Source organism: Rattus norvegicus, chromosome 16 (genome assembly GCF_021556685.1).
Source record: "Rattus norvegicus strain SHRSP/BbbUtx chromosome 16, alternate assembly SHRSP_T2T, whole genome shotgun sequence".
Lineage (NCBI taxonomy): Eukaryota > Metazoa > Chordata > Mammalia > Rodentia > Muridae > Rattus > Rattus norvegicus.
The window spans coordinates 13,826,897-13,898,985 of NC_141549.1; the positions used below are offsets into that span (position 1 = coordinate 13,826,897).

At 36.9% G+C, this 72,089-nt stretch overlaps 1 long non-coding RNA gene across 2 annotated transcripts; it reads left to right on the forward strand.

Moving 5' to 3' along the window:
- Positions 1 to 42,051: 42,051 nt before the first annotated feature.
- LOC102555898 (uncharacterized) lies at positions 42,052 to 53,632 on the forward strand. Of its 2 annotated transcripts, XR_015640490.1 has the most exons (5): positions 42,636 to 43,241; positions 48,950 to 49,001; positions 49,988 to 50,170; positions 50,281 to 50,370; positions 53,577 to 53,632. It is a non-coding gene; the product is annotated as an uncharacterized LOC102555898 (long non-coding RNA). The 2 variants fall into 2 exon arrangements; XR_015640491.1 differs by lacking the exon at positions 48,950 to 49,001 and having other exon boundaries at positions 42,052 to 43,241.
- Positions 53,633 to 72,089: the final 18,457 nt, after the last annotated feature.

Genomic DNA, 72,089 nt, shown 5'->3' on the forward strand with positions numbered 1-72,089 from the left:
TGGTGCTGGTTCAACTGAAGGTCAGCATGTAGAAGACTACAAGTTAATCCATTTTTATCACACTGCACAAAGCATAAGTCCAAGTGGATCACAGAGCTCCACATCAAACCAGATACACTTAAACTAATAGAAGAAAAAGTGGGGAAGAATCTCGATCACATGGGCTCTGGGGAAAATTTCCTGAAAAAAACACCAATGGCTTATGCTCTAAGATCAAGAACCAACAAATGGAATCTCATCAAACTGAAAAGCTTATGTAAGGCAAAGGATACACTGTCATTAGGAGATAATGGCAACCAACAGATCTTTACCTATCCTGCATCTGATATAGTGCTAATATCCAAAATATACAAAGAACTGAAGAAGGTAGACTCCAGAGATCCAAATAACCCTATTAAAGAAATGGATACAGAGGTAAACAAAGAATTTTCAGCTGAGGAAAATCAAATGACTGAGAAGTATATAAAGAAATACCCAACATCCTTACTCATCAGCAAAATGCAAATCAAAACAACCCTGAAATTCCACTTCACACCAGTCAGAAAGGCTAAGATTAAAAACTCAGGTGACAACAGATGCTTTTGAGGATGGGGGGAAATAGGAACACTCTCCATCATTGGTGGGATTGCAAATGGGTTCAACCACTCTGGAAATCATCCTGGAGGTTCCTCAGAAAATTGGATATTGCACTACCTGAGGACCCAGCCTTACCTCTCCTGGGAATATACCCAAAAGGTGCTCAATATTCAACAAAGACACATGCTCCACTAAATTCAGAGCAGTGTTATTTATAATAGCCAGAAGTTGGGAAGAACTCAGATGCCCTTCAACAGAGGAATGGAAATAGAAGATGTGGTACATCTACACAATGGAGTACTACACAGCTATCAAAAACAATGACTTCCTGAAAGTCATAGGCAAATGGATTGAACAAGAAAATATCATCCTGAGTGAGATAAATCAATCACAGAAAAACACACATGATATGCACTGACTGATAAGTGGATATTAGCCCAAAAGCTTCACTTACCCAAGATACAATCCACAGAGCACATGAATCTCAAGAAGAAGGATGACCAAAATGTGGATTATTCAGTTCTTCTTATAAGGGGGTTCAAAAATATTCATAGGAGAGGATATGGAGACAAATTTTGAAGCAGAGCCTGAAGGAATGGCCATTCAGAGCCTGCCCCACATGTAGCCCATATATGTATAGCCACCAAAACTAGATAAGATTGATGAAGCTAAGAAGTGCATGCTTTCAGGAACCAGATATAGATGTCTCCTGGGAGACACAGCCAGAGAGGTCAGATACAGAGGCAAATGCTACTAGCAAACCACTGTATTGAGAATTGGATCCCCATTGGAGGAATTAGAGAAAGGATTGAAAGAGCTGAAGGGGCTTGCAACCCCGTAAGAACGACAATGTCAACCAACCAGAGCTTCCAGGAACTTAACCACTACTCAAAGACTAATGGGCTGACCTATGGCTCCAACTGCCTATGTAGCAGAGGATGGCCTTTTTGGGTACCAGTGGAAGGAGAAGCCATTGGTCCTGCCAAGGTTGGACCCCCCGGGTGTAAGGGAATGTCAGGTGGTGGGAAGGAGATAGATGGGGAGGCGGATACCCTTACAGAAGAAAGGAATATGGATGGAATAGGGGGCTTATGTCCAGGAAACGGGGAAAGGGAATAACATTTGAAATGTAAGTAAAGAAAAAATATCCAATGAAAAGATATTTAAATTAAAAATTGAAGTTAGATTTCAGAGAGCCAAATAACCCTATTAAAAATGGGGTACAGAGCTAAACAAAGAACTGTCAGCTGAGGAATATCAAATGGCTGAGTTGTACCTAAAGAAATGTCCAACATCCTTAGTCATCAGGATAATGCAAATCAAAACAACCCTTTGATTTCACTTTATACCAGTCAAAATGGCAAAGATCAAAATCTCAAGTGGCTTCCATTGGTATTTCTGTAAGACCACAGATGGTTTTTGCACCATCTTTGGATGAATGTCTGTGTATCTACTGCGTGATGATAGCATAAGTTGGCAGTGATGTTTCAATCTTCCTGTTTTTATTTCCCCAAGGTATAAAAAGTAGTGTTTCAAAGAAAAAAGATAACAGTAATAATCTTTTATATTTTTCACAAATATAAAAGTTTCTCTTTAAAATTTATTATTTTAGTCTGAAGTAATAATTTTTAGGGTTTCTTTAATGGACAATTAGGCAACAAGACAGCAAATAAATAATTTTTAAATGTTGAAAAATGAAATAAAACTGTTAATGACTTATCTATAATTTATATCTGATAAAACATCCCTCTGAAAATGAAGAAGAAATTATATTTTTATATAAATCATTGGCATATATTAGTATATTTTAAAAATTATTTTATTTTTGTGTATGCCTGTGGGTTAGTATGAATTTGTGTCAGAAGTTTGTGTCAGATTCCCTGCAACTGGAGTTTCAGGTGCCAGTGAGCTGCCTAACATGGATACTTGGCCTAGAACTCTGGTATTCTGGACAATGACCAAGCTCTTACAGGCACTGAGCCATCTTTACAGCATTGTGACACCAAGGGCTGGGATGTGGAAATAAGAGTTATCGTCAACTGACCTGCCTTATTAGGCAGTTTGATTTTAATGTGGTTTAAAAGTCATTTCCAAAACTCCTGTTAAAAGGTAATTGCCATTGTGATGTTAAGAGATAGAATCTTTAAGACAGGAGTAAGTCACAAAGGCTATTGTTTCATAGATGGACTCATGTGTAGGAATGGGTTTATTGTAACAAGAATGGTCTTTATATATAGTAGAGGGCTCTGAAAGACATGTTGCTTTCCCATGTCTCCCCTGCATTTTCTGTTATAAAGCAGCAGGAATGCATTCCTGAGAGAAAGCTACATGATCTTCCTCACCTTCAAAACTGTGAGCACAATAAGTTAGTCTTTTAAATTATTCATTCTTTATTTCAAGTTAAATGATTTCCTATTTAAAATGGACTAGATTTTAAATTGTCCTTCTAGTTCTTCTGTCATAATTCTGATGCTGACAATATAATCAGGTTTGTTTTTCATTTTTAATTTCAGAATTAAATTTTTTTCTTGCAAAGATTTTTAAATTATTTCTGGTGGTTTTCCAAATGTACATGATGCATTTCATTCATATCCATAACTCATTACATTCTTCCCCTTCCTCTGAGATCCCATTTTCTGGAATAGAGTTCATTTTCTGTTTAAAATACTAAAGTATTTTACTTGTGGAACATGTAATTTTTTTTCTTTTGTGGCTTTTAAGATCCTTATAAACATTGTTTTAAAATATTTACTAATTCTAGCACTTACATTATCTCAAAATTGGGTTACATTATATATCGTTTTTATTGTTAATAGGCTACATACCCTAATGCTTCTTAGTACTTGAGATTACAGCCTGGACTTGTTGACATGAAATAACTCTCAATTATGTCATGATTCTTTGAAGAATTACTGTTTGCTCTTGTCTCCTATTTGTAGTTTTCAGTTAAATGTGCTGAAAAGAATTAATCTCCTCCAGAAGATAGGGACAATATATTCAACCCTGCTCTCTGCACACACCCTAAGCCATAGCTCAGTGGTCAGCAAAAGATCTGGAGAGAGATTTTTAGACCATTCCAGGCTTCAAAAGTCCTACTCTCTGTTGAGTAAGGTTCATGTTTTCATTGCCTTTGTTTGAGTGAAAGCCTGGTTTTCAAGTAAATAAAACTACACGTGTTCTCCTAGTTTTAATCACCCTGCACAGCATGTACTGTGTGACCTAGTTTCAGGCTAATTTCTGTAAAGAGTGAATCAGAGGATTTGACCCAATTTCATTTTTCCTTCAAAGTTCCAACTCCCTTCCAATATCTGCAGACAGAGTTCATAATCTATTGCCTTTGGGTTTGATAGGCTTTATTTCAGAATTTATATTTGTTATTTAAGAGTTGTTTGATATGATAGCAGCTTTCTGGGTCACACGGGAAATACAACTCCAAAAAGCATCCTTAATATTTTAATACAGAGGAGATAGATTCCCTGAAATGAGATTTAACATACACACATGTGGATTTAAATATTACATATTTCCCTCGATTATTATGAAGGATTCATTTTTTTTCAAGTTGTATTCAAAGTTTTAGTTTTAGCAACTGTCATCAGCCATTTTATTTCATATAGATTAATGGAATTTATTATCTTTTCCAAAAAGTGGCCAAGAGTTATAAATGTATCTTGAATATTGAAAATAAAGCATATTTTGTTTTTGCAATTTCACAGAAAAGATTTCAAGGCAAATTTGATAATTGTTGTTATATATATTGTTTTGTTGCCTTGAAGCTTATGTTTGTAGACATGTGAACATTTATCTTTCTAATATGGCTGACTATAATACTTTTCTTCAAAACTACATGTGACTTATGCATCTGATTGTTGCATACCTGACACATGTGAGTATATAGGCACCTATTTTCTGAAATTAGTAGTTCTCAAAATGCTTTCTCCGGGTCAATCTTTTAATTATTATGTTTGAGTTGAGAATTTTTTTTCAATTCATATTTGCTCTTATCTACTTACTTTTGACTCCTAAAGTAAAAATATTAGTTCTATTGTTATAAAATAGTCTTTGTATATGTATCTTATGCAGCAGGAAATTTGTTTTGCTCTGTGATCAGCATGTACAAATACGTTTCGTATTTACATTAATAACATCATATAAGTTTGAATATATTTCTATAACAAAACATTTATTTTCTTTTTAAGGTTTTAGATAATCTTATTTTATGATGATTAGATTTATTTTATTATATATTTTTTAAAATGGAAAGCTTTGTATATGTAATTGAAATTATAGTACAAGGGGGTAGAGAGATTATTCATCAGTTAGAAGGACTTAATGTTCTTACAAAAAGATCCTGGTTCAAATCCAGGCATCCACATGGTGCCTTACAAGTACTTTTTAACTCAAGTTTCTGGGGATTCTCTTAGAGGAATTGTAACCCAGGAATATGGTGACTCTGGCAAGGAATCATACTCAAACACATTTTTGTCTGTGTGATCTGTGTGGAATGACATACCCTTAATCCCTCTGGCTGAAATTTGGACAGGGTATTAGTACCTATCTTTAATCCCAAACAATGAAGCATCATAGATATTGAGAGGCCAGAAATCTGTTTTTTGGAGGAAAGGGCAGTTGAGTGAGTGCAGTTCTATTGAGTTCAGTCAAGGCAGTGGAGTTCATTTGCATCAGTTCAGTCAGTATAGTTCATGCAGTATAGTTGAGGTCAAATGAGTTCATTCATGAGCTCTGTTCAGTTTGTGCAGTTTGTACAGTGCAGGTCAGCAGAGGCAGTTGAAGCTAGAGACTAAGGAGCCAGAAGATTAGAAAAGAATTGCCAGAGTTAATTTAAGGCCAAGCAGAGTATTTCAGTGGGAAACTGAGAGAAGCCAATTTGAATTAATTAGCTTGGAGAGGAACATTAACCTGAACCACTGAGTAGAACCAGCCAGCCAGAGTTCAGAAAGAACTAGAAAGTGTGTGCTTATTCAGCAGTAAGCCTCTAGGATAAAAATTACATCTGAGGAATTAAAAGTTAATTTTATTTGGTTCAATATTCTCTTCTGGCATCTATGGGCACCAGAATGTGGTTTACAAACTTATATGTAGGCAGAACACTCATACAAATAAAATAAATAAATCTATTTATTTATTTTAAATTTTTAAATTTATTCTAAATTTTTGAAGACAAAAATTGGTTATAGTTGAAAACACATGTATGCTCTTCCAAAACATGTATCAGGTTTTTATGGGGAAAGTTGTCTGATGAAAATTACAAAATATTCAAGGAAGAAGTACAGAATGTCCTTATCTCAGTAACAGTATGTTATATTAAATGATATTAAGATACATGGGCTTTTCAACTTTTTGCAAATTGATCTATTGATATCATTGTACTTAAAACAAGGATACTTTATGTCAACATAATAGTTTCTAAATTTGCATAAAAAGGAACAGAATGTATATTCAAGATCTTCATACTGAGAACAATTATTCTGTTAAATTTTCTGAATACTTACAGGAAGGAAGGCATGATGAGGTTTTATGGTAGAAAAACATTGATCATTGAACCAAAACAGAGAACCAAGGAATAGCCCCAAAGTCAGTCAATTAGTTTTTTTAAAAAGAGGAAAAAGCAGTTAATGAAGAATGGAGGTTTTTTTTTTTACCAACTTGGTATGAAATAACTGCACACCACAGAAAGAGTATTCATGTCTAAGTCAAACATTTTGTGAAATATTTACATCAAAATAGAAATACAATGTGTAAAATTATAAAACCTATAAGAAAAAAAAGCAAAGAGCTTGACAAAGAGTCAAACAGCACTTTTGACATCAAAGTTGTGAAACTTTGAAGTTAAAATTTATAAATCATACTCAACATTTTGAATGTTTGATCTATAGTTAAAATAAAAGACAAGCTATAGACTAGGAAATGTATTGTCAAACCACATATTACTGCAAGATCTGGAACTTTATGATAGAAAGTGGTGAATTTAATTAGGAAAAAAGTAAAATATCAGGGCGGGCATCTTACAACAGAGGATCCATAAATAGAAGCTCAGCACATAAAATGATATTTATCATCTTTAGTCCTCAAGAAACTGTCTCCTAACATGGTGATACATCATCACAGACTTATTAGAATGGCTTTAAAAGTTGTGGTTATAAATGCTGTTTGTATACAGGGAAATATTATTAACATATTGTTGGTAGGCCTGTAAAAGGAAATAATACATCTGAAAGACAATTGGAATTTTCTTATCAATGAAATGTGTGTGTGCTATATAACCCAGGGATTATACATGTGAATATTTGTCTTGGGCAAAAGGAAATGTGTGTTCATGCACTAAAATTTCTATACAAATATTAGTTTGGGTATTTATTCACAAAAGCAACAATTCAGGAAATAATTTTAATGTAGACCAAAACTTTAGTTAATTTGTTATACCTGTGTTCTACATAAGTTCAGCACATGGAGACAAACTAAAGTGTTTCCTTTTTGTAACACTTCAAAATTAACAAAAAGAAAGTTTAATATAGAGCAGATTGAAAGCCATGAGGCCTTAGATGAAAAGTTAGTTTAGAATTAAACATTATGCATTATGGTTACACAAAACATTACAGGGCTATACAGGTAGGACTGTTTGGTATCTCAATGTCATGACAGTCACATGAGCCTTAAGTGTGATAAAAGTAGAATTAAGTTCAAAAGTGCACACACACAATATTTTATTTTATCCTTGAAGTAGAATTCTAGGCAAGACAAATTAAGGCTTGGTATCATCCACCTTCTAATTACAGCTATAACCACTCTAGCATTGTGCCTTTAACTGGCTTAATGTCCACACTGAAGGGTACTAACGAGGAGATGTAATCTCATATGAAATTATATGGCAAGGACCAAATATTATACTCTGTGCATTCTAAAAATATTTGTTTTCTTTTCATTCTTTTTTTTTTTTGTTGTTGTTGTTTTTTTTCTAAGCTGGGGACCAAACCCAGGGCCTTGCGCTTCCTAGGCAAGCGCTCTACCACTGAGCTAAATCCCCAACCCCATTCTTTTCTTTTTTATCTTTTGTTTTCCTTTTTATTTATTTCTTTTAGTGTTTTCTCTTTTTTTGAGACAGGGTTTCTTTGTCTATCCCTGGCTGACACAGAATTCATTCTATACACCAGGATAGTGTTGAACTCCTAAGATTGCCACACTCTGCCTCCTGAGTGCTGGAATTAACGACATGCACCACTGCTGCCTGGCTTCTCAGAATATTTCTGAAGGATCGGTAATGTCGTATTACATTCAACACTGCCATCCACACACTACTTATGTTATTAAGAAGTATATTAACATAATGTTCTGGAATTTATGTTACAAGTTCCTTATAATATTGTGTTTTATAAAAATACATTAACTTGCTTTGGGTAAATGTTCCTACAAAATAGAATGAAATTGTCATGGTGGTAAATTCTGCCATCCCAGCATCTGTGAAAGTGAGTTTGGAGGATCTAATAAGAGAGCACAGCAGAACAGACTGCCATAGATAATGGTTCCAGGTTGGCCTGGGCTGAACAATGTGACCTGTCTCAAAGCAATCCAAAGGAAGTGATTAAGTTTGAAATTGTAGAATTTGAAGACATTAGGTGCAATAAAAGAATAAAAATAATGGGGAAAACAAGTTAATTAAGTGAAAGGCTGATCCAATTATACATGCTCTCCCCCCACAAAAAACCATGATGACAGAGACAAAAGTTATAGAAATGAAATGTTGTCAGCTCTAAACGATACACTGGAAGAGGACTCAAAGTATAAATAGCAACAGTAGAAATTAGCAACCGGAAAAGGGTAAGAAAAAAGTCTTAGCAGCACGCGGATTAACTGAGACCACTAAGGTGGCCTAATAGCTGTTTGAAGGAGAGCAATAGAACAGTTTTTAAAATACATTTTTGGAAGAACAGTGGTATAAAAAACTTTAACTGTACCATTCTATTGATGCTGTGAAAGTTTCTAAGACATACCATTGTTATGAAACACTGTTTCAGTTTTACATACATCAGTTCCAGCTTAATAAACTCAAGTTTCCATTGTTCTTTTCCATGTTTTGTCTTGGTTGAATAAGACTGTATCATTATTTCTTCACTAAAGGTTTAAAACAATAGTTTCAATTTGTATTTCATGAAAACTCCATCTTTTCTTAACAGGTGGATATCTATACACAAAGTTATTTGATTATGACTTTATTTCCCCTGCAAATCTGTGAATGTCCTACTGTCCTGTGAAGTTGAATATGATTGTTTTTGTCTGTTTCTTTGTTGTTGTACATCTACATGTTCCTTAGCTGGATGCAGAAAGGTGAATGGAATGAGGCATTCATCTCACAGTACATATCAGATTTTTCCTGGACTCAAAACACATGTCAAAGTATTAAAATTTCCTTTGTTTTTAAAAGTTTTCTAGAGCAATGTCCTTCCTTTCAGATTCTATTATTGTCATTTTAATTTAGTTGTACTTTATGTATCTTTGTTTCTTTGTTTTCCACATTTTTTTTCTTCCTTGACAATTGTCCATTGTATTTAACTCTTTTACTCTGGTCCCTCATGATTTTCCTCTTTAGAAATGCATTTCATCTAGTTGCCATTAACATTTTGCTCCATTTCAGAATTGCTCTGGTTAGTCTACTTCTTTCCTAAGCACTTCTCTTCAACTCGTATTATATCTAATCTGACTGCTCTGACTTAAACACAGGTACCTGTACTTGTAGCCACTTGATTTTCCTCAGTGGTTAGCAGCATGTTTTTAGTTCTTTGTGAAATGCTTGTGGGCATTTTCCTGTACTCAGATCATGATTTATGTTTTCATGGTAACTACACTTCTTATGCATTTGACTGACTTTGTTTTTCAGAACATCTTTTCATACTATACTCTCTGTATCCATGGTTACAAACCAAGTTCAGAAAGCTTAGGTAGGTCTATGCTTCTGGGTTAGTGGAGTGTTCCACAAAAATGATGGTGCCTCAGGGCACTTGTTTTGTCTTTTGTGATTCTTCATTAAATGAAAGAACAAAGGAATATAAAGATCTGATCATGAATTTCTGATTTTTCTATTTCTTATAACAACTGCCCAATTGTCAAAATTGTAGCAAAGTGCTGGATTGTTATTTCTCTTTGATTTTATGAAATGCATATTTTCCACTGGACAGCTAAGAAAAAGCTAACTTTAATATGCCCAGTTTCAATATAGATGTTTACAAAAATACATTTAAGTGTCTTGGGATAGGGATTATCCTAAATGCTTATAAATATGCTAATACCTGGACAACAGCTTTGCAGTAGAAAACTCTCTACTTTGATATTGTAACATTCTGGATTTTTTGTGTTCTTTGCCTAAAAGAATGAGTGGCCCAGGGATCTAGAAATAAAAGCAAGTACCATTTCATGTTCACACACTTGCTTTCTTTATGGCTTACAAGTAGAGAGGAGCGGAAGTATTAAGAAGGTACTATCCAAGTCTCAGCTCCAGCAGAAAGAAGTCAGACTCACTGTGACATTTAAATAGTGGTTGACATCAATAGAATAAAAAATTAGGCAACAGACCTCACGATATGATTCATTTTGTTTGTTTTTATCTCTGGTGATCTTTCTAACTTTTTTTTCTGAGATGCATGGCCAATTCAGTGATATTTAATGTGAGTGTGTCACATTAGATAAAGCAGGTGGAATGCTTTGCATTTGCATGCCTTTTTGTCCCTCCAAGAAGGCTGAGAGAGATACAGTGAGGGATCCTAAATATATGCTGATTGAAGATCTCTGAAGATGCAGTGGAGTTAATGGAAAAAAAGTGCAGTATATTTGAACTCAAAGTACCTTAGGTACTTTATTCAAGACTCTGAAACTGTTGAAATGATCTGTAAGGAATTGTAAAAGAAGTGAATATGGGAAATTTTTTGAAAAAGAGAAGAGAGGAAGGATTTTAAGAGTAATATCTAGATCTCTTGTTTAGACAGCATGAGTGAAAAGTTCTATCTTTCAATCAAATAAAAATACTGAAGCCACACCAGGTTTGAGAGCATAAAAAGAAAAAAGGATAGCTTTGGGAAAGGTGAGACTCATGTCTATAAGATATTGTGAGGAGGACCAGAAGTCAGGTGGATTTATGACCTGATGCCCAAGACAGAAGGAAAGGCTGGAAAATGGATTTGAAAATCATCAACACCATACAGAGGGCCTGTCAATTCGAAACTCAAGGGAAGACCTTCCAATACAACAAACAGAACACCATTCAAGAAAACACTACACATCTCTCTGAAGTATGTTGTTATAGTGGTGGATATTGTAAAACTCATTGGCATACTTTTGTGAGGTGAAGCATTTGATAAGTGATAACATTACTTGTGTCCCTTTACTATGAAAAAAATTATATTTATCTCTCTGAAGATGCAGTGGAGTTAATGGAAAAAAAGTACAGTATATTTGAACTCAAAGTACCTTAGGTACTTCATTCAAGACTCTGAAACTGTTGAAATGATCTGTAAGGAATTGTAAAAGAAGTGAATATGGGAAATTTTTTTCTAAAATTATGAACATCTGTTTTATATGAAAAGATTAAAACTATATCATTTTTTCAATTTAAGTGCATTTCATTGCATTAATTATATTTGCATTGCTTTATAGCAAGTATTACTGCCACGGGAAATAAGGGATAAATGATTAAGCAGATTCAATTTAGCATGAAAAAGATATTGAGTGCTGGGGTGGTATACTAATGGTGTATGCATTTTGGCTTGTAAGACAGAGTAAGATGACCCTGAAAGACAGCCTTGTTCTCTATAATACTTGCTTTGCAAACAGAATGACTTGAGTTTAATCCTCAGAGCCCATATTTAAAAAGGAGAAAGTCAGGTGTGGTGGTAAATACTTTAACCCAAGTGCAAGGAAGATGGAGGCAGGTCGGTCCTTGGTAATCATTGGCCTATAACCTAGCCTACTTGACAAAGTAGAGACCAATCAGAAGGCTCTTCTCAAAACCAAAACAGTGCATGATACCTAAGGAATAACATATGTAGTTGTCCAGTGACCTTTATAATCATGCATGCAAACATACATGCATGCCCAAAAAAAACATGTTCCCATGTAGACCTAGGCATACATACTCATACAAAAGAATTAACACATAGTGAAATGAAATAAACTTGATAATGGAGAGTTCTGAGATGTAAACCTGCATGTTCAAGGTTAGTATGTTCAAACACCTAAGATATAAGTGAACTTTACTCTGAGATTGTCTTGCAGAGTGTTTACACAGAGCAATAATTTAATAAAAAGTATCCACCTGTGAGGTAATGGTAGTATATTATGGAAATTGAGCCCAGATGGAATAAAAAATGAGGAAAGAGAAAATCTAATAGGTAGGCATTTCTATGTGCTTCCTGTCCACTATGAAGTGTGTATCTTCTACCCTGTGCTGCGACCACTGCAAAGAATAACAGGAGACAAGGACTGTAATGGAAATTTTTCAAATCATGTGCTCAAATCAATTTTTAGACATTATTATTATTATCATTATTATTATTATCATATTTAGACATTTTATCATTTTATCATTTATCATTTTATAATTTGATACGATAAATAGTATCAAAAGAAGTGGATTGCTACAAGGATAAAGTGTCTGTGGTGGGGAGGGACCAATACAACCTTAGGTTAAAATATGTTTTAGCTTATTTTATCACTGGCATTTGAACTTAGATGCTGAACTGGAATTAGTGTGTATCCATACTACTCACCCAGAGTCTATTGCAGTAACATCCCCCGAGAGCTGTGGAACTCACAGGAAAATGAGAACAGATGAACATCAATCGGCAATCTCAAGAATTCTGAAAAGTCATATGTGGTAATGACTGAAGTCCATGTCATTTGTAATACAGGACATTAGGTAATAGACTCTGAAATGTAGCAAAAAGACCCGGAGGATCAACACAATTCAGAAAAGCTGATAAATAAAATAAGCTACCATATTTCAAATGTAACCATATGTCTTGTATGAAGAAATAAAAAGTAGTGTTTGCGTGAAGCGAAAGAGAAAGTGGAAGAGAAGTCAAGAGAAATAGAGACAGAGATTAGGTAGATTCATCTTTACTCTCATGAAATGTCTGCTTTTCTAGATAAAACCACAGAATTATATATACAAGACTGAGACTATATTAGTTACATATAATAAGGAGTGAGATTAGGTCATAAGGTGTGTGTCCTTACTTTTCAATTTTCTATGCATATTTCTTTCAAAAAGAAAGAATCATAGGAGTTTGGCTTTGGTTGAGTTGGGATAGATTAAGTTAGATTGATATTTTCCCCTCTTATATAGTTGACTATGCAACTTAGAGGTGAGGTGACTGGAGAAGAAAAATCACTCATCTAGATCATTAGTACTTTGAAGTAGGGTTGTTCGTCACATTTTGGAGGTAATAAAATACATTTAAATTAGCCTAGAAAAACCAGCCTCTCCCTCTATTCATCCACTAACATATGTATTTGATCAACTCAAAAATAAGACATGAAAAAAATCTATTAAAGGGTATACAGAATAAAAAATTTCCACTTTTCATCAATGTATTAGATTATAAGAAAACATGTAGGAAAGGTAAAAATTCCATTGTGAAATGAAAGTTTAACAAAACTGGAGAAAAATCGAGAAATGTAATTTGCTTCTTCATTCCTAAATGTGAAGTCTGCATGTATATATGAGTTTGCCAAGTGTCCCACAGAGGTAGAACTTAAATCTTAAAAGCACATGAAGAAATTATTGAAATGATTCCACATATAAGGATGTTCACTGCCAAATGAACACTTGAGTTACATCTCTGGGACCCTCATCATGTAAAGAAATAGGTAACTCATGGCAATTGTCATTTCACTTCCACACAGAGCACTGTGGCACCCACATACCTGTATATATGCACAAACACAAAATAAATAATTGTAGTAAAATTGAAGATAATTAACTATGAAGCTTTGGTCTAAGTGTTTTTATTTAAATTGTACTTCCTCAAAACCACAATGCTATGTATGACAAATAGTTGCTATATTTTCTCTATGCTTATCTCATTAATCTCCAGAGTGTCTGCAAATAAAACTACCAGTAGTTCTGTAAGTGTGCGATGAATCTCCCCATGTTGTCCCTAGGGCTTATGTTTAGAAATATTGCGTAAACAGCATTCCAGTGAAGTTATACTTAACTCTGGAAGTTCAGCTAAAAAATAAAGTGAAATAAATAATGCGGTAGAAAAGACTGAAAATTCTGAAATACTGATAACCAATATTACCTAAGGAGATTGTCAGGAAAGCATAGGAGAGCAGCATTTACGATAGTGATATTGCCAGTGGGTCTCTTCAATTTGTACTTAACTTTGCTGTCTGGTGGTTTCCTGTTGATAAGCATGGATGTTCAGTTAAAGATTCACTGGAATCTGTTTGGGATGGAACTGTGGCAGAGTTGAAAAGCACAGAAGTCAGAGTCAATGTCCCATTTCTTGGGGGCTGCCTTTGTCATTAATTTTTGTCTAGAGACTTTCTTACTTGTGGTAGCTTTATAGAGAGAATGAATCTCCACTTTGCTTAGGACCTCTCAGCTCCTTCATGACTTAACTTTTCTTACTCTACTAGCTGGTTCTTTAGTATAACTGGAATGCTGCAAGAACTCTCAAAGGGTAACCTGTTAAGTCATTATGATGGTTTATGTATGCTCATCCCAGGGAGTGGCACTATTTGAAGGTGTGGTCTTATTGGAATAGGTGTGGCCTAGTTGGAGTAGGTGTGTCGCTGTGGATATGGGCTTTAAAACCTTTGTCCTAGCTTCCTAGAAGCCAGGATTCTGCTAGAAGCCTTCAAATGAAGATGTAGAACTCTCACCTCAGCCTACACCATGCCTGCTGGATGCTGCCATGCTCTCACCATGGACTGAAACTCTGAACCTATAAGTAAACCCCAATTAAATGTTGTTCTTTATGAGACTTTTCTTGATCATAGTGTACATTCACAGCAAAACAAAGACAGTCAACCTCTATTTGTGTCAGATATCAGGAATGCAGTTTCCTTGTTTTCATTGGGATTTCATTATCACATATACCCCCAAATTGCTATTATCTCAATACCCACAATATAATGTTGGCCATGCATTCACAATGTCTGAGAATAAAATGAAATAAAGTTGATAATATACAAGTAGCAGCCTTTCCATGGGAAAAATGCATTCAGTCTATCTCTGAAGATCTTGGTATCACATGGAATCAAGTTTGGTCATTGACATTTTTGGTCATAACAGAAGGAAAAAAATGTATAGTTTGAACAAAATTAGAACCACACCAGATTTTAGCCAAAATAGAGTAGAAAAGCTTTCAACTTGGGTACATAGAAAGCACTACCCCCATCAAGTCATGCAGAAAGTATGGGGTTAGTAAGCTCAGCACTAGAAGACCAAGGTCTGGAGTAAGAAAGGAAACACTGAATGTGAGAAGTATAGATATTTCTTCAGATTCCTTACTATATTTATCTGAATATAAAATAAGTAAAAAAAAACATAAACAAACTGTTGAAGGAAATGGACATAACCATACTGGATTTAAAAATGGAAATAGAAACAATAAAGAAAGCACAAAGGGAGACAACCCTGGAGATAGAAAACCTAGGAAAGAGATCAGGAGCCATAGATGCAAGCATCACCAACAGAATACAAGAGATAGAAGACAGAATCTCAGGGGCAGAAGATACCATAGAAAACATTCATACAACCATCAAAGATCATATAGAATGCAAAAAGTTCCTAGAACAAAACATTCAGGAAATCAAGGACACAATGAAAAGATCAAACCTAAGGATAATAGGTATAGAAGAGAATGAAGACTCCCAAATTAAAGAGTCAGTAAATATCATCAACAAAATTATAGAGGAAAACTTCACTAACCTTAAGAATGCCCATAAACATAGAAGAAGCCTATAGAACTCCAAATATATTGGACCAGAAAAGAAATGCCTCCTGTCACATAATATCCAAACCCCAAATGCACAAAGCAAAGAAGAATATTAAAATCAGTACAGGAAAAATGTCAAGTAACATATAAAGTCCTACCTATCAGAAATACACCGGACTTCTCATCAGAGATGACGAAAGCCAGAGATCCTGGGCAGATGTCATACAGACTCTAAGAGAACACAAATGCCAGTTCCGGGTACTATATGCAGCAAAAATATCAATTAACATACATGGAAAAGCAAGATATTCCATGACAAAACTAAATTTACACACCCTAGAAAAAGAAAGTAATCTTGAAATGAGACCAAGGGAAGAGAGATGAACAAATATAATTCAACCCGCCCCCCCTCCGAAAAAAAAAAAAACAGGAAACAACAATCATTATTCTTGAATATATCTTAACATCAATGGACTCAATTCCCCCAAAGAAAGACATAGACTAACAGACTGGATACTTAAAAAGGACCCAGTATTTTGTTGCATACAGGAAGCACACCTCAGAGACAAAGACAGACACTACCTGAGAGTAAAAGGCTGGAAAACAACTTTCCAAGCAAATAGTCTGAAGAAAAAAGCTGGAGTAGTCATTCTAATATTGAAAAAAATCGACATTCAAACAAAAGTAATGAAAAAAGTTAAGAAGGACACTGTTTTCATCACAGGAAAAATTCACCAAGATGAACTCTCAATCCTAAATATCTATGCTCCAAATACACGGGCACCTAAATTCATAAAAGAAACCTTACTAAAGCTCAAAGCACACACTGCACCTCACACAATAATAGTAGGAAATTTCAACACCCCTCTCTCATCAGTGGTCAGATCATGGAAACAGAAATTACATTGAAGATCTCAGAAGATGAAAAGACCTCCCATGCTCATGGATTGGCAGGATTAATATAGTAAAAATGGCCAGTATGCCAAAATGAACCACTAGATTTAGTGCAACCCCATCAAAATTCTAATTTTATTATTCACAGTGTTAGAATGAGCAATTTGCAAATTAATTTGGAATAACAAAAATACAAAAACAAACAAACAAAAAACAGGATAGCGAAAACTATCCTCAGCCATAAAAGGACTTCTGGGACAATCACCATGCCCGACCTCAAGCAATATTACAGAGCAATAGTGATTACAAAACAAAACTGTACGGTATTTGTACAGAAACAGGCAGGTAGAATAGTGGAATAGAATTGAAGACCCAGAAATGAACCTCCACACCTGTGGTCGCTTGATCTTTGACAATGGAGCTAAAACCATCCAATAGAAAAAAAGATGGGATTTTCAACAAATGGTGCTGGTTCAACTGGACATCAGCATGTGGAAGAATGCAAATAACCCATTTTTAGCACCCTGTACAAAGCTTAAGTCCAAGTGGATCAAGGACCTCCACCTCAAACCAGATGCACTCAAACTAACAGAAGAAAAAGTGGGGAGAGTCTCAATCACATGGGCACTGGGAAAAATTGCCTGAACAAAACACCAATGACTTATTCTCTAAGATCAAGAATTGACAAATTCAGCCTCATGAAACTGCAAAGCTTTGTAAGGCAAAGGACACTGTCATTAGGAAATAATGGCAACCAACAGATTGGGAAAAGATCTTTACCAATCTCACATCTGATAGAGGGCTAATATGGAAAATATACAAAGAACTCAAGGAGTTAGACTCCAGAGAGCCAAATAACCCTATTAAAAATGGGGTACAGAACTAAACAAAGGACTCTCAGCAAATGAGGAATAGCAAATGGCTGAGAAGTTCCTAAAGCAATGCTCAACATCCTTAGTCATCAGGGAAATGCAAATAAAAAGAACCTCACACCAGTCATAATGACTAAGATAAAAAACTCAGGTGACAACAGATGCTGGCCTGGATGAAAGAGGAACACTCCTCCACTGTTGGTGGGATAACAAACTGGTACAATGTCTCTGGAAATCAGTGTAGAGGTTACTCAAAAAATTGGACATTGCATTACCTGAGGACCCGGCTATAACTCTCCTGGGCATATACCCAAAAGATGCTCCAGTGTACAGCAAAGACATATGCTCCACTATGTTCATATCCGCCTTATTTATAATATCCAGAAGCTGGAAAGAACCCAGATGTCCTTCAACAGAGAAATGGATACAGAAAATGTGGTGCATCTACACAACGAAATACTACTCAGCTATCAAAAACAATGACTTTATGAAATTCATAGGCAAATGGATGGAACTAGAAAATATCCTGAGTGAGGTAACCCAATCACAGAAAAACACACATGGTATCCACTCACTGATAAGTGGATATTAGCCCAAAAGCTGGAATTACTGAAGATGCAACCCACAGACCACATGAAGCTCAAGAAGAAAGATGACCAAAGTGCAAATCCTTTGCCCGTTCTTAAAAGGGAGAACAAAAGTATTCATAGGAGGGGATATGGAGGCGATGTTTGGAGCAGAGATTGAAGGAACAACCATTCAGAGCTGGCCCCACATGGCCAGCTGATGGAGGTATGTAGGCAGGTTAGGGAACTTTTAGAAGGTAGGACTTACTGAAGGATTACCATAAAAGTCACAGTCTTGCCTCTCATCTAGCCAAAACTTTCTCTGCTTCTTGTCTGCTGCCATGACATGCCCAAATGAAAACTCTCACCACCACAGGCTGAATTTGTTCCAGGCACAGGCTCCAACTACCATGAACTCTTTGACACATTCACTACTATGATGTGTTCTACTTTTTTCAAACGATGAGCCAAGATAAATCCCATCTTCCTTAGTTTTTTTTTCTAACACAGAGATGTGAGAATAAGTAAATACACCCACAAAATTCAACACATCTAATGCTATATATATATATATATATATATATATATATATATATATATATTACACAAAGTGATTCTGTGCCCAATTGTTGGCAAGCTTGCCTACCTTAACCAAGGACAACACCCTATGCAACTACAGCATTGCTAACTAACTCACAAACAGAAATATGTGTGAACTAGAAGGAGTATCATATCCCTAAACTTGTGGATGCATGTAAGCAGAGTTTTGAAAGAGGGTCCATGAAATAGAACATATTATATTCTTTGATTATGGTCAGCTTCATAAACTTCATGGTAGCCTTTGTGCCAATCAGTGTCCAGATTAAAAGTTATGCTGATGAAAGTGATTCTCCAAAGTCAGAAATTTATCACCAAGAGAGGACAGTCAAAATTGCCAGAGGATTGCATTCTGTACTTGGTAATGGGCATGAAAGTTTTATGAAGAGAAAGAATGCAGTGATGTGGGAAAACCGTGAGATCCTAGAGAATGGGCTACTTTCTACTAACACCGAATGGTTACACTTGTAGGAAGAGCATACTCCTTGTAACATGCTTTGTCATGCATTATCTCTATTCAACACCTTTAAAGCTAAAAATCATGACAGTTCATCTTATTGATGAGGAGCTGAGGCAAAACTTCTACTAGAAACTTGGTGACTAATCTATACCTTGTACACAAATGTCGCTTCTGTCTCTGACCTGCAGAAAAGAGCGACGACACAGCGTTCTTCTCAAAGCGGGTTATTCAGGAACCTTACAGCATGCAAGCAGGAATCTTTCTTTTTTCTTTTCTTCTCTCTCCTTCTCAGCCCCCGAGCACACTCCCTTATATCCTCCCTCAACTCTGCCTCTTCAGTCCAGACTGCGTAATCTCAGTTCATAGGTTCACGTCACATGGCCTGATCTTGCGTCATGGTGCGCCTGCGCAGCTCTCACAATGGACGTGGCTAGTTTCAGGTGTGTGAGGAAGTCAGGTGCTAGTCATGAGACTTAGCTGCCGTCCTGGGCGCCATCTTGGGACTGCAGCCACCCCCGCTCCCCACACACAAATATTTCAGAATTAAGGAGTAGGAGCAGGAACTTCAAGATTATTTCCTACTCTGCTATTCTATCACATGGCAGGTCATCTTGGACAAGCATCTCTTTTTTTCTTTATGTCCCAGGTATTCACTGATGAGACGTTTGTGAATAGGGAGTCAGTCAGCAACTCTGGGTTCATAGCAGAAGCAACCACAATACACTATGTACTTGCTGCAGGAGCACATGGTACCCAGCACTTGAATAGAGATGCAAAACACTTGCTTGCTTTTCTCTACAGAAGTTAGAATTCTTTACTTTTTGACATTTAAATTTTAGTTCAATATCTAGAGTTCATTGTCAAGATTGTAACTAATGTGAAAGGTTTTGCCCTCACATTCAACTCTGCTCCAATATTAAGTCTTGTTAACACTTTGTAAGGCACCAATGATGGTTTTTATATTCATACACATGCAAGTTTTATGTTTTAGAAAGTATACCAAATTCTTCTTGTGATCATCCTTACCTCTCAATCACTAATATATATATATATCATAAAACAAATTTGATCTATTTTATAAAAAAGGGTAGATTATTAGTTGAGCTATTCAAAAAGGAAATAACTTTGAAAACCCATATCCTGGCCTGATGGTGAGAACATGGCTTTGGTATGAATCTGTATATTCATCTGGAGGGAATTGACTGTTGTGCCTAGCTTCTCTTTGTTCAGTTATCTAATCCTAGAAAATCCACTAGTGTCTTAAAATATAAGATCATTGCAAATGTTTAAAGACTGAACACTCACTTTTTGTGGTTTGTTTTGTCTAGAGATTTCTTGTTAATATAGGTGTGTCTGTCTGTCACCCAGTGTGAATTAGTGACCTTCACAAGACAGTAAAGCATACTGGCTCTCTTACATTTTGTACTTGTCCATTATACTAATTTTCTCAGATAATTGTTTACCACCTCTGATCCCTGCCTCAAGTATATAAGCAAATAGGTATATGTTAAATTATACTAGAGAGCTGGCTCAGGAGTAAAGAGTTGTTGTTTTTACAGAGTTCCCTTATTCAATTTCCAGCACCCACATGGTGGCTCACAGTCATCTATAATTCAGTTGTAGAGGCTCCAATGCCATCTTCTCATCTCTGTAGATACCAGGGATGCACATGGTGCACAGACATCTATAAGGCAGGACATCTATGTGAGCAAAACTTCCACGCACAAGAAAACACATCAGAAAAAATTAAGAAAGCATTAAGTGAATTTTTAATTTATTTAAAGATTGTGTAATCATAGCATATGGGATAAAGGGAGTAAGACATAAGAGAGACTTTCGTCTCTTCTCATTATGTCAAAATATTTTATTCATTTCCTCAAGCACCAAGTTGTCAATGAGTGCTGGCCTGTACAGAGTTCACTTCTCATGGCAATAACACATCACTTTATTTCTTTCATGGGCAATTCAAAGAAAATAGTATTGCTTCTTAGAATTCACATTTCATGCAAGGAGTATTTATGTGTCAGTTTACCCAAAAGAAATATTTAAACTTGGAAAATGCCACACTGTTGTTGCTAATTTTGACTGCGAGTTAAACTTTAATGGGGTATCATTGAGGTATATATCACTGGAATTGTCTGTAAGTACTGATTCCCCAGAGATGATTAACTGAGGGAAATATCTAGGTCATACCTGAATGTGAACTACAATATTCCATGGAGCTTTGCCACTGAACTAAATAAAAATGTTTTCTTAAAACTTTAGAAAGTCAGCTAAGCTCTGCTCTCCACTTTCCAAAGTGTTCAAATGTCAGCAATTTCCTGTAGCCATACCTGTAACCCTCTGGCGCTGCCGTGCCTCCTATGATGTTATTGCCTTTATCCCCTAAACTATGAGTGCTCTCTCTTTAAATTTGCCTTCTATTAACTGGCTCGTTACAGCAATAAGAAAATTATCTAATACATTACTATTCATTAGTGGACTATATATTTTGTCTGCAAGTATTATTCACTTTTTACAATAGGAGGTAAAACAGTGTTTTTCTTTCTATAGTTTATTTTTATTTCTGTATTCATTTATTTCTTCGTCAATTCATTTTACAAGACTTTGTGTGTTGTTTTGCTTCAAGAACAGAATTTTATACATACATATGAAATGATTCTGTCTTCCAAGAACCTCATATACTATTCAAAGAGATTTGGATTAAGTCAGTGATGTTACTTCAGAGACATTTGAAAACAGGAAATTTTATCTTGGTTTGAGGAGAGCTTGTGGTGTGTTCTTTTAAAGCTTATGTTTGACCATGAAATGTACTTTAAAAATCCTTTGATGGACTCTAGAAAAGTAACAAATCTGCTGTCTTACATCATGCTATCTGTATTAGGGTTCTCTATAGTAACAGAATTTACAGTATGAATTTCTCTCTCTCTCTCTCTCTCTCTCTCTCTGTATGTATATATATATATTATAATTTATAATTTTATTATAAATTTATTAGTACATGATATAACAATGAAATTAATATATAATTTATATACAATATATAGCTATAAATCATATGTATATATGATTTATTTTATTTTTTTATTATTTTTTTTGAGCTGGGGACCGAACCCAGGGCTTTGAGCTTCCTAGGTAAGCGCTCTACCACTGAGCTAAATCCCCAGGCCCGATGTATATATGATTTAAATGAATGGCTTACAGGTTGTCACGTAGCTAGTCCAACAATTGTTGCCTGTGAATAGAAGGTCCAAGAATCTAGTAGCATTTTAGCCACAAGGCTGGATGCTCACTTGTTACTGATTATACACTGGACTCCTGAGGAAGTTGCCTCTAATGTAAGTACAGGGTTGGACCTCCTAGCAAAGGCTGGAGCAAGCAGGCAAAAAGCAAAGCTTTGTTTTTTCCACGTCTTTTATTTGGGCTGCCAGCAGATGTTGTATCTTAGATTAAACAGACATCTCCATACCTCAAAAGATCTGGATTAAAGATCTATCTTTCCACTCAAAGATACAGATGTAATATGGGTTTTTCCACTTCAAATGGTTTTATTAAGAAAAATAATCTCTTATAGGTGGGCACAGTCACTCAGGTTTTAGCTAATTCCAAATGCAATCTAGTTACCAACTAAGAACAGCCATCACACCATCTTACTCCTGAGCTTTGCACTCTACATTCTTTACTCCACTGGTACATTCATAAATCACCATATTTGCACTGGGTGCTACACTATTCCCTCCAAGGCTTGATTCACATCTAGCACACTTTACTTAATTATGAATCTCTGTTTCCTCATCCTTCTAAATTTTAGCTACTACTAATTCATCCAGAAGAATTTCTTCCATCCATAAGAAGTCAGACCAATGTTCTTACAGTACCTGCCATTCTGATTACATTATTACTCAAAGAATGACTTTGTCACTAGATTATAGGTTTCTTGATGAGAATAAATTAGCCTTTCCAAAGTATATCCATCATTATTCCAGAGCAAAAAACATGGTAGAACCTGAAGGTACAGTTAGGTTTTTTAAGTAACGAATAAACGGGGTTGATTTTATATATAAATATATATATATAATATATAAAATATAATATATATAATATATATAATATATATATATATAATAAAAGCAGATAAATATAGGGAGTACTTTGATTGGGAATCTGCATATGAATGTTGAAGGTTCTGTTCCTCAGTTGGTGCTTGATTGTAAGGATGCTAGTGACTAATGGTTGGGCAATAGAGGTAAGATTTCCAGGTTCCTCAGGCAGGCTAGAAGATGTAGGAGGAGAAAGAGATAGGCCATGCTTTGGAAGGAAAGAAAGCCACCTGCCATGTGAAATCTCAGGTGGAGTGGCCACTGGCTACTTCCTCAACTGGGCCTAGGGTAGCTGGCGGGAGGTTAGAAACACAACTAAATGAAGTCAAATTTTGGGTGCAGAGCAAGGAGAAGGTAACTGGGCAACTACATTGAGGAAAGATTTAGAAGTGTTGACCTGGGAGTAAAAGTAACTGAACAACTAAGATAAGGGTAGATTCAGAGGTGTTGAGCTAGGAGTGAAGGCAAGAGCATGTTAGCCATGGACACTAGAAAAAATTTTCTGAACAAAACACCGATGGCTTATGCTCTAAGATCAGGAATCGACAAATGGGACCTCACAAATCTGCAAAGCTTCTGTAAGGCAAAGCACATATTCATTAGGACAAAATGGCACCCAACAGCTTGCCAGTCCTATATATGATAGAGGGCTAATATACAAAATAGACAAAGAACTCAAGAAGTTAGACTTCAGAGAGCCAAATAACTATTAAAAATGGGGTACAGAGCTGAACAAAGAATTCTCAGCTGAAGAATATCAAATAGCTAAGAAGCACCTAAAGAAATGTTCAACATCCTTAGTCATCAGGGAACTGCAAATCAAAACAACCCTGAGATTCCACCTCATACCAATCAGAGTCAGAATGGCTAAGATAAAAAAACTCAGGCAAAAACAGATACTGGCAAGAATGTGGTAAAAGAGGAACACTCCTCCATTGTTGGTGGGATTGCAAACTGGTACAACCACTCTGGAAATCAGCCTGGAGGTTCCTCAGAAAATTGGACATTGCACTACCTGAGGACCCAGCTAAACCTCTCCTGGGCATATACCCAAGACATGCTTCAACATACAACAAAGACACGTGTTCCACTATGTTTATAGAAGCCTTATTTATAATGGCCAGAAGCTGGAAAGAACCCAGATGTCCTTAAACAGAGAAATGGATTCAGAAAATGTAGTACATATTCACAATGGAGTACCACTCAGCCATCAAAAACAATGACTTCACTAAATTCATAGGCAAATGGATTGAACTAAAAAATATCATCCTGAGTAAGGTAACCCAGTCACAGAAAAACACACATGGTATCCACTCACTGATAAGTGGATATTAGCCCAAAAGCTTGAATTACCCAAGATGTAATCCACAGACCACATGAAGCTGAAGAAGAAACATGACCAAAATGCAGATGCTTCACTCCTTCTTAGAAGGGGGAGCCAAAACATCCATAGGAGGGGGTATGGAGGCAGAATTTAGAGCAGATACTGAAGGAACAGCCATTCAGAGCCTTCCCCACATGTGGCCCATATATATACAGCCACCAAAACTAGACAAGTTTGACGAAGCTAAGAAGTGAATGCTGACAGGAACCAGATATAGATGTCTCCTTAGAGACACAGCCAGAGCAAATGCTAGCGGAAAACCACTGAACCCCCATTGGAGGAATTTGAAATTGAAAGATTGAAAGAGCCGAAAGGGCTTGCAAGCCCATAAGAACAACAATGTCAATCAACCAGAGCTTCAAGAAACTATACCACTACCCAAAAACTATATATGTGACTGACCCATGGCTCCAACTGAAAATGTAGCAGAGGATGGCCTTGTCAGGCACTAGTGGAAGGAGAAGCCCTTGCTCCTCCAAGTTTGGAAACCCAGTGCAAGAGAATGTCAGGGGGTCAGTAAGGGGGTTGGATGGGGAGGAGAACACCCTTATAGAAGAAGGGGAGGGAGAGGAGATAGGAGTTTAAGGACAGGAAACCGTGAAAGGGAATAATATTTGAAAAGTAAATAAATATATTCAATTAAAGAAAAAACATGGGATGCTTAGTTGTGCCTCACCATTGAGCTGAAAAACATATTAACAATAAGTTAATGTGTGTATATTTTAAGCATAGATCCGGAGTGGTTCCTGTGTGCACAGACTGCCTGGAGCTTAAAGCAGGGTAATAGAAAATAAACAGTACAGATAAAAATGAGTGTGGCATGTAGGGGGTTGTCATTTGCAGTAATTGGGAATTTCTAAGTGTTCAGGGTTCTAGATAGTTCTAAATATAATTGACTATGTAGCGTGAACAGAACAGGACGAAGAAAGCACCAGAGTGGGATTTGTCTCAGGACTCTTGGATAAGCAAAAGAACTCAAACTTAATTTCGTTGGCATAAGGCAAATAAGTGAAGAGTTTTACAAGAGAAGCGTGAAGTCATTTGTGTCCAAGAAATAATGCTTTTAAAAAATGTACACAATTGAAAAATTATAAAACTGGTACAATTCTCTGAATAATGGGAATGGACTGCAGGATAGATGTAGTTGGAGGGACACTGGGCAAGTACTACTAAATGGAAAGATGCATCTTCTAATTGGAATACTCTGTGGTTGATTATGCTAAAATGCAAACTTGAAATTTTAACTCCAAAATCAACAAAAGTATGCATCTTCTGTCTATAGAAATGTTCATTTTTAAATCTTTCATTTACATGAGACACTTTGGTCATAAAATAAACTTGGACTGTAAAATACTTCTGGAGACCTACTTTGCAAAGGAACTAGTAGAAAATATTTTTAGCTACCATTTAAAGTCTCTGGAAGTAGCCACAAGAATAAACAGAAAATAATCAGACATATATTTAAGAAACGCTCTGGGAATTCAGTTAAGAGCAGTGTATTTCTGCATCATGCTGAGCTCCCTTGTATTGCACACATTTGAAGAAAGTACTAGAGTGAAGGTGCACAGGACTAGCTACTCTAGGTTAATTACTTGACAATTCTTAGAAAGAGCAGAAATTAAGCATTTCTCATTTTGCCCAGAGCTGCATGTGGCACAAGTGAAGTCATCAGTGCATGCCACTGAGAAAAAGATTCATGTTTCTTATTGTAACTTCTGTTAAGACATCTGTGTCTTGAATGGGAGATATTGATCCAGTGGAGCATGTTACATAACTGTTTACTAGAAGTAGAATTTAGAGTTCTAGTCAAATAGCTGCCACTTTCCTACCTAACATTCTTTTTGTTCCTTTGGAAATACCTTCATTGATATAATGACCTTATCCCCAAACTCCAGATCCACGTAATAGAGCCAGTAAGACACATGACCTAAAGACACATTGATGCAAATCTAATCAATGTAACCTATTAGAATACTGCTAAGAAGTAACTGTTGAGAGGATTGCCATGTTCATGTCCAGTCCCTGAAAGGGACTCACCATAATGCCTGAACTGTATATGCATGACATTAATAAAACAAGGGTCACAGTGTAACATTGGAGGAGGAGGAGTGTGTGAGAGATTATAGATAGACTATGTGTGTCTGTGTGTGTGTGTGTCTGTGTGTGTGTATGTGTGTGTGTGTAACATTTTAAAATGTATTTATATATGAACTAGCAATACACACATTAGCATATCTATATAAAAATCACATGTGCCTATGTCATGATGTATAGCAGCAATTGGTTTTTAAATGAGTGCACTTGAATCAGAAGCCTGTTGCTAATTAGCTAATTCAAGTGGCTAAATCCTTACCTGCCTGATGAGGGCCAGGAAGTAGAGAGAGGAGGTTTTGATTTTGATCTGGGTGTTTATAAGAAGGTTTTAGCCAAACAATTCAGAAAAGTATGTTCCAGGTAAAGTACAAGAGGAGGCAAAGCCACAGAGGTAAAAGCTTTTCTTTCTTTTTTTTTAATTGGATATTTTTTAAATTTACATTTCAAATGTTATCCCCTTTCCCTGTTTCCTGTCCATAAACTCCCTATCCCATACTCCCTCCAGAGGTAAAAGCTTTTCAACCAATACAGTTTGTTAAGGTTGGAGCTTAGTTTCCTGCAGTGGTGGAGAAAAGTCCAAGGTAGTTCGTTTATGAACAAGCTGTAAAGACTTTTCACCTCTCCTGTCTTGCTGCCAGTAACTGTTGAGATTCTGGGAAAGTCTTACCTTTGGGAGGAACAATTGAGAATGGAGAGGAGGAGCAGTTTTTGACTTTTAGGTTTGTACTTTCTGTATCCTACTTTTTAAGTAATTTCAGAAGGTCGTGTGTCCTTATTCAGACTCTTTGCATCATTTCTTGATTTCTTCTCTCTATCACTACTCTTCTTTGTTTATAGCAGGCGGAACTCAGCTATTCATATTTTATTCCTTGGGATTATATTCTGCTTTCGTGATTATTTTATTTCCTAACTGTGACAATTTTAACTACACAGGATCCTGAAAGTTTGGCTTTAATGTCTTTTTAAAGACATGCTGCTTAAATACTTTCTCACTTTGGAAAGGAACGAAAATGTTCCAAGTTTATCCTGTAACTGTAGTATCCTTAGGTTTGAAACCACCCATCCACACATGTATCTCTTGCTCCTTTTGTGTCTTGTTACGACTGTGGTGAACTTCTAGATCACTCATCAAACAAGTTTTGGGAAGACTGACCAACACTATCTGATCCTGTCAAGCCTTCCTTTCTCCCAATATCAGAAACCTGGCTCCCATTGTTTCTAGAAGCATTTATTTGTTTGGACTCATATCAGTGATGGAAAAAGCCCTCTGAGATTTAGAAATAGTTGGACTCTGCATTCACTATCTCTTGGATATTGCACCAATCTTTATGAATATTATTTATGACTCCATGATGAGCTTGATGTTTTGGTTTTTTAGACTCTATATATAACTTGTGTTTTCTTCTAATGTTTTTAATTGAAACAGAATTACATCCCTCCATTGATTCTCTACCATGCCACCATCTTTCATTTCTTTTATTTTTTCTCCCCCCGGAGCTGGGGACCAAACCCAGGGCCTTGCGCTTCCTAGGCAAGCGCTCTACCACTGAGCTAAAACCCCAACCCGCCACTATCTTTCAAGTTGATAGTCTCTTTTTATTTTATTAGATTTGTTACATTCAAATGTATAACTTTTAACAACATTTTAAATCTCATCCTATATCTACTGTCAATTTTTTTTTTCATTTGACCTGCCATTTTCTCCCTGTTAGGTCATAGCATTGGTTAGGCCAAAATTCTGATATGTAGCAAAAATCAGTCTGCTGTTTCCTGTAAGCTGTAGGCACTGAATACTATGTATCATCACCAATGGATGTATGTGGCTCTTGTATTCACCATAAGCAAAGCTGCTCTGAACCCTGGACACAGATTTACATACATCCACACATACATACACACACACACATATACACACACATGCACACGTGTGCACACACATGTAAGCAAGCACAGATTCTTCTTTTCCACATGTGTTTATTTGTTCATTTTATTTATTCTACAATTAATAAAATAAATAAATAATAATAAAAATAAATAAGCAGATATTCTGTTGCAGCAATGAAAATCTAGCCTAAGTCCACGTACTTACTGCTATGAATAATTTTGAAATAAAGAAGCCAGAGTTGAGATTTTATATTGGGATAAAGACTATTTATTTCAAACAACATCTGAAGTAACTGAAAGACACAATTTATCATATATTTTATAGTCATTAAAGTAATAGATTTCTGGTTTGGATCCATCGACTCTCTACAGCTAATAATTAGAAGTGTCACTAACTTAAAGAAATTGTCATGATTTTTACATTGTACTTTGTATTTATTATCCAAACTTTTTGATCCAGAAACAAACTTCCTCCAATATATTTGAAAAAGAATCAGAAGATGTAACTAAAAGGCTTATACAAAATTATAAGATCTTTACTTTGAGTAATTAAATATTTAATATGTAGGGGAAAACACTGATAGACTTTCTTACATTTATTTCAATGAAGTTTTCATAAAGGTATAATTTACTTCAGTATGTAATTCTGGGAAATTACTTAGAACTTACTAAATAAAAAGGAAACATAACACTGAAAATCTATTCATTCATATTAAGAATATTAGGAAAAATGAATAAAATTCTAACTGATCACTAAAGTTTGATATCCATTTGATAAGGTCCCACTTGTTATGACCAGCCATTGACCAACATCTTTATTGATGGATCAAGAACCAATGGAGGAACAGGATATACAATATCAGTACTTACAGATTCCTGATTAAATTAAAGTATCAGAACCACTCCTACAGTTTCTGGTCTCTGTGGGTGCTACCCTCATGCACATAAACCTGCGCTCATATACATATATGCATCATTACATTTGATATCCACAACTCGGAGGCTTATTTGCATATAAATGACTAGGCTATAAGCTAGGACTTGTTCCCTGACTAGCTTGTAATTTAATTAACCCATGTTTTTCTATTATTCCCAGATGGCTGGCACTTTCTTCAGATTTATGTGTCTACTCCTCAGAGTTGGGGTGAGTCTCTTCCCACACCAGACTATATCCCAGAGTTCATTTCCCCCTATTGGAACTCCTACTTTCCTCAACTAATAAGGCACCATCAGCTTTTTATTGACAAGTGATGCTTCAATACAGTACACTAGAGATTATCTCTACACAACTTTTTAAAGCGTACTAAGCCCCTACCTGCACATTAAAAGATATATAAGAATGTCTTCTCCAGTATCTAGGAGGTTGAGGCAGGTAAGTCACAATTCTGAGGCATATCTGGGCTACTGGTAAGACCTCATATCAAAATAAAACAACCTAGGAATATGCTAACAAATAAAAACCTCATTTTGTTTGCTAAATTCATTTGTTCTTAAATCTTTCCTTCCTTTTGAAATAAATCTAAATAAATTGATATGATATCTGAAGATCACTACAAAATAATTTGGGATGGCAAAATCCAAGTGGAGTTAGGGGAAAAAACCCCCACACTGTCCATCTGTTGATATGGTAAAATTAAGTGACAGAGCCAAAGAGTTTTATTATGCTAGCTCATTCAATTATTTTAGTGCATAGGCTTGTTAAAAATACTTACTAAAATATTTCTAAGAAATATGTACAGAACTGTTTTTTAGAAAAATGAATTTTTAATCAAGGAACATTAATCATTATTGAAAGTGACATTGCATGTCAAATTTAACTATGAGGAATAGAAGCCATCCACGACCTTGCTGACACAAAGGTTTGTCTTTGTGATGTGAGAATTGAGGGTGAACAATCACCACATCTGTCTTTGTGATGTCAGAGATGGCAAACTACAGTCACTGCCCCATGGAGTAGACCAAGTTCTTCTCTGATTGTTTCTGATGGCACCATTGCAACTGTCATGCAATCAGGAAATTGCAATTAATATAAAAAAAAAAAACAGTTGCTCACTGGACAGCCCAGCCCTTGCATGAATTCAGTCTCTAGGAAAGAGTCACACTATAAGAGAATATTCCCAAGCATGGTAGTCCACTGTAGCTTCCAAATAAACATGCTAGAGCACATGAAGAGATGATCGAGTCTGTATAAGCTTAAGGTGTTTCTGAGAACTGCGAAGTTGTAGTGGTTTGAATAAAAATGTTCCCAACAGACTCATATGTTTGAGTGTTTGCTTGTCAGTTGTGGGACTGTTTGATAGGGTTGGCATTGTTGGAGGAGGTGGAGTTACTGGGGGTGAACTTTAAGGTTTCAAAGCACATACCAGATTCAGTCTTTCTGCTCTCTGCATTCATCTTGGGATTAAGATGTTAGCTCTCAACAACCGATGGGAAATTATGTGTGCCTTGATAGTTGCCATGCAATTTTTGATGATCATAAACTTACCACCGAAACCTGTAAGCAAACCCTTTCCCCCATTTAAAAGTTGTTTTTTTTGGGGGGGTTGTTTGTTTGTTTGCTTTTCTTGTTTTTTTTTTATGTTACCTTGACTATTGTGTGTCTCTACAGCAATAGCAAAGTAACTAAGAAAGAGTCAAGTGGTTTGGTCTTGACGGGCAAGCCAAAGAAGAATCAGGACAATTCTCGGCAAGACGGTATTTGTGTTTTATATTTGCTTCTGTTTTCTTCTTACTGCCTTCCAAAGTGAACCAATCATTTCTTTCCCCCTTTTCTCCTGTTCTAGTGAAAACTATACAACTGGTAAATTGTACTACAGAACCATTAGGAAAATGGATTCTGAGAGATCTAATTTCCAACATAAGAGAAAGAAAAAAGTCATCACAATCTAACTCTTATTTTAGATTGCATTATCACATCACATAAGTCTCTCTTTTCATTCACTATGAACCATATAAACAATAACCAGCATTACTGACAGTGACAGACAGTATAGTATAAAATATGAAAATTAAAAAAAAATAATATAAGGGGTTGGCACAGTGGTCATAGTTTCAGAACTCAAGCATCTAGGGAAGGAGGATTACAGGGATCCATACATCTAAGACTACACTGGGAATCTTTGCAGGGTAGTTGAAGAAAAGAGGAAGGTTTTAAAAAGGACTTTCAAGTAGAATGGCAGACTTGCTCTATCTGAGCAAAGTTAAAGAGAAAAAGCTAACTTGAAAATACAGTAGACTGTATAAAGGAAAGACACAAGCGACCTGCCTCGTGGACTCAGGACATACAAAGGCAGAAGTCATCTGGGACAGGACACTTCCAGTTTCTGGCTGTGCCCTGAGGTGCCATAGTTCCCTGAACTTAAATTCCATGGGGTCAAGAGCTGGACCCTCAGAGGCACAGACAATCCTGAGACCTCAGGGGAGACTGTTACTTCTGCCCACATCCCTGACCCAAGAGGAAGCCCTCTAGTGCCTTCTGTGCACTCGGGGCACAGGAACCTAGGAACAGTCAAGGGCAGGACACTCGGTGTTTCTGTATGCATGGAAACCTGGAAGCCAGTTGCCATGAGCATCTACATACCTGAGAACAGAGGAAAGACCAATTCTTCTGCTCCAAGCAACCTTCCTGGAGATATCACGTTACACAAACCCAAGAGCAGCTCTCTGCTCCCAGATCCAGCTGAAAAAACAAAAACAAAAACAAACAAACAAAAAACAGTTCTACAGGAATACTGACACACGGGCCTACTGGAGGGTCAAATCACTGTCAGAGACAGCAAAACAAGCTAACACCAGAGACAAACTGATAGCCAGAGGCAAGCACAGGAAGCTAAGCAAGATAAACCAAGACTACTTGGAATCGTCACAGCCCAGTTATCCCACCAAAGAAAATACTGAATATCCAAACACACTGGAAAAGCTAGATTTGGATTTAAAATCACATCTCATGATGATGCTAGAGAACTTTATGAAGGACATAAATAAGTCCCTTAAAGAAATACAGGGCAACACAAAGAAACAAGTAGAAGCCTTTAAACAGGAAACATAAAATTCCTTTAAAGAATTAGAAGAAAATACAACCAAACAGGTGAAAGAATTGAACAAAACCACCCATAATTTAAAAGGTGAAATAGAAATAATGAAGAAAGCACAAAAGGAAAAAACCCTGGAGATAGAAAACCAAGGATCAGGAGTCACCGATGGAAGCATTGCCCATTGCTGACAGAACACAAGAGATAGAAGAGAGAATCTCAGGGGCAGAAGATACCATAGAAAACACCGACACAACTGTCGAAGATAATGTAAAATGCAAAAGACTCTGAACGCAGGTAATTCAGGACACAATGAGAAGATCAAATCTAAGAATAATAGGTATAAAAGAGAGTGAAGGCTCCCAACTTAAAGGACCAGTAAATATATTCAACAAAATTATAGAGGAAAACTGTCCTAACCTAAAGAGATGCATACAAGAAGCCTACAGAACTCCAAATAGATTGTACCAGAAAAGAAATTCCTCCTGTCATGTAATAGTCAAAACACTGAATGCACAAAACAAAGAAAGAATATTAAAAGCAGTAAGGGAAAAAGGTCAAGTAATATATGAAGACAGACCTATCAGAATTATACCAGACTTCTCACCAGACGTTATGAAAGTCAAAAGATCCTGGGCAGATGTCATACAGACCCTAAGAGAACACAAATGCCAGCCCAAGCTACTATATCCAGCAAAATTCTCAATTAACATAGATGGAGAAACCAAGATATTCCATGAGAAATCCAAATTTATACAATATCTTTCTACAAACCAAGCCCTACGAAGGATAATAGATGGAAAACGTCAACACAAGAAGGGAAACTATACCCTAGAAAAAGAGAGAAAGTAATCTCCTTGCCATGAAACAAAAAGAAGAGAGACACACAAATACAATACCACCTCTAAAAACAGAAATAACAGGATATCTCTTAACATCAATGAACTCAATTCCCCAATAAAAAGACATAGACTAACAGACTGGATACATAAAAAGGACCCAGCATTTTGCTGCATACAGGAAACACACCTCAATGACAAAGACAGACATTACCTCAGAGTAAAAGGCAGGAAAGCAATTTTACAAGCAAATCATCCAAATAAAAAGCTGGAGTAACTATTCTAGTATCAAATAAAATCGACTTTCAACCAAAAGTTATCAAAAAAGATAAGATAGACACATCATATTCATCAAAAGAAAAATCCACCAAGATAAACTCTCAATCCTAAATATCTATGCCCCAAAGGCAAGGATATCTACATTCATAAAAGAAACCATACTAAAGCTCAAAGCACACATTGCACATCACACAATAAGAGTAGAAGATGTCAACACCACACTCTCATCAATGGACAGATCATGGAAACAGAAAATAAACACAGACACAGTGAAACTAACAGAAGTTATGAACCAAATAGATTTAACAGATATTTATAGAACATCTCATCCTAAAATAAAAGAATATACCTTCTTCTCTGCCCCTCCTGGTACCTTCTCCAAAATTGACCATACAATCGGCCACAAAACAGGCCTCAAATAGATACAAGGAGGTTGAAATAATGCCATGCATCCTATCAGATCACCCTGGACTAAGGCTGGTCTTCAATGGCAACAATAAGGACAGGAAGCACACATATACATGGAAATTGGATAATACTCTATTCAATGATAACTTTTTCAATGAAGAAATAAAGAAATTAAAGACATTTTAGAAGTTCAAGAAAATGAAAGCACAACATAAACAAACTTATGGGACACATGAAAGCAGTGCTAAGAGGAAAACTCAGCTCTGAGTGCCTCCAAAAAGAAACAGGAGAGAGCATACCTTAGCATCTTGACAGCATGTCTAAAAGCTATAGAAGAATAAGAAGCAAATACACCTAAGAGACGGCAGGAAATCATCAAACTCAGGGCTAAAATTAGCCAAGTAGAAACAAAAAGGACTATACAAAGAATCAACAAAACCAGGAGCTGGTTCTTTGAGAAAATCAACTAAATCAAACTCAGGCAACAGAAAATGCTGGTGAGGATGTAGAGAAAGAGGAACACTCCTGTGTTGTTGGTGAGATTGCAAACTGGTACAACTACTCTGGAAATCAGTCTGAAGGTTCCTCAGAAAATTGGCCATTCTACTCCCTGATGACCAGCTATACCTCTCCTGGGCATATACCCAAGACATGCTTCAACATACAACAAAGACACATGCTCTTCTATGTTCATAGCAGCCGTATTTAAAATAGCCAGATGCTGGAAAGAACCCAGGTGCCCTTCAACAGAGGAATGAATACAGAAAATGTGGCACATCTATACAATGGAGTACTACCCAACTATTAAAAACAATAACTTCATGAAATTCATAGGCAAATAGATTGAACTAGAAAATATAATCCTGAGTGAGGTAACCCAATCACAGAAAAACACACATGGTATGCATTAACTGATAAGCAGATATTAGCCCAAATGCTTGAATTACCTAAGATAAAATCCACAGACCTCATGAAGTTCAAGTAGAAGGACAACCAAAAGGTGGATGCTTCAGTCCTTCTTAAAATGGGGAACAAAAATATTCATAGAAGGGCATATGGTGACAAAGTTAGGAGCTGAAGCTGAAGGAATGGGCACTCAGAGTCTGCCTCACCTGGGTATACAGCCCATTTATATACAGCCACCAAAACTAGATAGTATTGATGAAGTCAAAAAATACATGCTAACAGCAGTCTGATATAGCTGTCTCCTGAGAGGATCAGAGAGAGCACGTCAAATACAGTGGCCAATGCTAGCAGCAAACCATTGAACTGAAAATGGGATCCCTGTTGGAGGAATTAGAGAAAGGATCAAAAGAGCTGAAGGGGCTTGCAATCACAGAAGAACAACAATCCAATGAACCAGGGCTACCAGGGACTAATCTACTACCCGAAGACTACACATGGGCAGACTCATGACTCCAACTGCATATGGAGCAGAGTATAGCCTTGTTGGGCACCAATGGGAGGAGAAAACCTTGGTCCTGCCAAGGTTGGACTATCCAGTGCAGGGGAATGTCAGGAGGGTGGGTAGGGGGAGTGGTTGGGAAGGGGGAACACCCTCATAAAAGAAGGGATGGGTGATGGCATAGAGGACTTATGTCCAGGATATCAGGAAAGGGAAAAACATTTGGAATGTAAATAAAAAATATTCAATAAAAAAGAAAACAAATGTTATTAAAAAAAAAGGAATAGCACCTGTTTGTATTTTAAAGAAGGGATATTACCTAACACAGTATCTTGTAGAGTCTCTTAAGCATCTTGATTATGTAAAACAAATAAATCAAACAAATGAATTACACACACGCATAACCACACACACACACACACACAGAGAGAGAGAGAGAGAGAGAGAGAGAGAGAGAGAGAGAGAGAGAGAGAGAGAGACAAGAGAATAAACAAGGTGAGCCGAGAATTTCTGTCCTGTGAAGGTCTAGTGTGGTGCTCAACCATTAAGATACTCTTGCTGATCTGCTGAGATTAGCAGCATGTAGCATTCTTCCATGGGCAACAGTGTGAGAACAGACTGACATGCTCCTGGCTTTGGAAAGGCAACCAGAGACTGGAATAAGTAGGCACATAGTGGGCTTGTGTAAGACAAGTCATTTTGGACTCGAGTAATTAAGCACTAGAGTGTAGCAAATCGGTAACATGGAAGCTAGAAGCTAAGACCCGGGGATATAAGACTCCCTGCTACCTCTGCTATCTCCCCTCCCATTGCCTAGGGAAAGTGCACAGAATGAGCAAAAATGCTCTACGGAACCTAATACACTATCATGATGGTGCACAATGGTACTCAAGTGGGTAGGCCTTCCAAATGTCACCCATTCACAGAAAGACTTTCACAGGGAAAGTTCAATTCCTCAATGCTGACAGGCAAAATTCTAAGTTGGTGGTGGTAGAGGTAGAAGGGACAGGAATGTGGAAGTGTGTACACGGGGTGTCTCAGCCAAGGGAATTCTAGCAGAGTCTTTTTCCACAGAAATTCTCATTTGGCCGGACACACTAACTTAACTTCTGATTTGCTGAACTCACATTCAACACAAGAGTGGTTTAAATGATAGTGCAGAGGGGAAAACCTAGGCTCCCAATGAGAAGAAATAAAAAAGGGCCACAACACTTTCCTTATTACATGATTGTGTCCTTTTAGACTTGTTTCTTGATTTTAAGATTTTGAAATTTTAGGAATTATTTGTGTAACTTGGATGGAAATGTTCAATTGCTAATTTATATCTTGAGAATATGGCTTTTATTTTCTTAGCTATTGTGCTTCATTTATTACATAGTGATGGCTTTAACATTAAAACATATTCTTCAGGTAAAAAATATTTTAAAATTTATTTTATTATATAAAGTTCTGAATTTTGTGAAGTTATCATGATTTAACTTCTTCCTCTTCATAAAAGACGTCAAGCCTGGTTCATCCCCTACATTTTTTTCTGTTCATCATTCTCCACACATATTTATCTTCTCTTTGCTTCTTCCCCCATCCCTTCCTCATTTTACTTCTTTAATATTGGTATAATTATTTCTAAAAAAAATTCTGTTAACTACATTTTCCACCACTACTAGCCTGCTGCTGCTGTCTCTGAATCTTATTAGGCACAGGTGGAAAATCCCCAAACCACCATTGCCCTAAATAACCCTACATGAAGATAAATTATCTGAAGAGTCATAAGAAATGAAACAAAGAAGCAAACAAAAGTGATAAATAAAGGGAAAATAAGAAAACCGAGGGAAATATACATCATAAGAGAAAAATAAAACACAGCAGAGAAAGAAAATATGTGCAGAAAATTGTTGTAAACCTACATGTACACTAACTGTTGACACCAAAAACAAAAGATAACGAAATGTAACTTTTCGTTGTATATCTGGGGTTCTAAATATATCCTACATGGCCCTACTGTGCAACAGATGACACTACAGAGTTGTAAATGCCTTTTAGGCCTGGATGTTAACTTCTTTCAATAGATTTAAGGGAATTTATGCTGCTTTCACTGACTGAAATAGCAAACACAAATTTCAGAGACCTACTTTACAAAATGAACAATGGTCATATGGCGTATTCAAGTAAGCAGAAAAGGATGTAAGGAAATCAAATCAGGACCGTATGAGAAAGTGAGCAAAGAAGACAAAATATTTAATTGTTCCTGTCACCTTAGGGGGCTTGCAATCCTTCCTCCTCTTCTTCCATAAGAGTCTGCAAGCTCCATCCTCTATTTGGCTACGGGTGCCTTCAGCTGTCTGTATCAGCTGCTGGGGGCGCCTCTCAGAGAACAGACATGCTAGACTCCTGTCCACAAGCATATCAGGACCATTAAAAGTGTCAAGGATTGGTGCTGGCCTATGGGATGAGTCTCACTCAAGTTGGGATAGTTATTGATTGGCCATTCTCTCAATCTCTGCTCCACCCCCAACCCCTGAACTTCCTGTAGACACGATGCATTTTGGGTCGCTAGTTTTGTGGGTCCATCCTGACTACAGGAGACAGCCTCCTCAGGCTGCATGTTCCCAATGCTGTGAGTCGCAGCTAAGGGTACCCCCCCATTGTTTCTGGGTTGCATCCCCAATCCCAGGTCTCTTTCTCTTCCTGGAGATTCTCCCTACTCCCTCCCACACCTCTCCTATTGGTTGCAGATTTCTGTTCATTCCCATGGCCATCCAGCCACCACCATGCCCCGCCCCTTCCTACATTCAACCCTAACCCCACTTCTCTTTAGATCCCCTCTGCTACCCAGTTTCCTCCCTCTACCTTCCAGGACCATTCCAATCCCCTTTCTAAGTGAGACTCAAGCATTCTTGCTTTTACCGTCCTTCCTATCCAGCCTCCTTGGGTCTGTGAAATGTAGAAAGGGCATCCTGTATTTTATGGCTAAGATCTACTTATAAGTGAACACATACTGTGCATGTCCTTTAGGTTCTGGGTTTCCTCACTCAGGATGATAATCTCAGAATCCATCCATTTGCCCGCATATGCACAGAATTAGATGCATCTGCACTCTGAGGGACAGGATCTTAGCCAGGTAGTATACCTCCCACCTAGATTAACTCTGACACTCTGGGTTAATTGGAATGTCACACCCCAAGTACATTTTATTGTTTCCACCAAGAGGAAAGAACTGGGCCTGGCTAGAACTGCAAAGCCACTGAACTGCACAAGAAAGGATTTAGTCTGTGTCAGGCCCCTGTAAATGAGGCTTCTGGTGATGTTAGCAGAAAGGCCTTAGGTAGTGATTAATTGTACCATGTTTCTTGCCTTTCTGCCAGCAAATTTCAAGAGGATGGGGATCTCATTTCCCTTCTCAGGTCCTCCCACACCAAAATTTTCTGTTCTTCCATCCTGCTTAACCTTCCCTGTCACCCATGTCTAGGAAGAATTCATGAGATGTTTTGACTTTTTCTTTTTATATCTGACCATAAACCACATGTATCATATCATTAAACCTTTTCATTTTCTCATTTAATAAAGAACGGTTCAGTAGATGAAAATTATATACCAAAGCATTGTTAGATAAATCCACTGAATAAACAGATTGCTTCCCACACATGTACTGTTTCCCATCAGGGTGAGAGCGTTAGTGGGCTAGAAAGGCTGCCAAATGTGTGAGGCTCTACCACACACACTACATTTTCTGCTTTCATCCTTTGAAAGGGACTGAAACAACTGCCAAAGCACGATGCTTTCCTCACAGGGCTTCTCTCCAGGGTAGTTTCACACACTCACACATACACACACACACACACACACACACACACACACACACACACACACACAGGGAATCAAAACTACTGAAGAATTTACTGCATTCTTGACATTCATGGGGTTTCTCTACAGTATGAGTTCTTTTGTGGGTTTTAAAAGAACTGTGAAAGCAGAAATATTTCCCATAAACCTAAAGTCTATATGACTCCTCTCTGGTATTTCTTTTATGTATCTAAAGAGTAATAAGAATCTAAATGACTTAAGACACTGTTCACATTTACAGAATTGTGCTCCCATGGGATCATAGAATTTCAGATGTGTTTGAAATTTGTTATAATGTAAAAGTATGTAAACTAAGTAAATAATGCTACAACACGAATATAAATGTCCAATTGGGAAGCTATGAAAAGGTTAGGCAATTCATATTTTCCTTAAAGTGTACAATCCTGATGTGTTGGTTATCAGCGAGTTTTTACCAAATTTCTCTCTCTTATGTGTCTGTGATATTTCACCAGGGGTAAATATTTTTACTTTTTTTCCCACTTATTCTTTTATCAGAAGTCAATGCCAAGGCTGAGTGTGGTGGAACATGCCTATAATTTCAGTAATTGAGAGGCTAAGACAGGAAAATTTCAAGTTAAAGCCAGCCTGGGCTCCAGAATGATAAAATACCATCACAAAATATAATAAAAATAACTAATACAGCATGTAAGGTGATCAGGTTAAAATATCATGATGTCTACCTCCTCAGTTCCCATTTCTGACTGACTACTCCTCTTGTAAAATAAAGCTTTAAATGCTATTATCATAAAAGTTTAACCCTTCAGTTTACTTACTTTTTTTTACTGATTTTCTTTTATAAAAATATTTAGAATTTTTCTGGCATATGGAGCAATGAAATGTTTTCCATGTTTTTTCTTCTTAAAATGGGAGTTGATTAGCAATCACTATGAAAAGTTGGTGACTACAACAACCATTTCCCAGTCCTTCACTCTACTCCTGGTTTTGTTTTGAGAAATTATTCTTTTTAAAATAACACCTAATATTTTAGATACTGAACTTAATATATTAACTTGAATAGTTCTTTTCAGGATTAAAAAAATCATAAACCATTTGTGTTTGTTCGGTAATAAAAGGTCTTTATATCCCAGGTTGTTGTCAAACTTGGTATGTAGTGAGGGATGGACTTGAACTTATGATCTTCCGCCTCTGCCTCCTCCTAAGACATGTACCAAGTTTATATATTGTAAGCGATCATACCTAAATTCTCGTGCATGCGAAGCAAACACTCTGTCAACTGAGCTATGCGTCCAGCCCAACTGCTTGATTTTTTATTAGAAAAAAAATGACTTGGTGTGTTTGTTTGGGGTTGAGGAAGTGACATGACATAGTCTTTCTCTATCACCAGGGCTGTCTCTGAACTCACTGCTGTCTTTACTCAATGTCAATGTTGATTGCAAACTTGTGGTAACATGCCAGGCAGATGCTCACTTTCTTTCAATGTCATTTTCAGAAAAATATTAAAACTTATCTCAAGTATATACACAATGAGTGAGATCATGTCATTAATCATCATTAACTCACTGTAGTAGCATATCTCATTAAACTTGTATCTCTAATCCTCGATAGGATAAAAAGAAGGATTCTGAGTTTGAAACCAGGCTATAGTACACAGGAGCTACCATTAAAAAACAAACAAATGGACAAAACCACATGTGCCTTCATCATAATGAAAACACTCAGATACCATGCAATCAATTCAGGAATAAAGTAGCATTTTTGAAGCTCATTTTAAGATATTTGTATGACCCATGAAATGTATTTTCTCTTTTGTTTTGCTGTTGGTTAGAGATCCACTCATGCTTATTAATGAAATCTTTTAAAATACCTAAAATTAATTTAAAAAACAGAAATGAACAATGTGAAATTCTATCAGATAATAATGAGTATGATTCATCCTTGCGCTTAGATTTTAAGAACGATTCTGAATGTCTTGCTATTAAAAATGTTGTTAAATGTTAAATCTCTGTAAGACACTGATTATTTTTAATGAGAGATTTTTGGGAGTTAAGGTAATAATTAATGATTATAAATAAACTTAGTGACTAAGTACTTCTAAATAGGTTTAATAAATGTGGAAGCTAATTTCAGTAATTAAGTTTGGGAATTCATTGTATGCTAAGTAATTAGAGTATCAGTAACAAACACGGATTAAGAGTTTTTAATGTATATACTTAATGCTTTTCAAAATAATCATCTGAAACATTCACGATGCTTCTTTTAGCTGTAGGTGAACTAGTATTGGGTCAGAAGAGAATATCACTATCATGTCAGTGGTTGAATGAATACTGTTCTTATGCCGGATCCAAGTTGGTTTCCACCGTTTAAATCTTGTGCCTCACACTCTCTTATAATTATAGATCCTGGGAGATCCACTGCCCTCTTCTGATCTCCATGTTCATCTGCATACATGTGCATACAGTCTATCAATATATACATACACAATCATTAAAAAATAAAATTTATTCAAAACAGATTATTGAATTTTGTTTACTGTTGTTCATTGGGATCTACATTTTCAGCTTTTGTTATTAATCATTTTATTTGTTTACATTTCAAATGATGTCCCTCTTCCCAGGTTCTCTTCCTTAAACTCCCAGTTACATCTCCTCTCCTCTTTGCTTCTATGAAGATGCTCCTCCATCCACCCAAATACTCCTGCCTCACTGCTCTAGCATCCCTCTATGCTCAAGCCTCCACAGGACCAAGGACCTCTCATCTCAATGATGCCAGATAAGACTATCCTCTGCTATAGATGTAGTTGGAGCCATGGATCCCTCCATGTATACTGTTTGGTTGGCGGTTTGATCCCTAAGAGCTCTGTATAGTCCATTTTTAAATCTAACATGTTTAATTGATACTTTAATGAGTGGTTTTCTCAAAGCTATGCAATAGAATTGAAATGATATAACATGGATAATGAAATCAGTAAAGGAAATGAAAATATTATCGTTGAATTTTCAAGATGTATATGAAAGGCTACATTTTTTTATAATATCTATGGGCTTCTATTTATCCATTTTAAGTCACACTATACACAGTCAGCTGAAATTTCAGAGTATCTGGAAGCAACTCTATAATACATCAATGATGTCTAAGTTAACATTTCATTGCTCCAGTTTTTCCCTCTATATCTGACATGTTGAGAGCCACTGAACAAAGTTAAATTGACAGGTATTTACTGAATGCCTGGCAGCTGCAGCTAATGAACCTTAGATAGTTTGCATTTCCAGTTTCTGTTGGCAGCTGGGATCTGCTGATAACTGCTAGTTTTTATGAAGAAGATGGAATGAGGGGACACATGGCACAGAAAAGTGTACATTTAATGAAGAGCATTTTTAGAGCAGATGAGGAAAAATATTCAGAGTTTCGTAGGTTCTAGGATATTATCATCAAATGAGGCAGAAAGAAGAAAAACCACTAGACTTTTGTGTACTTCCTATATCAGAATAATCAAAGAAGAAGAGGCTATCAATCTGAAAGTGGGGGGTTATGGGAGGGAAGGATTTGAAAGATGGTGGGGTAGGGGGACTGAAGAGAGGAAAGGGAGAAGAAAATATTAGAATTCTAGTTTCATTAAAACGTATTTTATGGGTATGTAGCTTTTGGTATTCCTAGAAAAGACAATCGCACATAAAATCGCCAATTTTCTGGCTCTTACAATCCTGTCCACTCCTTTTTCTGCTGTGATCCCTGAGTACTGGGTTTAGGGATTGTTGTAAATGTTGGGCTCTACAACTCTGCATTTTGATTCATCGTGATCCTCTGTAAATATTACATACATATTACATGTATGTAGTAATTCATTTAAAAAGAGGCCATGAGTTAAAAGAAGAGTGGGGGAGGGGTAGTTTTATAATTGTAATCTCAAATTTCATTTAAAAACATAGATTTAAAATGAAAAGAAAAATAACACTAATCCCAAACCTTCCTTTCCAGAATACCTTCAGCTCCATAAGATACAGATGGAGGTTCAAAGGTTTGGGAGTTGAAAACGCTACAGTAAGAGAATTTGAAAAACCATGGGGACACTGTCGGTGGTGAGTAATTCTGACTTTGCACCCTAAATATTTTTGTTGTGCTAACTAGTCTGTAACCTTCTTTTTACAGAATCTGTTTATGTGGAAGTACATTGAGTGCTTCCCCTTAGAAAAGAGGGTTGGGAAGACACTGTTCACCTTTTCATCTGGACCAAATTTGGGGAATTCTGAATACCCCCAGAGATTCGGAGTCTTACTTTCAGTGAGATGATACTATACTGTAGTCTAGTAGTCCTCAGCCATATTATCTGTCTTGGCCCCATCACCCCTCTTATTCATATGTAATCTCAAGCCTCCAAAACTAAGGTAGGTGAAGGTTCATCAACACATGTAAAGAAGCACACACATTCAAGTAAGGTCATAAAGTACATGAGCATCTCAGTAGACAAAAAACGAACTGTTGATTAAAGTTTCATATTATGATAAAAATCTCTGAAACTATAAATAGAAGTAAAATATTTCAATATTAGGGATAGCTATTTTTTTAAAGAGTGAGTTAAATAACAAATAGGTAAAAATTTGTTAAATTCTTAGGGAGAAAGATCAATTATAGCTGAAATACTAGTATCATAATTTATAGATGAGAATAAAATCTTTAAGTTTCAGTAGCAAAACAAAGTAAAACTAATAATAACTGCAAAACAGGACAGACGCAACAAGTCATAACCCATCTTGGAGAGTTGAGCCTTGTTTGGTGAATGGCAAGAACTTGTTTGGTGAGTGGTACAAGATTGTCAGCACCATTGCTTCAGAGCAAGAGTAGATCTGCCTGGTGCTTTAGGTAATAAGGCATTTTAAAAATGATATGGGGCTGGAGAGATGGCTCAGTAACTAAGAACACTGACTGCTCTTTCAGAGGTCCTGAGTTCAAATCTCAGCAACCACATGGTGGCTCCCAACCATCTGTAATGATATCTGATGCCCTCTACTGGTGTGTCTGAAGAAAGCTACAGTGTACTCACATATAATAAATTAAATCATTTTTTAAAAAAATGAAATGATATGGCAGGGAGGAGACAAAAACACAGAGTTCTCCTGAAAACTTTTTCTTCCATGGGGAGTGGCGACAAAAATGGTTTTCATAAGAACCCTCTTAGTCCACAGCATGGTGACATAGAGAAAACTATCTCTGTCTGAACTGCACACTTCAGGAGTCCGAAATAACTGTCACGGGACCAAACTCTGAAGCCTTGGATAACGAGACCTTGAGGGTTGAATACAGGGTGGACAGATGTGACTTTGAGCAGTAACTGGTCAGTGGTCAGTGTGGTGGAAGTCTCTTCTGAGCCATAGTCTGGAGTAGAGCACTAACACGAGCTCGGAACGCATGCCACGATCTCAGGGTGGTTATACAGGCATAACTAGCATTCGGAATTCAATCTGTATAAGACTGCTGACTGACGTGATTGGCCTCGGGGAGACAGGGAAGAAGGACAGTGAGAGGAAACTGAAACTCGCACCACTACCAAATTTAGAGTCAGAACCATAACCCAACTCTACTTTCATGGTCTCCCGGTTAATGCCTAACGCCATTTTAACCTACTCACTGTGCCCTGCTCTGGCTTCTTTCTTTTCTTTTTCCTTTTGATAGATTTGCCTAAAGGACACAGGTAAGTTGGAAGTTAGATTTGTCTCTGCTTCTGGCTCCTTAGAGCTGGAACTATCTTAGGTTGTCTCATTCCGTTCCTTTTACTCTTCATCTTCTCAGTTTTCCTAACAGGAGCTACTTCAGACCTTCATTTCACCCCTGCAATTTCTCCTTTTATTTATTTCCCCCCTCTAGGCTGCATTTTTTCTTTACTATTCTAATACTAATCACTATTCTTAATCTGCTTCCGTTCTTCTCATGTATTAGTACATGAAAGTCCGATCTCAGCACACACAGAAATATCCACATTATATACATTTGAAAACTGTTTCATTTGGAAGAGCATAATTTTCTAATTGACTATTAGTGTATTTTTGTGGTAGGTGTATCTGCCTGTTGCATCTGCATCTGCAACTTATGTTCTATCCAGAGTTCACATGAACTGAAGGTCTGCTACTAAGTTGCAGACCCAGACTAGTGAAGAAAAATGTGACTGAAACCCTGCTACCAATTAGTTCCAATTGGTCCCTGGAAAGCATTCCCTGGAAAGTGGTTTGAAAAAAAAATTAATGAAACCCCCAATGTAAAACACACACATAATACACATGTATGTGCACAGGCATGCACACACACACACACACACACACACACACACACACACACAAAACCACGAAAACAACTTCTCTAAAAGTTACCTCACAGTAATGGCTGAACGAGATGGTGTCCAAACAAAGCTATTCAAAAATGACTATTCCTAGTTCACACAAAAGAAGGAAGGCACAAACTTTCATATGAGTTAAAAGATAATCCATGTGAATGAAAGAAAAAAGTCAACACACAATATAAAGGTAGATTTAAATACAGATAAATAAATACTTAAAGAAAACATCAAAATGTAATATTCAAGATGAAAAGTGCAACCATTAAAACTACAATGGAAAGCTTCACTGATGTATCAAATAATGGAGAGACTATGAGAGCTTGAAGACAATGTAGACACATTAGAATATTAGAATATAAAGATGTGTATTTCTTAGCGATATTACACTCCTATTAAAAGTAGTCAAGAATACATATACATAATAAAATTACTGAGGTAATTCCATTTAAAGTGTTTTATGTTTATAGGAATCTCATAAAAATGTAGGTTTCTAAACAGCTTTTACAAATATCCTCAGTGTTGGTTATCCTGCCTCCCAACATCCTCTCACCCTTCTCTGCCCCTGACTTAAAACTTCCCTCATTATTTCCATCACCTTCATGTCACCTGTGTTCTACTACTAAGATTGACATGTGCACACCTGGAAGAGGGAGATAAAAGAGTGTCAGAGTTGGAAGTAAGGGGGAATTGTAACCATATCTTTCAAACAAAACAGAACTTTCACACTTAAGAACACATAGCACCGTTACTATTTATGGGAGAAAGAGCACAAGAATTCTTTCTTCTTGCCAAAAGCAATTGACAGTTGATGATTCCTAAGAGAGAGGAAGTTTTCCTTGCATGGTCCCTGATGGGTTGACCATGCTCTAGTGGGTGGCTTGACATGTATGTGCATATGTATGAGTAACATCAATTAGATTAGGGGAGGTTATTTAAAAAGAGAAAATCAAGTTTAGAAGAGGATTTGATGCAGAGATTGGGAGAGTTGAAGGTGAGAATTTAGGGTAAATATGATTTAAATGCATTGTATATAATTATACATCAAAACTATCATTCCCAAGGGCCAACTAATGTTCACTGAATACATACATGCAAGGTATTGAATCTTCAAATCAATTAATTTAATTCTATGAGTTAGTAATCTCAGTGATCACATGATCATTTCAATAGATGAACTAATGTCCTTTGAAAAGAATCCAATGACCCTTCATAATAAAAGACCTGAAAATAAGACTAGAAGGAAAACAAAACAACATAATAAAGGCCACATGATAATTTGATAGCCAACAATATACAAAATGAGGAAAAGTCAAAGCATTTCAATAAAAATCAGTAACTACTCAGTTTGCTCTCTTTATCCATTCTTGAGTCCCCGAAGTCCTAGCTAAAACAAAAAAAGAAATAAAATGGAAAGAAATAGGGAACGAAAAGTTTAAATGATCTTCATTTGCAGTAGACAATATGAGCATACACGTAAGAAACACTGGGGATTACACAAAAGCACTCTCAATGTGGAAAACAACCCTATTCACAATATTTGCAAAAAGATATAGACCTCAGAATGAGCCAAAGCAAATAAAATCTCTTAAGATGAAGACCTTTAAAACACTGAAGTGAGAAACTGAAGAAGAAAAAAAGGGACAACTCCCTCCACTTATGGACTGAAAGAATTCATATAAGAGTGACCGTGATTCCAAAGGTGATGGGCAGACTCAAAGTAATAACTCACTAAGATTCCAATGATACTGTTCACAGAGCTCAACCATACTCAAAAAAAAAAAAAATCCCATGCAAACAAAATGATCTGGATAGCAGAGCAATACAGAGCAAAAAAGAATAATGCTTGATGTATACAAAACCTGACTTCAACTTATTCGGCAGAGACATAGTAAAGAACAGCACGGAACTGTCACAAAAAAATGAACACACGCATCAATAAAACCAGGAAATAAAGCCTCCTTATGTCTGACAAAGACGTCAAAAGCACATGTTCAACAGAAGGCAGCCTCTTCAGCACAGGGCACAAGAAAACTAAGAGTAACCAGGAGAATGATGCAACTAAATCAATGTCTTTCACCTGGTATGAGATTCAATTAAAAATACATCGAGGATCTTGACATAATAGTTACAATTTTATTGCTGTTTTTAGAGACCAGGGCAAGCTCACATTCACAACCTGAGGCTAGCCAGAGAGCCCCAGCTTCCCACCTTCACCTCCACAGTGTGGGAGTTACAGGTGTCCACTACCACACACAGCAAAACTGGAAACTGTGTCTACTGTGGGAACACAGAGAGAAATGAGTAGACCTGCTCAAGGACTGTGAGAGGTACTGCAGTAACGGCAATACAGTAATGAAGTCCAACAATTAATAAGCGGGATTTCGTGAATGTGAGAGGCTTCTGTGCAGGTTTTGTTTTTTTCCAATACATGTGTAATTTAGAAACATGTCGCCAAAACTATGATGAGAAAAAAAACAGAGAGGAGACTCTGGTAAATGGATTAATTTCACGGTAAAATAGTAGATGCTTACTATTCATAACTTTTCTAAAACCTGAGAGATTCATTCCACAATTACATATCAAAACTTCTGAGCATTATATCTAGCATAAGTGCTTTTGTGGGTCCTCTGACAGCGCTGCATAGAAGAGAAAAATATTACATTAGAAGACACATGTTAGTAACAGTATCAGAATTGAGTGAACCTAGTTAAGACACTATCTTCCTTTATACAGTACAAAACCCTGTAATGCTTTCAAGCCCAAGTAGAAATCTTGGACAATGGAATACATGGAAACAATAATCTTTAATGAATTCTGAACTCCATTCCCTATGGTTATTAAAACTGTGTCATAAATGTGTTTAGCTTCCGTATCTTATGAGTTTTAATGTTGTTGTGATTTCCTGCGGTTTAGTTAAAGTACAATTATTTTTAATGCCTATGGAAATGTGTTGACATGCATATGTGGTTATTATTTCCGGTGGCGCTCATTCTGAATTGTTTCGGCTCCATTTCTCGTTCACGGGTTGCCTTTCAAGTCTGTTGGCTTTGTCCTTCCTAGGTGTTTCTATGCTGTCCTTAGCATCCTTTTTAAGGTCCGAACATTGGTTTTGTGTATCACTTGTATTGCTCTGCTTCTGTTATTTTGAGTTAAACCAAGTCTTTCGCTTTATTCCTTTCTATTTTTTGAAGAAGAAACAAAATACATGATGAAAGTCATTCCTTTTCAGTCTTCTGGAATTGATTACTCCAAATGCTACGGGGTTACCTTTCTTAGTATTGACTGAATTTAATGATGAGGTTTCTCTGTGCTTTCCTTTTGCTACAAGTCAAATGATTTCCACATCTATAAAAGTAAATATTTTATTCTTCACATTTTACTTTGTTCGTGAAAGCCTAGTATGGTTTGTTCAGTTTACCAGCTATAGATTCAAAAATTTCCTTCAATTGTTGATTTCAGGTTTTCTCATCATAATTACACTTGATGTCAATAGACTGTGGATTCTTTAGAAGTGAGTTGAAGCTGCATTTATTTTTACTTTGGGATATTCATAAATATTATAAATTCATTTAATCTTAATTACCTAACCTTGCTTATTGGACTTTCCGAGGTTTCTGTACCTTCGAAAGTTACTAGGTTGTGATTAAATAAGATCGAAGCTTCACCACGTGTGACACTTCCAGATTTTAGTTCTTAATACCTCTGGGTACAGTCTTATTTATCCAGAATTATTATATGTGTAACAAAAACTGTGAATTATCAAAAGTTCACATTCCTTTTATGTGTTAAAATTTACCAGGAGTCCATGAAAGTAATATTTTTTTCAGAGTTTTTTAAAATTCATTTTAACATTTTCATTTCTTCTTTACGGTTTCATAGAAATATAGCACAGCATAGTTTGATTATAGACATTCTCCGTTGTTGTTGTTATCCCTTCCACTAGTCCACAGGAGTAATTTTAACCGTTCAACTGTCACTGTGTGTTCCTTGCTGTTGATAGGGGGTGTTTTGTTTTGTTAGGCTGGTTCAAATCATTATTTTAAAAAAATTTTACAATTTGAAAAAAATTTTCAGGACTTTTCCATACATTCAAGTACATGGAAAGAAATGTTTCCATGTCCATTTCAGAGCAACAGTGAAGCAGTCAAAAACATCACAGGTGACAGAAAAATATGAAATAGAAAAATAATTTTTTTAAATTGAAAATTACAACTTATGCAAATATTTGTTTCTTTTTTCTATTTTTCTCATAGGTCCAACTTCTTGACAAAATTGATAAGATTTTAATAATGAATTCAACTCTGAAAATACGATATTTAAGTGATGTTTATTAAATTAATATGAATTATAAGGATGGGTCAAACTGGGAAACTTGATAATACCCATTTTAGCGAAAGTTTAGGCAAAGCCAGTGCTGACCGTGGTGCCTCTCCTGTCAGCCTCTTTCATTATTATCTCCACTAACCACAGGGATCTTGTCTACTTCTTTTCTGTTAGGTTCTGAGAGCCATGCCAGGCACAACATTTAATATTGATGCGTTCAGAGACAGGGAGGAGTGAACTGAGTCTTGGGGATCTCGCGTGATCTCACAGCCTGCATAGAGCTGAGGGAGAAGCCCGGCAGTTAGTGAATGAGCAGGACAAGAGGAAAAACCTCTCCAGGCCAGGCCTGTGCCAAAGGTTATGTCATATATAACATATGCTGGTCATATTTCCTTTCCTTAACTCAAGAGCAGAAAATCAGTGCCTGCAGGAAAAGGTACAAATTAATAACGTGTCTCTATTAATAGGACATCACAGTGTTCAGCCCATGCTGGAGTGTTCCCTGCAGTTGTCTTAACCAAGTGGGAACTCTGTGCCCATCGACAATGAGGCCGATGGTAAGTAACCTCAGAACACACACAGGGGAGGGAGCTACTGCTGCATGGACCCATCCCAGTGGTTCAGCTCCTGTGATCTTATGGTTGCTGCTGACGAAGGTTGTGCCATTTTGTAAATTTATCTTCGATTTCTGCTGTAAGAGGAAATGATGAGAAGAGAAACAGGCACTTTGGCTGGCTGAGGGAGGGGAACATCGAGCATTTAAGTTTTTATTACTTTTGTGAATTCATTGTGCCTCCCCATTCATCTAGCCTGGGAAAACACCTGTTAGGTTTCTGGAGCGCTATCCAACCCTTTTCTGCTTTATAAATGGAAATGGAATTACCTTAAGGCTTTAGAGGGTGCATTTGTAGGAAAATTTCCTGCTTGTTGTTCTTGTCTCTATTTCTGTTTCAAAATATCACAGTGAGTTTTTCTCCAAGCAATTTGTGCATAAATGACTGTGTATAAGCGTTGGCTACATATCGCAGTCCACGACAATGTGATGCCGGTCTACAAAGTATGTGGAATAAATTCCCTAGAGTGAAGGCAGAAACAGGCTAAGGCAAGCTCTGAAGATTAAGACCTGCCAGTGTGTGATTACCAGACTCGGCCTGACCCTGCTGAGACCCATTCTAAAATGGAATATGCCTTGAGACTGGTAGAAAGGCTTTCTCACTAGGTGGAGATTTAGGACAAGAGGGGGCCAGTTTCAAAGCTGATTCATTTATCTTGTTGCACATTTACTACGCAGGAAAGAGTTGCAGTAAGGGATTTTCTTTCTTCTTTCTGATCCTCTTTTTAACAAACTGAACCAGAAGTAGGAATGAGGAGGATGGATGGTAGGAGAAAAGGATAGAACCTAAAGGTTTGTCATATTTCGTTTTCTTACGTTTAACAATGAAATGAAAACAAATTTTTAGAATGTCAGAGCACATAAAATTTTTTCCTAAGATTATTGCATGATATTTAAGGCTTTATAGGTTTGATAATTGCCAGTACAAAGGAAAGTATTTCGTTACTCTCAGTATCTAACTTCTTTCGTAGCTTGATGTGTTTTGTTATCTGATGGTGCAGTCTGAGTGTTGTTTAACAGCTTCCAAAGATCCATGGGCTGTAAACTTGGCTTAGTGTGGGGCACAGTGTTCTGAGAGCTCAGGGAAAACATAATGAGGTCACTGGGGCTCCGTCCTAAGGAATCATTATTGCTAACTCCTCGAAGCAAATACCCTCTTCTGTGTGTAGGTTCCTATAGAGTAGGATCTGTCATATGCTAACCCCCTCTGCAGACAGCTATTTCCCTTTGTGCTACCATGTTTTAGGAAAGGCCGGAGATGTGCACCTGATTACATCCATGGTTTTAGACTTTCCAGACACCAAAATTATGGCCCAAACAGAACCTGTTTTACAAATTCCCAGTTTCACGTTATAAGAGAGTAAAATGTGCTAAAAGATAAGAGTTTGTGTTCTTTGTTTTCTTTCATTCTTTAAATTGTTATTGGGTATTTCCTTTCTCTTCTTACCCAGATTGGCCTTAAGTTATGTCATCTAGCCTCTGACCCCTAAGTGCTAGGATTGTAGGTGTGCACTACCAGGCTTGGTTGATTTTTCTTTTTTTTTCTTTTTTTTTTTCTTCTTCTTTTTTTCCTTTTTCTTTTTTTCGGAGCTGGGGACTGAACCCAGGGCCTTGCGCTTGCTAGGCAAGCGCTCTACCACTGAGCTAAATCCCCAATCCCTTGGTTGATTTTTCTTAATCATGTATAATTTGTATATAACTTTAGATCTCTATTTTCTTTCTACTAATCACCTCTAAAATACATTCATCTTCCTTGAGACATAGTCTTCATGCCATCATTTTGCTTGTCTGTGACACTTGAAAGGTTAGTCTATCCCTAAATTTCACAGATTGATTAAAGAATTTTTAAGTGGACTTAGAAGAGAGAGATTATCGTCAAGTGTGTTACAGTGTAAGAGACCAATCACAGAACAGATAACCTGTAAACTTCAGCTGGTCCTGGGATAAGGTGGGGAAGTGCAAAGGTGAGAGCCAGGCCTTTTAAATTATAGTCCAGGAAACTAGGCAGATTCAGCAATGGAGGTGAGAAACAGCTGTGTGGTGGTAAGGGATGTGGCCTTAGACAAGGAGTGAATTTCTAGAGTGTCTTAGAAAAGATGCTTAGATTGGGTTTAGTATTTTTAAAAGATATAAAAGAAAGGAAAGGAACAAATTACTGTTTCTGATTTAAAATTCAAATGAAGTAAAGATTGCCTTAAAGTAAAGACTGTCAATGGACTCCAAGTAGAGAAAAACTCCTCTTGGAGTATGAGTATTTTTTCTTAGAAAGGGCACTAGCAGTTGCTGTTTTAACCCAGGACCAGGAGGCGAACTCAGAGTTTGCCTTTGTCCAGAAGAAAGTAGAAGTTTTCTTGAGAGGTTTCATCCAAAGCCTGTTATCTCCTCCTTTTGTATGCTGTTTTATACCTTTAAGAGGAGAAAGAAAATGCTAGTGTATTAGTCTTACCAGAGAAATATGGTGAGGTCCAAAGATGTTTTTAAGGAAGGGGTCTATCCTTAGCAGTTCCAAGCTTGACAATACCTGTCTAATTGCCTAATGAAGAGGACCATGAGACTGAAATACAGAGAATTTGAAGTCCTATTTGGGAATCCTTTTCTGACACAAGCAGGGGCAGGGGAATCAATGAGTGCTGCATGACTAAAGGCTGACACATAGTGTGCCAAAACTGGGGTGTATGCTCAAATCAAAGCCAAAGACCTAAAGGTGCGGAAATTACTACTGGTGAAGGATACTCTGAAGTAATTTTTCAGTACTTAATAAAACAACAGTTCCTTATTCATGAGGTCACGTCAAAGCTGCTCTTTAGGGGAAGCCCCACTGAGCAGAATAATTTTCTCCTTCATTTGCATTTCTATAACATTTTGTTCATGACTACATTATGACATTTAACACATTTATTTTAATTACCTGTTCAAATGTCATCCTCTTACTAGACATAGAGTATATTAAGCCAAGCAATTCTCTAATTGCTTGTCTACTCCCAATATTTAACTGCCACATAGTAGGTGATCAGATATGTCTTGTGAGTTAAATTGCTACAGATCCCTGGAATAGATATACAGCGATTTTATAGATGTTTCAAAAAATAGAAATTCATTGTATGTTTTTCATAAGTAATTTAATAATAAGCATTTAATCCTCTCTTTCAGGCATTGTGTTAAGACTAAGAAGAGGAAAATAAATAAATCCTACATGAATAATTATAGCCTTTTCTTGTCTTCAATAGCCTTTTATTTATGGTGATTGTGTGTGTGCACCCACGTGTGTGTATGTTTGTGTGTGTGTGTGTGTGTGTGTGTGTGTGTGTAAAAATTCTATAATTGCAATGGAGTGAAAGTACAGTAGTGTAACATGAAAATAATGAATGGTTCCTAGTGAGCTTCCAAAAGAAAAGCAGGAGGCACATTCATAGGTCAGAGTATTCCAGACAAGAAGCCAATGAGATGCTCAATGGATAAGGCATTTGTCAATAACTCTTACAACTTGAACTTGTACCCCAGTTACCACCTACTAAAAAGAATGAATTCAGTCCCAAAAACAATCTTCTGACCTACATACATTATACCTTGGCACACAAATATTCATACGTATACATATACACAAAATGTTAATATTTGAGTTACTGAAAAAAATGTTCCATATAGTAAAAGGAAACATATCAAAGGAATAGGCATTGTTGTACAGATGCAATAAGGACTAAGGATCTTGTGGCTTTCTATTATCCTCCAAGTGTTCTCTTCTGCAAGTTGTGTCCTGGGTGAAGCACTCTTTGGAGCTGATGCGACCTCTACAAAATAGAGTCCAGTGATGGGTGCCTAGTCAATGAGAGTGCAGATAGTTTTTCTGAGACTGGTAAATTCCTGCTAAAAAAATAAAAACAAGATGGTCCCTTGCTGAGTACACTAGTTCCCCCACAGTGCTGGCATCCATCTTAACTCAATGTATTGTACTAGTTGGAGCTTAAACAAGGCCGAACATCATGGGGTCTGTGGCACATGGGTCTTTGTTCCGAGCAGAAAGCATAGAGAAAGAAAAGGGTCTGATAGACCCTTCAAAAGCAACATACTCTTCTTTTAGCTGGGTCCTAAGCCCTGAAGCTTCCACTTCCCAAAATGGTGTTCAACACTTGAACCGGTGGGAGACGTTTCAAGTTCAAACCATATCAAGTATGTTTTATAAGATTGTTTTCTTATTGTTAATTACTATTTTTCTCCCTTGCTGTATAATATTTACAAATAGAAAATATATATGATAGGTATGCATGTGTATGTATGTAGAAGGACAAGCAGTTAGGATTGGCCCCACATGGATACTATAGATATAGATCTTCGAATGCATTGCAGGGGATTATGGGAGGCTACTGCCTTACTAATCTCTTACCTTTCACTACTGAGTTTTACTCTACTTCATAAATGTGATATGTAATTTTTAAATCTACTATATTGTTCATGAACACGTAAGTAGGTTCCTGGATTGGAAACACCCTATTTCGGGGCTGTTCGTCAAATCTGTTTTCATTTTACTTGAGAAAACTCCCAAGTGAAATTACAGATGTAAATCATAAGCACATATCAAGCTTTGAAAGAAAGTACTAATGTTTTACAGAATGATTGGACCATTTTAAATTCTAATCAGAGAAGCATTGGTATCCCATTTGCTTCAGATCTTTGCTAATAATTAGAGTATTCGTTATAACCAATCGAATGAGGGTGGGGTGTCATGCCAGGGCTCGTTTTAGTTTTCCTTCATGATTAATTAGTTGGAGCATTGTGTCATGTGCTTTTGGAGAATCCCTGCTCAGGTTTTCCTTCCTTTAATTGGATTTTGGATATTTCACCTATATGTTATATTCATAAGTAAGGCTGGTACATAAATAGATCCGCTTCCTGCACCTATGTGCCTTTACAATGGAGGTGATGCTAGCAATGTGCCAGTTGTTTCACAAACTCTTCAGCCTCGCCTTTTGTTTGGTTGTAGTGCTGCTCAAAGGTACTATGTGATTTTAATGGTCCAATTTGTGAATTTTTTTCTTTGATGTTTCCTGTTACAGTTAGGGAATAACGCTTACCCCAGGTCACAAAACTTCTCACACATGCTGTTGTCTCACATTCACTCTTTCTATGTCCATGTTTACATGGTCAGTTTGAACTGATTGTTGCATGCCATGTAACATACATGTCAGGTTGTTTTTCCATATATGTAGCTTGTGATTCTGGCAGCATGTTCTGAAAGGTTGACCTTCCTCTTATTACTGAGATACCTCAGAAACTTTTCAAAGACATATTGAACTTACATCTGTGAAATTACTTCTTCTCTCTGTTCTGCATCTTTTTAAACTGTTCATCTAATTCTGCCTTGAGTCTTTTAACTTTCCTTTTTATGAAATTATTTTAACCATGGTAAAGCCTTTGAATTTCCTACACATTTTGAACTGTCAATTTATCAAAAGTGTGCCTAATTTTAATTGGGAATATTTCAGAATGTTGTGATTCATTATTTGGTTATTAGTTTATTATTTTAGTCTTGGCAGTCCAACTAGCTGCGTCACTGACTGGAGATCATTTCTGCATTTGTGTATAAGATGCTGCTCTTGACTTCTTTTAATTAGTGCTTATGTCTTTCTCTGGTGCTGGATCTAACCCAAGAACTTGCACATGCTAGGTGATTATTCTACCACTGACATGAACTCTAGCCTATCCTCCAATGTGTAGATCATTGCCTCTAGTTTCATATATATGAATACACATATATATATATATATATAAATGTGTATTTTCCATCCACATGAAAGGTAGTAATATATACATATATGTATATACATATACATATTTACATGTGAGAAGTGAGAAACGGAAAAATTTAAATAATCTTGAATTAAAGATTAAATGGAATGAATAGGATTTGGTAAGTTAGGATTTATCTTTGGAAAACACCTAGCTGTTATAACATTATCAGATTTTGCTACTGACAAAGGTCCCCACTGGGATGGGGACATTCCTATCTTGGGGCAGAAACTAATTTAGGTCAACGTGGAAAGAGTGTCTAACCTTCCATTCTGTGAACACACTCTCTAGTTCTATTTTTAGGTTCTTTGATTTCTCCTAGCAATGTTTTGTACTTTGTCTTTTAAGATTTATTTTTCTTTTATGTGCATAAATGTTTGCCTGAATGTATGTATGGGCACCATTTGAGTGTCCAAGGCATCTAGAAGAGGTCTTATAGAACTGTCTCTCCAGACCATTGACTAGTTTTTAATATATAAAGATGTTGCCTTTTTAAAAATTAATTTTTAAACAAGACTGTCAGTTTTCTTGTATATCTATATATGCATTTTATTTTCTGTGTGTGTGTGTGTGTGTGTGTGTGTGTGTGTGTGTGTGTGCATGCATGCAATTGTCATAAAGGGCATGTGGTACAGGACAACTTCCAGGTCTTTTTAATTTTAGTATACTTTCAAACACTCACTGTTAGCACATAGAGACACAATTTTATACTGGCATTATATCTTTTGTGCTTCCATTTTTAATTTTAGTATTTGTACTTATTCTGTTCTAGGAGCTTATTTAGATTTTATACCCAAACCACGAAGTTGGTAGAAAATGAGCCATCAGTGACCTTTTCAGTCAATGCTTCTTATTCCTTTTAGCAACATGATGGAGGGCTACAGAAACTTAACTAATAAATTACAGAATGAAGCAGGATCCTTTCAACCAACACACACAATTGCTGCCAAATTAAATCTACTCATCTCTTGGATTGCCATGACAAGATCACAAACAAAGATTTCCCCTTATTAGATGCAAGTGAGAGTCTTCCCATTTGGCTACCAAAGAGAACAGACTAGAAGGATTCAACCAGTTCCTGCAACTTTTTGTGAAAACACTGGTTTCCCTTAGGCCAGCTCAAATGAAGTCTTGCTGGAGTGGACGTTTCCATTGTGAATTCACAACTGATGTGACTTATACAGGACTGGTCAAAATCTACAGAGGAAAGCCAGAAAGTATGATCCTGGTCAGGAGAATTGAACGAAACACAATTACAGTGGAGACACATTCTGTTTCAATATCATCGTGTTTATGTGTGGGGTCATGTTGCTTTCAATATTGTTTTAAACTTAGTAATTAGCTCCTTGGAGCTTTCTGGTGCTACCTCAAATTAAATTATAGAAATGGCTTTCATCAAATATTGTCACATCTAAATATAGGAATAACTGTGTAATACAATAAGATAAAGGAAAATAGATGTAAAATGTTCAAGAGATAGAAAATTGAACACAAAATAAAAGCCAGTATAAAAAGAGAACAAAACTCCAAAGCTTACTCAGAAAAATCTGTTTCTGGTTTTGTCTTTCCTTTCCAAAATCTATTAATAGGCTTGGACCAAATGCAGTATCTGTATGTTTTATCTAATTGTAAATGACAATTTTTTTTTGGTTCTTTTTTTCGGAGCTGGGGACCGAACCCAGGGCCTTGCGCTTCCTAGGCAAGCGCTCTACCACTGAGCTAAATCCCCAACCCCATAAATGACAAATTTAACACTTATGATCATAGATGAAAATTAGAAGAATTCCTTAATATGATGATGTATTGCTTTCCAGTCCTTGTCTTCCTTCTTCCTTCCCTCCTTCCTTCCCTTCCTTTTTTTCTTTTTTCCCTTTTTTCTTTTTCCTTCCTTCCTTCCTTCCTTCCTTCCTTCCTTCCTTCCTTCCTTCCTTTCTTTTTTATTTCTTTCTGCCCACACATTCATTCTTTCTTCCTTTCTTCTACTTATTCTATCTGTCCCTAATATTTTCTAAGATTAAAGGAAGATTGGTGAAATGGGGAATATGAACTCTGAGAGCTATATGCACCTTTAATAATTGTTGCATTTTCACTGTCCAGCCCATCTTGCTCAGCACAGATTTCAGTGAAAGCTTCAGGTCAGTCAGCAATCTACTCTATTAGATTGAGAACACATTCCACTAATCATGCTTTATACAAATCTGTACTGAAGTATGAGTGTACACGTATGTTTGTGTATGTGTATTCTTCTTTTATATTTTGAAGTGGCAAACCATAATATTTCATTTTAATTATAGAGCTGACTTTGAACCTGAGTATAACTTATTTATCATCTTATAGTTCTTCTTATGCAATTCGCAATTGTGTTTATTAATATTTTCAGTGGATCTTTGAATGTATGACTTCAATTAAAATTCTGAAATGCCAATCTTTTCCATATTCTTCCAAAACACTTTGATATAAGAGCTGTTCTAGGTCAAAAATAACTTGGAAAATAGTTTCCCTTTGCTGAAATAGTTTATCCAAGGTTGGTGTGATACCTTTTAAATGCTTAAAATACTCATGAATGAAACTAAAGAACTTCTCTAATCTACTTAATAGCTATAGAGCAATTTTTATTTTCGGTATTTTTGTAAAATATTTTTAAAATAATATTTTATTTTATCCACAATGCCAACCTAATTTTAAAATGACAATAACAACTTAATAATATCTTTAGAATCTGAAACAATTCCTTACTTTTTATTGGATTTTTTAATTTACATTTCAAATGTAATCCCTTTTCTCAGTTTCTGGTCCATAAGACCCCTATCCCATCTCACAACCCCTTCTTCTATGAGGTTATTCCCCTACCCATCCACCTACTCCTACCTGCCTCACTGCCCTGAAATTCCCCTACACTGGTGGGCCCACATTTGGTAGGACCAAGCGCTTCTACTCCCATTGGTGCCCAAAAAGGCCATCCTCTGCTACAAATGCAGCTGGAGCCATGGGTCTGTCCATTTGTCCCCTTTGGATGGTGGTTTAGTCCCTGGGAGCTCTGCTTCATTGCTATTGTTGTTCTTATGGGGTTACAAACCCCTTCAGCTCTTTCAAGCCTTTCCCTAACTCCTCCAATGGGGACCCCATTCTCACTTCAACGGTTGGCTGCATACATCTGCCTCTGTATTTGTCACATTCTGGCAGAGCCTCTCAGGAGACAGCTATATCAGGCTCCTGTCAGCATGCACTTCTTGGCATCAGCAATATTGTCTAGGTTTGGTGTCTGCATATGGGAAGGATCCCCAGTTTTGTAAGGCTCTGAATAACCATTTGTTCCATCTGATCTAAACTTTGTTTCCGTATCTCCTCCTATGAATATTTTTGTTCCCTCTTCTAAGAAGAAGTTAAGCATCCACACTTTACTCATCCTTCTTCTTGAGTTTCATTTGATCTGTGAATTGAATCTTGTGTAATCTGAGCTTTTGGGCTAATATCCACTTATTAGTGAGTTTATGCTATGTGTGATATTTGTGATTGGGTTACCTCACTTAGGATGACATTTTCTAATTCCATCTATTTGCCTAAGAATTTCATGAAGTTATTGTTATCAATAAGTGAGTAGTACTCCATTGTGTAAATGTACCAAGTTTTCTATATCCATTCCTTCGTTGAAGGATGTCTGAGTGCTTTCCACCTATGGCTATTATAAATAATGCTTCTGTGAACACAGTGGGGCATGTGTCCTTGTTATATGTTGGAGCAACTTTTGGGTATATGCTCAGGAGTGGTTTATCTGAGTCCTCAGGTAGTATTATGGTCCAATTTTCTGAGAAACCTCCAGACTGATTTCCAGAGTGGTTGTACCAGATTGCAATCCCACCAACAATGGTGGAGTGTTCCTCTTTCTCCACATCCTCTACAGTATCTGTTGTCACCTGATTGTTGGATCTTAGCCATTCTCACTGGTATGAGGTAGAATCTCAGGGTTATTTTCATTGGCATTTCCCTGAACATTTGAAATACCAAAGAAATGTTGGACATTTCTTTAGGATTGGCAGTGATTAGATATTCCTCAGCTGAGAAGTCTTTATTTAGCTCTGTACCACATTTTTGACAGTGTTTTTTGACTCACTGGAGAATAACTTTTGAATTCTTTGTATATATTGCATATTAACCCTCTATCGGATGTAGGATCAGTAAAGATCTTTCTTCTTTTCTTCTTCTTTTAATCTTTATTAATTTGAGTATTTCTTATTTACATTTCTATTGTTATTCCCCTTCCCGGTTTCTGGGCCAACATCCCCCTAACCCCTCCACCTCCCCTTCTATATGGATGTTCCCCTCCCCATCCTCCCCACATTACCACTCTCCCGCCAACAATCACGTTCACTAGGTGTTCAGTCTTGGGAGGACCAAGGGCTTCCCCTTCCACTGGTGCTCTTACTAGGCTATTCATTGCTACCTATGAAGTTGGAGCCCAGGGTCAGTCCATGTATAGTCTTTGGGTAGTGGCTTAGTCCCTGGAAGCTCTGGTTGCTTGACATTGTTGTACTTTTGGGGTCTCGAGCCCCTTCAAGCTCTTCCAGTTCTTCCTCTGATTCCTTCAACGAGGGTCCTGTTCTCAGTTCAGTGGTTTGCTGCTGGCATTCGCCAGCATTTGCTGTCACCTGAGTTTTTGAACTTAGCCATTCTCACTGGTGTGAGGTGAAATCTCAGGGTTGTTTTGATTTGCATTTCCCTTATGACTAAAGATGTTGAACATTTCTTTAGGTGTTTCTCAGCCATTCGGCATTCCTCAGCTGTGAATTCTTTGTTTAGCTTTGAACCACATTTTTTAATAAGGTTATTTGTCTCCCTGCAGTCCAACTTCTTGAGTTCTTTGCATATTTTGGATATAAGCCCTCTATCTGTTGTAGGATTGGTAAAGATCTTTTCCCAATCTGTTGGTTGCCGTTTTGTCCTAACAACAGTGTCCTTTGCCTTCAGAAGCTTTGCAGTTTTATGAGATCCCATTTGTCGATTCTTGATCTTAGAGCATAAGCCATTGGTGTTTTGTTCAGGAAATTTTCTCCAGTGACCATGTGTTCGAGATGCTTCCCCACTTTTTCTTCTATTAGTTTGAGTGTATCTGGTTTGGTGTGCAGGTCCTTGATCCACTTGGACTTAAGCTTTGTACAGGGTGATAAGCATGGATCGAGCTGCATTCTTCTACATGTTGACCTCCAGTTGAACCAGCACCATTTGCTGAAAGTGTTATCTTTTTTCCATTGGATGGTTTTGGCTCCTTTTTCAAAAATCAAGTGACCATAGTTGTGTGGGTTCATTTCTGAGTCTTCAATTCTATTCCACTGGTCTATCTGTCTGTCTCTGTACCAATACCATGCAGTTTTTAATCACTATTGCTCTGAAATACTGCTTGAGTTCAGGGATAGTGATTCCCCCAGAAGTTCTTTTATTGTTGAGGATAATTTTAGCTATCCTGGGTTTTTTGTTATTCCAGATGAATTTGCAAATTGTTCTGTCTAACTCTCTGAAGAATTGGATTGGCATTTTGATGGGGATTGCAATGAATCTGTAGATTGCTTTTGGTAAAATGGCCATTTTTACTATATTAATCCTGCCAATCCATGAGCATGGGAGATCTTTCCATCTTCTGAGGTCTTCTTCAATTTCTTTCTTCAGAGGCTTGAAGTTCTTATTGTACAGCAAAGGTCTTTTTTCAATCTGTTGGTTGCTGTTTTGTCCTAATGACAGTGTCCTTTGCCTTATAGAAACTTTGCAGTTTTATGAAGTCCCAATCTCCATTCCTGATCTTGGAGCATAAGCCATAGGTGTTCTGTTCAGAAAATTTTCTCCAATGCTTATGCTCTTCCCCACTTTTTCTAGTATTAGTTTGAGTTTATCTGGTTTTATGTGGGGGTCCTTGATACATGTGGACTTGAGCTTTTTACCGGATGATAAGGATGGGTTGATTTCTGTTCTTCTACATGCTGACCTCCAGTTGAACTAGTCCCATTTGTGAAAATGCTATCTTTTTCCACTGGGTAAGAGTTTTAGCTCCTTTGTCAAAGGTCAAGTAACCATAGGTGTGTGGGTTCATTTCTGGGTCTTCATTTCTATTCCATTGTTCTACCTGCCAGTCTTTGTAAAAATACCATACAGTTTTTATCACTATTGCTCTGTAATACTGCTTGAGGTCAGGGATAGTGATTCCCCCTGAAGTTCTTTTATTATTGAAGATAGTTTTCATTATCCTGAGTGTTTTGTTATTCCAAATGCATTTGCAAATTGCTCTTTCTAATTCTATGAAGAATTGAGTTGGAAGTTTAATGGGGATTCCATTGAATCTGTAGATTGCTTTTGACAAGATGGCCATTTTTACTATATCAATCCTGCCAATCCAGGACCATGGGTGATTTTTCCATCTTCTGAGATCTTATTCCTTTTCTTTCTTCAGCGACTAGAAGTTCTTGTCATTCAGAACTTTCACTCGTTTGGTTAGACTCACACAAGTGTTGTGGTTTGCCCTGGAGTTATCTGTATTTTGCTGCTAATTCCACTGCCCCAAGGACAGCTGCCTAGTCAAGTACTCAGGAATCAGGTGATTTCACCAGAACCTTCTCCCAATTGAATTTGTAAAATACAGGTGAGGCAGGTTCAGGATAGAAGGAGGCTTGTCATTGGAGGAGAAGGAAGGATGGGCGAAAGAGAAGTATGAAGGAAGAGGAGGAGACTGGAACGGAAAGGAGGAGACAGGAGGGAGAAGGAGAGATGGCGTGGCAGAATTATGGAGGCTGACGTTAAGATTCTACTCTGTGTATTTACAGGTTGTTATTAATATTCTTAAGGCATGGATGGTACTGGTCTTTGTACGTTTAAGTGGGCAATTATATCTTACCAATTGGGTCAAAGATTATTGTGTTGTGCGTTCTTTTATGTGACAGTTTGAGTGTAGGAAAGCATGTGGTGGCTGGAGACACTGGGCTGCTGTGGAGGTGGGATGTGTTTCCGCCAAGGTATCTAGCAGATATCTTGGGGCACTGTGCTGTGGACCTAGCAGGGTAAAAAACACCGATACTTTTTTTATTTTAATTTTTACAACAGTACACCAAGCAATTTTATGTTATTTGGGACTATTGTGAAGGGTGTTTTTTCCCTAATTTCTTTCTCAGCCTGTTTACCTTTGAGTAGAAGAAGGCTACTGATTTGAGTTAATTTTCTATCCAACCGTTTTGCTGAAGTTAACAGGCTTAGCAGTTCTCCGGTGGAAATTTTTGGGGTCATTTAAGTGTATTATCATATCATTTGCAAACAGATATTTTGGCTTCTTTCCTCCCAATTTCTATCTCTTTTGCCTTCTTTTGTTGTCTGATTGCTCTGGCTACGGCTTGGAGTACTATATTCAATAGAGAGAGAGAGTGGGCCGCCTTGTCTAGACCCTGATTTTAGTGGGATTGTTTCAACATTTAATTTGATGTTGGCTACTGCTTTGCTGTATATGGCTTTTACTATGTTTAGGTATGGGCCTTGACCTCCTAATCTTTCAAGACTTTTAACATGAAGGGTTGTTGAATTTTGTCAAATGCTTTCTCAGCATCTAATGAGATATTCATGTGTTTTGTTTTGTTTTGTTTTGTTTTCCTCTGAGTTTGTTTATATACTGGACTTGGTTGAAGCATTTCCTTCTATTGAACCATCCCTGCATCCCTGGGATGATCATGATGAATGAGCATTTTGATGTGTTCTTGGATTCAGTTTGTGAGAATTTTATTGAATATTTTGAATATCAATGAAGAAAATTGGTCTGAAGTTCTCTTTCTTTGTGGAGTCTGTGTGTGGTTAAGGTGTAAGCATAATTGTGGCTTCATAGAAGGAATTGAGTAGTTTTCCCTTTGTATCTATTTTATGGGATAGTTTGGACAGTATTGGTATTAGGTCTTCTGTGAGGGCCTGATCAAATATTGCACCAAGCCCATCTGGTCCTGGGCTTTTTTTGATTGGGAGACTTTTAATAACTTCTCCTATCTCTTTAAGAGTTAAGAGACTGTTTATATGGTTTATCTGATCCATATTTAACTTTGTTACCTAGTATGTGTCTAGAAAATTGACCACTTCATCAAGATTTTCTACTTTTGCTGATTATAGGCTTTTGCAGTAGGATCTCATGATTGTTTGAATTTCCTCAGACTGTTGTTATGTCTCCCTTTTCATTTCAGATTTTGTTAATTTGGATACTCTCACTGTGCCCTCTGGTTATTCTGGCTAAGGGTTTATTTATCTTGTTGATTTTCTCAAAGAACCATCTTTATTTTTTGTTTTTGTTTTTGTTTTGTTTGGGTTTTTTTTTTTTTTTGATTCTTTGTATAGTTCTTTTTGTTTCAGCCCAGAATTTGATTATTTCCTGCCATCTACTCCTCTTAGGTGTGTTTGCTTCCTTTTTTATAGAGCTGTTAAGTGTGCTGTCATGCTGTTATTGTATGCTCTCTCTGGTTTTGTTTTGGAGTCACTCAGAGCACTGAGTTTTCCTCTTAGCCCTGCTTTCACTGTTTCCCATAATTCTGAGTATGTTGTGCTTTCATTTTCATTAAATTTGAAAAAGTCTTTAATTTCTTTCTTTATTTCCTCCTTGATCAAGTTCTCATTGAGTAGAGCATTGTTCAGCTTCCATATGTATGTGGGTTTTCTGTCATTTTTGTTGTTATTGAAGGACAGCCTTTGTCTGTAATGATCTGATAGGACGCATGGGATTATTTCAATCTTCTTATATCTGTTGAGGCCTGTTTTGTGACTGATTATATGGTCTGTTTTTGAGAAGGTACCATGAGGTGCTGAAATGAAGGTATATTCTTTTGTTTTAAGATCAAATGTTCTATAGATATATTAAATTCATTTGGATCAATCTTCCGTTAGTTACTGTATGTCTCTGTTTAATTTCTTTTTCCATGACTTGTCCATTGCTAAGAGAGGGGGGTTGAAATCTTTTTCTGTTATTATGTGAGGTGCAATGTGTACTTTGGGCTTTAGTAAGGTTTCTTTTACGAATGGAGGTGTCCTTACATTTGGAGAATAAATATTCAGGATTGAGAGTTTATCTTGATGAATTTTTTCTTTGATGAATATGAAGTGTCTTTCTTTATATCTTTCAAGAAGTTTTGGCTGAAAGTCGATTTTATTCTATATTAAAATGGCTACTCCACCTTGTTTCTTGGGACCATTTGCTTATAAATGTGTTTTCCAGCCTTTTACTCTGAGGTAGTGTCTGTCTTTGTCACTGAGTGTGTTTCCTGTATGCAACAAAATGCTGTCTCCTCTTTATGTATCCAGTCTGTTAGTCTATGTCTTTTTATTGGGGAATTGAGTCCATTGATGTTAACATATATTAAGGAATAGAGATTGTTGCTTCCTGTTATTTTTGTTGTTAGAGGTAGAATTATGTTTTTGTGTCTCTCTTCTTTTGGTTTCATTGCAAGGAGATTATTTTCTTGCTTTTTCTAGGGTGTAGTTTCCTTCTTTGTGTGATTTTTCCATCTATTACCCTTTGTATGGCTGGATTTGTAGAAAGATAATGTGTAAATTTGGTTTTGTCAGGGAATATCTTGGTTTTTCCATCTATGTTAATTGACAGTTTTGGTGGATATAGTAGCCTGGGCTGGCATTTGTGTTCTCTTAGGGTCTGTATGAACTCTGCCCAGGATCTTCTGGCTTTCATAATTTTTGGTGAGAAGTCTCCTGTTATTCTGATAGGTCTGGCTTTATATGTTACTTGGCCTTTTTCCCTTACTGCTTCTAAAATTCTTTCTTTGTTTTGTGCATTTGGTGTTTTGACTATTATATGACAGGAGGAATTTCTTTTCTGGTCCAATGTATTTGGGATTCTGTAGGCTTCTTGTATGTTTATCGGCATCTCTTTCTTTAGGTTAAGAAAGTTTTCTTCTATAATTTTGTTGAAGATATTTACTGGCCCTTCAAGTTGGGAGTCTTCACCCTCTTTTATACCTATTATCCTTAGGTTTGATCTTCCCATTGTGTCATGGATTTCCTGGATGTTTTGTGTTAGAAGCTTTTCGCATTTTACATTTTCTTTGTCAGTTGTGTCAATGTTTTCTAAAATATCTTCTGCCTCTTAGATTCTCTCTTCTATCTCTTATATTCTGTTGGTGATGCTTGCTTCTAAGCATCCTAAGTTTTCTATCTCCAGAGTTGTCTTCCTTTGTGATTTCTGTATTTTTCTATTTCCATTTTTCAATTCTGGATGGTTTTGTTCAATTCCTTCATCTGTTTTGTTGTGTTTTCCTGTAATAATTTAAGGGATTTTTTGTGTTTCCTCTTTAAGGGCCTCTACTTGTTTACCTATGTTGTCCTATATTTCTTTAAGGGAGCTATTTATTTCCTTCTTAATGTCCTTTATCATCATCATGAGATGTGATATTTAAATCCAAATCTTGCTTTGCCTGTGTGTTGGGATAACCAGCATTTGCTTTGCTGGGAGAGCTGGACTCTGGTGATGCCAGAAGGTTCTGTTGCTTAGGTTTCTATGCTTGCCTCTGGCCATCTGGCTATCTCTGGTGTTAGCTAGACTTGCTGTCTCTGACAGTGGCTGACCCTCCTGTAAGCCTGTGTGTCATCAGTCCTGGAGACTCACTTTCTCCCTGTGGGAACTGGGTATAAAGATCTGTATCACAGGGTCAGATCTGGGCATAGATGGGAAATGGTAGGATCCTGTCCCAGACTGCTCCTCAACTGCTATGTCCAGAGGGCTCCTAGTGGGTTCCTCTTGGGCCAATGATGTGAGCAAATGTGGTGGTCTCCCCTGTGCTCTTAGGATTCTCTGCACTCTGAGAGACCTGCTGTCTTCCCAGGAGATCAGGGTACTGAGAGCTCTGGCACAGGGTCACCTCTGGGTGCAGGCAGAAACTGGAAGGATCCTGTCCCAGATGGTTTCTGTGTTTCTGTGTCCAGAGGGCTCTAGTGGGTCCCTCAGAGCAGAATTAGTAATCTTAACCTCTACTCTCAGGTGAATCAGCACTCCTAAAGACTGACTTTCAGCTCTGGGTGCAATCAGAGACTGAAAGGATCCTGTCCCTGACTGCTCCTAGGTTCCTGTGTGCAGAGAGCTCCAGGCGGGTTCCTCTTGGGCCAGGAATGTGAGCAGAAGTGGTGGTCTTCCCTGTGTTCTCAGGATTGTCTGCACTTCTTAGAGTCCAGCTCTCTCCCCCATGGGATCTGGGTACAGAGAACTGTGGGGAGGCAAACACTTATATAGATCAGCTGGTCTTAAAATCACTATGTAGCTGAGGATAATTTTGAATCCTTGTTCATCTTGCATCAACCCTAGCTCTCCCCCCTCCCAAGTAGTAGAACCAAGGGCTTGGGCCACTGTTCCTGGTTTATATAGTATTGCAGGATCAGACTAGAACCTTACGGCATGGTAAATATGAACTCTACACACTGAGTTTCATTCACCTTCTTACTTTTAACAAAGTCTCTCACTACATAGTCCAGGCTAGTCTTGAACTTCTAACTCTGCTTCTGCTCTTCTAGTATTGGAATTATAATTCCATACATGGCAGTTTTAGTTTTAGTTTTTTATTTTTGTTGTATTTTATTTTATTTTATTTTTTATTTTAAAATCTTAATTATTCCCTTTTCTTTTGATATATCTTATATTTTTTAAGAAGTTGGGAATTTGTGGGGTTTTTTTTGTTCTACTTTCTACTTCATTAATTTTCTAATTAACATCTTTTAACAAATATTTTGCCAATTAATCCTTCTTAAATTTCTTAGTTTGCTTTTTTCTACCATGAGTTTTCTATTAGAAAAACTTACCATGTTCAGAGTGAGATTAAAATTAAATTTAAAGCTTAAAATATGAATCTAAAATATAATAAATAAATAAATTTAAATAACATTTGCTTTCATTGCATCACATTGATTTTGATGATATATTTTCCTTATAATTCCAAAATACTGATTTTTATTGTCATTATTATAACTGCATTTATTTTCGGATTTGTAATTCTACATTCCCTTTAGGAATGTGTTGTAGCTTATGTGTGTGTCATTCTTAATGAGTTTTTGTTTGGGAGCTTCTTTCTTGTGTGTTTGTGTGTTTTGTGGTGCTAAGGATTGGATCTAGGGCTTGGTACATAGGCAACTGCTATATATCTGTCTGTACAACACTCCAGTTTTAGATGACTGACTGAGCTTCTTACTGAGTAGCTCTGGCTAGCCTTGAATTTCAGATTCTCCTTCCCCTTCTTCTGCAGTCAAAAGTAGGCACCCATTCCAGGTTGTTCATTAATGTTTTATAGTGAAATTGAATTGATAAGAACTCTGATTTGCTTTTAGGTGCACATATACTGATCATTTCTAACCCATTCTCAATTTTGCTTATTTTTACAATTAAAAGGGATTTTTGTTTGTATTTGTTCTTATATTTCTCCATGTCTTGAATTTTAATTTCTGTGATATTTTCTTACATTGGTTTGTCTTCTATTTTTCTCTCTTTATCTAAAAGTTTGAGCAATAGGGAAAAAATGGTAAAATGGCAAAGGTGGTTTGAAAACATAATTTCCATCCAAGTGTGTACCCTTGTCTTCCTCATCTTATTTTAAAGCCTAAACCTGAAGAGTAGCCTATACATGTGAGGCTTGACAGAGTTGGTGTGTGGGAAGGGACTGGACGAGGTGGAAGGTGAAGGTACTCTACAGGAAAAAAAAATAATTAGACACCAAGAGAAGGGGATAACACAGGGAGTATATCCTACTGTCTGGCTACTGCTGGAGAAGAAAAGACACACATAGCAGTCAACTTCCTGTCTTGAACAAAAATATCCTCTTGCTTCAAGTAGAGACCTACTGGATTCAATGAAAAATTTGAATTTGGAAGGACCAAAGAATCCTTCCTAATTTATGTACAGGTAGGTAAGTTCCAAGAACCCTAGATTCTGACAGTCAGGATCTTGTTCATCAGATAGACTAAATGGTTGGGTGCAGCTAGTAATTCGTTAAAAATGTTTTCAAAGTCTGAGAGTATATATTGAAATATCTAGTCATTATTTTATAAGCTGATTTGCACCTGAACTCTTTTGTTACTTGATGTCTTTCTTTTAAATTTGAATTTTTTTATTTACATTTCAAATTTTATCCCATTTCCTGGTTTCCTGTCCATAAACCCCCTATACCATCTCTCCTCCCCTGCTTCTATTAGGATGCTCCCCACTCACCCCTTCCTGCCTCCCTGTCCTGACATTCCCCTACACTGGGGCATCAAGCCTCAGCACGGCTAAGGACTTCTCCGATTGGTGCCCAACAATGGTATCGCATTACATATGCAGCTGAAACCATGGGTCTGTCCATGTGTACTCTTTGGGTAGTGGTTTAGTCCCTGGGAACTCTGTTTTATTGGTGTTATTGTTCTTATAGGGTTGCAAATCCCTTCAGCTCCTTCTTCAGTCCTTTCTCTAACTCCGCCTTTGGGGACCTCATTCTCAGTTCAAAGCTTGGCTGCATGCATATGCCTCTGTATTTGTCTTGCTCTGGCAGAGCCTCTCAGAAGACAGCTATATCAGTCTCCTGTTAGCATACACTTCTTGGCATCAGCATTATTGTCTAGGTTTGGTGTCTACAGATGGGACAGATCCCCAGTTTTGTAAGGCTTTGAATAATCACTCCTTCCATTTCTGCTCCAAACTTTGTCACCACATCTCCTCCTATATTTTTGTTCCCCCTTCTAAGAAGGACTGAAGCATCTGCACTTTAGTCGTCCTTCTTCTTGAGCCTCATGTGGTCTGTGGATTGAATATTGGGTAATCAGAGCTTTGGAGCTAATCTCCATTTAAAAGTAAGTTTTTTTTTTCTGTTTGGGTTACCTCACTCAGGATGATGTCTTAAAGTCTTGGCACTATGGGTCAAAGTCTAACACTTGGGTGCTGTTTCTGTGCTTGATCCTTGATTTTCAACAATTTCCCGTTAGCTTTGTTATTTTATCTTACAATTGTACTTTACAATCTGAAAATGTGGCTGCAATGTCTTCTGTTTGCTCTTTATATCATATTGAATTTTTACTTGTTTACTGATAAAAAATGACTTCTCTCATGGATTAAATATCTGGTTTATTTTAGTTTGCTCTTTGTCTTTTCCGTCATGTAATGGATCTCTATGATTGTTTTCATGAAGTGATAATTTTATTTAGAATCATTTATTAAAATGTGAATATATGATAAAATCAATGATTTTATGTAAAGATAATATTTGCCTTGGGAGATTTTACTCAGTGTATAAGTATTATTTTGCTTTTCAGGCTTTTAGGCAAAGTGCTCTCTATTTGAGACATTTACAAACTTGAATCTATAGACAATATAAGCCCAATTCTATTCAGTACAGGTTTTGGTATAAACTAAAAAGGAATTTTTTTGTTTTCTTTTTTTTCGGAGCTGGGGACCGAACCCAGAAGATTTTTATAGTTTAAAAAATTATCCCTCCGTTCTTTCAAGCACAGAAAGAAAAGACAAAGATATATCAGGGACAATATGGAATGCACATACCTTTAAATGCCCACCATCATCCTGTATAAATGTTTGCCATTTTCTCTGCTATTTTATTTTAAAAGAGAATTCCAGCAGGTTGTGTATCTGCCCCAACTAATCTATGTTAACTAACTGTGGTATAAGTGATTCAAAGAGATGGTGGGAGGAGTTCCATTCACCACACTCCCTAGCTGGAATGAAATTCATGCCTCTTAATAATAGTTCTCAGTCAGGAATATCATCATACAGTATCCTGCTGAGTTCTTCGGTTTTATCAGACCATCACAGCGACATCCAGTAATTTATCTATTCTCCAGCTTCTTTCCATGTCCTGTCTCACTTCCTCTCTCCCCTCTCAATGTTTAATGGCACTATCTCCAAAAGTAACAACCTGAACCCATGCCTCATTGCCCAGAATATTCTTCAGACTGAAAGTTTTTTACTTTTTCCTTCCTGCTTGGGTTGTATACAATGCATTAATCACATGTGCAAAGTAAAGATCTGCCATTTGAAATGAAAGACTGACAGTTCTATATACTCAGAAAGCCACATATATAATTCAAAATATCTCACACATTAGCCTGTTGTCACAAATTTCATATGTAACACAAATAGTTTAACCCTAACATTTATTATTAAACCTTTGTAGTTCACAATTTCTCACATGCATTGAACATGCTTATCCAATGCCTATTCATTGCTAAAGACTCATTACTTAAGGCACACTTCAATGATTTTCAACTCTAAATTTCTGTACATATATGTGACTGGAAATATTTTTGTAGTTGTTGTTCTTTCTACCTTTTCATTAACCAAGTCAAAATAAGAATAGACTTTCGTTTTTTAGAAAAAGAAATCAATATGCCTCCTAAAACCTCTGCTTGAGGTTTGGAAAAAATGTCCCCATGGTTAAGAACACTTGCTGCTCTTCCAGAAGACCCAAGTTACTCCCCATCATCCTCATGAGGCAGCTCACAAGGAATTATGAGTTCAGCTTCAAGTGAATGACAGATAGTTTTCTATTCTGCACAGGCACTCATAGACATGTACTATATACACATGTGTACACACAGAAATAAGAATTAGATCAGCCAGGTGGTGCTGGTGCTGCCCCCACAGGCTATGACAGCAACAAATGAAATTGCAAAGACTCTACGCCAGTGGTGCTTGACCTTCCTTATACTGCGACCCTTTAATTCAGTTCCTCATGCTGTGGTTATCCCCAGCCATAACATTATTTCATTGCTACTTCATAACTGTAATTGTGCTACTATTATGCATTGTAATGTGAATATTTGATATGCAGAAAATATAGTATGTAGCCCCTAGGGTCAATCTCCTGGCACCCTAGCATCCTGGCTTCCCTCCACCCT